The 72089-nt window shown below is 35.5% G+C and overlaps 1 protein-coding gene across 4 annotated transcripts; it reads left to right on the top strand.

Annotated features, from left to right (window-relative positions):
• The first annotated feature begins 14943 nt into the window (after positions 1-14943).
• LOC120631451 (ammonium transporter Rh type B) lies at positions 14944-53418 on the top strand. 4 transcript variants are annotated; one of them, XM_039901044.1, is made up of 11 exons: positions 14944-15179; positions 15573-15749; positions 28838-28964; positions 37516-37707; positions 42698-42840; positions 43340-43514; positions 45448-45560; positions 46717-46911; positions 47552-47713; positions 48396-48489; positions 53268-53418. In XM_039901044.1, the coding sequence occupies exons 2-11, from the start codon at positions 15666-15668 to the stop codon at positions 53348-53350; spliced, it is 1368 nt and encodes a 455-aa protein (XP_039756978.1). In that variant the 5' UTR covers positions 14944-15179; positions 15573-15665; the 3' UTR covers positions 53351-53418. The 4 variants fall into 4 exon arrangements, with proteins under 4 accessions (XP_039756978.1, XP_039756980.1, XP_039756981.1 ...); XM_039901046.1 differs by lacking the exon at positions 15573-15749; XM_039901047.1 differs by lacking the exons at positions 14944-15179; positions 15573-15749 and adding an exon at positions 19070-19120.
• The last annotated feature ends 18671 nt before the right edge of the window (positions 53419-72089 follow it).

Here is a 72089-nt window from a genome sequence, read left to right as displayed (position 1 = left end):
ATAATGGAAAAGTTGCTTGATCGGAATAGGTGTATACAACTTTTACCACTCAATCATAAAACAAAAAAAATACTAAGTTGGAATAAAACTTACGCACTGAGGGTGCTGTACATTTGGCATGATAATTATTTTATTTAAGCAGAAGCCGTGATACCCTAGTGGTTACGACGTCGGCTTCACTTTCGGGGGGCTGAGTTAGAATCCCAGCAAGCACCTCTAACTTTTGTAAGTTATGTGCATTTTAAATAAAAATTAAAATATCACTTGCTTAAACAGTGAAGGTAAACATCGTAATTAAACCTGCATGTCTAAGAGTTCTCCATAATGTACTCGCACTGCTAACTGCTAACTATTATCGCTGATCTCTAAATTCGAGTTTTAAATTTAGACTAATAAATTAATATTAGTCTTAACATATTTTTATTCTGTGATCCTAATTATAAGTCCTCGATACATAATAATGTCATAACACATTAGTTTATATTTGCATGCATAATATTATGAGAGTGTATTTATGAAGCAATGGTTAGTAATTATTCAACAACCATAAACTAGTAAATATAAAAAATAATAATGGGACTTCGAATAAACCAATTCCTCAATCGTGATACACGCTCACAACTTTTGTCGTTCAATCAAAAATAAACAGAGATAAACTCGTTGGAATTGACGTAGCAAATGAATACAGAGAAGCGGTGAAAACAAAAATGAAACATGAAACATACGGACGCAAAATCGTACGGTACGTGATAATGGGCCTCGCGGGTGTAATGCACCAAAATACAGCTTCATATATTAATTCTTACTAACATTTTCAATGCGAGTGTGCATTTCTGGTTTGTCTGTTGAACACGGGTCAGCAGAGCAATCGATGAGGCCAGTTTTTTCATAGGGATAATCTATGACCTAGACTTTAGATAAAGTTGAGAGTGAAATGTCATTATACGCAGCAAATTCACGCCCCCTGATAGTCTTAGGCCTCCGTTCTAGAGATACGATCCAGCCAGGAGGCAGGAGATACGGTCTTAAAACATAGACCCTTCACGCTGCTCCAGTGCGTGTTGGTGGGTCGTTTAGTGAAAAATGCTACTTTGGAATGCAGTTTCGATGAGTGATATTCAAAGTCCCGTAATCATAATAAAAACATAAAATAAAGAACACGTGAACAAAACCGCGGGTAATCATGTCTTGTTATATCAATGTGTGTATTGTAATACTTTTTATTGATATTACATTTTCGTATGATCGCTTTATTTTTATTGGATGGCAAGATAATGCTTAGCTGCGATTATTATATGTGATTGGAAGACGTTGTGTAGCGGTCTCCATTAAAACTAGATGGCGCCACAAAGATCCTGCATCGCGCTAACGAAGTGTTCACCAAAAATTGACCATATATATAACTTCCAACGATGAATGTTAATGTTGTTGTAATCTTCCTATTGTTACGGTTGGTCGAACTAAGATGAGGACCTCCGACTTTTTTGTTTTTTTTTTATTACACTACAAACCCTTGACTGCAATCTCACCTGGTTCCAATTCATGGTGCAGTCTAAGATGGTAGCAGGCCAAACTGTTAGGGAGTATGGCAGTTTTATTTTACCCATACTCCTAATCGGTTTCCACGCGACATCACACCGGAACGGTAAATCTCTTAGCAGCACGTCTTTGTCGGTAGGGCGGAAAATAGCCACGGCTGAAGCCCACCAGACCAGACCAGAGAAAATTAAAAAAATAAATAAATTCCCAAATCTGTCGGAAATCAAACCCGAGACCTCCAACTTAAAATGACACTTGCTTCGTCTTTGTTTGATTTTTTTTATCCTGCGGCAAATCTTTTTTTTATTGGGGCTAAAAAGTACCCACTATTTTGTTTATTTTTTGTTTCGCCTAATTATTTCAGAATCAGTGCTGTGACTGAGCGGAAATAGTACACACTCATAATACTCCAATATAAGTGACGATAATTCAGATTCAGATAATTCCAATACATTCATTTTATTTATCATAATAATATGACTGTGATAATAACTGGGAGACAGCAAGTTCCTGACTCAAGACTAAGAATTTTTCTGCCAGAAAAGTCCAATAACTATCGTAACTTCTCAACCATAGCCTCTTAGTGGGTCGGTGATGGTTTTGTATTGATGATCAGCGATATCGATGAATTCAACGATTGTCAAAAAAAGGAATGTAATGTTTTTCGGGTCCAAGTATGTTTTAGAGTTTTTTTCACCATTACAACGAAATGTCTAAAAAAATAGTGTGTGTACTAATGTACACGCGTTAGAAGTTATACTTCTTTGGCGTGACAAGATAAAATCTTATTTAAATTTTTATCTTTCGCCTTATTCTACGTTTGTAGAAAAAAACGACACTAACAATAGAAAAAAGGTATTTGTTTGAATTATTGAAAGTCAACTGTCAAACCTTTTATAGAAAAAATAAAATGTTGACTATAGATAACTTCATGGTTTTTTGTGACGGTGTGCGCGCATCGTAAAAATTTACTCTCATCATTTTTCCCTAAAGTATAACTTCAAAAATAATGTACCAGGAATCGTTAGAATTCTTACATCCTCCCGAGGGACACTCGCTATATATATATAAATAGATTTTTTAATTAATACGTTGAATGGGTGCGCCCCATTATTAAAATGTTAAAAAAACGAGCAGTGATCGGTACTGTTGTTTTTTGCAAACGCAAAATAAATACACAAATATCATTTTCATATAAAGTCTCGTTTTTCCTTAGAAAACAAATGCATTATAAGCGGCTCTCTGAGGAGTTCACGCAAATTGTTTAAGGGGACGTGCTGTTTGTATAACTCTCTAGACGTTCCTCAGACGTGCCCTAAGTGTCTTCACTTGAAAAATAAAAATTTCATATTCTAACTCTCTCATTTTTAATTCCCTGAGCTCACTCTGGTTGTGAGAAAAATACTAGAAAAAACTGTTTCATATTTATAGGGTTCCGTTAACGAAATGTTTAAAAATTATGATGCATGTTTGATTTCCACAGCTGCATATTATTTTAGTGACATCTAATGCAATCAAACAGCATAGGTTTTCTATTATTTTTAAATTATTTTGACTTATTATTATACACCTTTCCATTCTCAAAAGTAGTTTGTAGAAGACTAAGGGAATAGTATCTACACAAAAAAAAACTGTATACACAAATCACTTATCGGAAAAAACAGCAATAAGCCTTTTCAACATAGATATAACAGATCTATGGAGTTCAATGTTTTCAAGGCCATTCAATAAAACGATAATAAAATTTCATCTTCAAGTTTACAAGGTACGGATCCTTCAGTACGCGAGTCTGACACGTGGCTGGCAGTTTATTTAAATTCCCTGTGTTCACTCTGTTTGTGAGAAAAATACAAGAAAAACTGTTACACATTTTTTTAATTAAATTAACATTTGTTTGCTAGTACACCCATGTGAATATAGCCGTTTACTTGAAGACAGCGCAATCTAATGCAGCAATGGTATGAGCCATTTAACAGCTTAGCTAGATTCCGGGTTGTATGCCTGATATGGTATTAGCATAACGCTTTGCAAAGCAGTGATAGTCTAGTGGATAGGACATCTCACTTTCGGTGGGCCGAGTTCGAATCCCAACACACACCTCTAACTTTTCTAAATTATTTGTGTTCAAAGAAATTAGAAAACCACGTTATCAAAGGCGAAGGAAAACATCGTGAGGAAACCTGCATGCCTGACAGTTCTCAAAGGTGTGTGGAGTCCAACGATTCGCACTGGGCCAGCGTGGTGGACTACGGTCTTAACCCCTTCTCATTATGGGAGGAGACCTGTGCCCTGAAGTGGGTGGGTATTGGGTTGATGATGAATCGTATGGCCCATTTAACAATTCAGCTAGATTCTGGGTTGTATTATTAATAAGGTAATAGCGTACACTTTATCTGCTACCTCGTTGGTGCGTGTTAGCATAGAAATTGGCATTGTTCTTATCATATAAAGGATGATTTATACTAGACCGAGGCGAAAACGAGTTGTGCTTCGTACGAGATCCCAAACTTTACGAAAAAACAGTTTCTCTAACCGATTTCGGGAGATTGATGGTGTTGAATTGTACTTAAGGTGCTCTCTGAGGCTCGGGGGTGAATCAGCGCCAATATTCATTCATTCTTTATAGAAACCCCAAAACTTTTCTTTAGTCCGGCCTGAGGATCGAACCTAAGACCTCGTCATCTACAGTTGAATATGATAACCACTAGACTAACGAGGTAGTTATCGAAGAAACTTCAAGAACATTTTACATGAAACGCCAATTTTCAAATGAAATAAATTTCAAAATACACTTCACTGGACACGAAATACAAAGAATTAGAACAAAAAAACACCAAATAGTAAAGAAAAGGAATAATAGGAGGCCTTATCGCTCAAAAGCGATTTCCACCAGGCAACCTACCAAAGTACCTACATAAAGTTAAGAAAAAGGGTTTACAGAATACTATACTTAGATAATAAACATTAATTACAAAAATGAATAAATAATAATACATAAAATAAAATATACTTACTTCATAAACGTACATATATAATATAAAAAATATTATATATAATATTTATAAAATATAGTTTTTTTTCTAGTAGCTGTTTGAAAATGGTTAGAGACTGTACACGCCTGATATGAACAGGAAGAACATTCCATAATCGAACAGCTCCAATTGAGAAACAATTCAGCTTCAATTTTGATTGTAGGTGCCAGGTATAGCCAGCTTCATATTAGATGTTATGATCTAAGTGTCTTCCGTGTCTCGTACGGAGCACATTTTATTTCCGCCTAGGTCTAGCATAAATCATCCTTTAACCGATATACGTCCACTGCTAGACTTCCACACTTTACAGTTCTGTGTAATTATATACGGTATCATGTGTTATGACTTCCTACGATTACTTCGATGACGTCCATTTAGTGTTGCGAGGTCGCGACTTGGGGACTCTAACGTCCCTCGGTCTTCTGTTATCTGCAATTTTTTGTAGTCAAAATTAAAATTATATACATGAATTCATCAAAGAAGCAATCGCATCCTATAATGACTATCCTTTAATCAAGACTAACAAACAAACTCATGAACTTGTGTTAAAACATTATTCATTCCAAGGATTTAAGAGCTAAAACCGTTGTCGTTTTTTAATCACAGCCGAATAATAACAAGTATAATAATATCCCATTAATCCCATTTCAGGTTATTAACTCCTAAATTGCCTTAGACGGCGACGTAAGCAGAGACAATGAGAATTTAAGCGACCACTCATCTTTGTAATAACTTAGCCGTCTCGGGCAGGAGAAAATACAGCGATTAAAAGTGTAAGCACTTTTAATTAAATTGCTGTGGTGAAGACTTGAGTTGAAAGAACTTATAATATTCTATTGAGGTTCTATTTATTTTTTAAATACCTCGATGCAAGCATTAGCATTTTCGAAATTAAAAGACGAAAAAAACGTTTATTAACAACTTGCTGTCCCGGCGTACCGCGGATCATTTTTTTTTTATGAATGTTATATTTTAGTAATATCCTATTCCGGCCTAAGAGGAATCCAAAAAATTAAAATATCATAATAATTGGTCCAGCTTTCTTGAGTTATAAATGGTGTAACTGACACAACTTTCTTTTATATATATATATTATTAAATTATGTACGTATTTAGGGTGCAAATTATAGTGTATGTAATTTTATTTTATTTATTTTTATTTATTTATTTATTTATATATATGTATCAAAACAAGGTTTACTATGACCCACAAATATTTGAATATATTTAGGTAAAAGCCATAATTTGGCCCTGGTGTGGGTGAGTATCTGACTCCTAACTAGTTATAACCGTATTTAGGATATCACATATTCTACCGCGGACTAGTGGCATGTACAGGATTCATATTTTTAATACTGTAATGTAACGTACTTATAAAGTGCACTGTTAAAACACATCACTTATTTCTTAGATCTTAATATCAAAACATGATTAAATAGTAGGTCTATAAACTTAATAAACACAAAACTTAACAAACTAGTATTAAAACAAGAAACTTTACTGCATATTATTACTACTTGACATATTTTAATTAAAACTCACTCATACAATACGTGAATACCGAACAACATTGCCTGCTGAAATTTGTGTGCCTACCCACCGCTTGCGCCGCAAACGGTCGCTGCGTCGTGCGACATACTCCGCGCAATGAATGCAGGCGTACAATAATTACACCGAACTAGGCAATTAATGCAGGAAGCGCCATTAACCTGGACGTACTTTCGTTATTATATATTTAGATTAATGTTCTTTATTCAATAATGGTTTATAGATTTTCAGTTTCTTCATAATTTAATGTCATTAGATATTTAGTGACAGTGGTTTTAGCTACTGCTTTCGTTTTGTCAAAGATACATAATAATCTGTTTAACTTATTGTATAATACAGGTGCTATAAAGACTTGTTGGTGTCTAGAAGATTTCAGTTTCAATTTAGGTACAGGGCAAACACGCCACGGTCTTCTATTACCTAGCATTTCACGTTTTATTTTGTTATAATTAAGTTGGCCGTGTTGTCTCAGAACTAACATGAGGTTACCGACTTGTCAAGAATAGTTGACGGACTGTTAATAATTTTGTTTCATGGTATAACTTCTCAGTTGGGTAGCAGAATGGTTTAAATTGTGCGAACTTCAATATTGCACGTTGAGCACGCTCTAGTCTCAGTATTTTGGTTTTGCGAGCCCCACCCCTTATGGAAGTTTATTGTACGTTTTAAAAATACTAAATCGGTTTTCTTACAATCTTAATTGGATTGTAAGAAAACCAATCGTGTCTATGAATATAACACACACACTATGAATATAACTCATATTCATGAGAATACAATTGTCAACAAACCCTCTTCTTCCCGCGGGTTTCGTACGAGGCGACTAAGGGAATAAACGGAGAGCGACCAGCAGCGTCCTCTGTGCTACTACTACTATCTACTGAGATCACCAACCCGGGAGAGGCCTTTAGTCCAACAGTGGACTGTAATAGGCTATTAATGATGATGAACACACTATGACCCAATGCATTCCAGGAGGTCTACACAACCTTATAAAAATCCAGTCTTACATTAAAATTTTGCTTTCGCTTCAGCCAGTTATCTATTTACGGACAAAAACGCCTCGTTAAGATCGTTCTAAGCCAATACAATAATAACTTAAAATGCATTTATTTTATTAAGTTCTCCCAAGATACGCAAGATTCTCTTTTGTTATATTTTTCTCTACTTTTAATTTTTATTATTTATGTACTGGACGTTGTTTCCCAATGAAGATAGTGTTTGCTATCCTTTACTCATTATTCTTAGAGAGCTTGTTTAAATTGTTTTAGATCGCAAGTTCTATAAACTTACTGTGTTTGTAATAAATTTGAAATATTAACTCAATGTTTTCTGCTTTAGTATCATCATCATCATATCAACCCATTGCCGGCCCACCACAGGGCATGGGTCCCACAATGAGAAGGGCTCCACACACCTTTGAGAACATTATGTAGTACTCTCAGGCATGCAGGTTTCTTAATGATGTTTTCCTTCGCCGCTTATATTTAGCAAGAATATTTTAATTGCCTAAAACGCAGATAACTTAAGAAACGTAGGAGGCTGCTAGCTGGAATTCGAACTTGGCCCTCCGAAAGTGAAGTCAAAATCCTACCTACTGGGCTATCAACGCTGCCTATATGTTTATTCATAAACTTAAAGGGGTACAGAAAAAATATGGTAATCTAATAAATACGTGATACAAATAATTGAGATTTGAATGATTTTATAGATTTTTAATTTCCTAAGGACGTTGAATGACCCCTAGGGGAAAAGTTAGTGGCTAGTCCACATCTGATTATGATTAGTAATGGAGCGAAATGCGATAAAAACCAATGCGCAGATATGCAATATTCCTTTTTAAAGAACATTAACCTACAAACAATTGAGTATGTTTACTACGTTAGTAAATGAGCATATTAAGGGTGTATTCAAATTTGCCACTATGTGTCTTACCTAGTAAACTGGTGTTCTTTGTAACCGATTTAAAAAGAAGGAAGTACTATGTTCGATAAAAGGTATATGCTTTCAATATTTGTATAGCTTGCTCAATATAAAACATCTGTGATTAAAAAGCTCACAGGAGAATACAACCTCACCTCATCGAAGGTTTTAACAAGTAATGAAATAAAAAGTGAGATAAGGGCAAAAAGAGGTTGTGAAAAAAAATGTGTGTACACGCGTTAAAAGTTATACTTCTTTGGCGTAACAAGATATAAACTTTTTAAAAATGTTATCTTACCCCTTATTCTACGTTTGAAGAAAAAACTACACTAACAATAGAAAAAAGGTATTAAATATAATATTGAAAGTTTTATTTAGTTCAATAAACTTTATTCAAATATAACAAATAACATATCGTGAATACAGTTGTCAGTTGTCACGCAAACATACGATACTTTTACTTTGTTGGTAACTTTTTTGGAAATGTTGACTATACCCAACTTCAGGGTGTCGGTTTTTTGTGACGGTATGCGCGCTCATCGTAAAAATTTACTCTCATCTGTAACGAATAAGACGTCAGCCAGTGCACCGACCACAGATTATAGATAGACAATTTGTCAAAGCCAAGCCGCCATGTTGTCGTACCTCACCGCCATGCCAAAAATGCCGCCATTATGGTTTGATACGTCAAGCTAGCCAAAGCGCGCCATTTTTTTGAAAACTATTAAAATATTTTGTTGTACTAATATTGTTTCTATTTGCGTATCCATTACACATCATTTTTCTTTAACGCGCCAAAAGGAGTATAACTCACGATATAAGACCTCACATGGAGTATTGCTCACATTTTAGGGCTATCTTTACTAACTCCTTCCATTTGATCGGATACAAAAGCCGGCTGTTCGATTTGTTGACAATCCCAAATTGAGTCCCTGGGGCACCGAAGAGATGTTAGCTCCCTTTATGTGTTCCATCGACTCTATAATGGACAGTGTTCTGAAGAGTTGGTTGCATTTATACCGCCTTCCCTGTTCTCTGACCGCACCACACGCCGTAGAAATAAATTCCATTATCATCCTGTATGCCTGGTATTCTTCTACTATTCATACCAGATCATTTCCACCGCAAACTTGCAAATTATGGAACAATCTCCCATCTGATGTGTTTCCGCCAAAATAGGAGGATACACTCATACTCCATAAAAGCCGGCAACGCGTCGATCAGTTAACATGAGGTTACCGACTTGCTCGTTTGCCCGCTATTAATATAAAAAAAAAATCCAAAAGAAAAACAGATGTCAGTGACCGTTCTCTTAAAGCGTTGTTATTCTTAACGCTACCTCTTTCTGCTTGTTGAGTGTAAAATCACAATCGAGTAACAGGAACTAATTTTAAGCACATGCTGGCTCCCCATTCCCTGCAGTGCTTGCATAGCTCTGCGAAATGCTTTGTTCATTTTCATAAGCAAGTAATTGCATTTCTGTGTTTTGTTTACAATTAAGACTGCAAGAATATTATAAAGAGCTTAATTAGTATAGAACAACGTTTGTGTTTGTTGAAATTCATAAATCATTCAAAATATTCATAAATGAGTCGTTGTTATAATCAACCGACAAAAGAATTTACCTATGTTTAGGCTTAGGTTCTGTCATTTAAAGATTGCCTGTTAGAGATTGCGTGCAGCAAAGCCGCCTTTGCATGCCTACATTATTAAATTTATTTCTTATTCTTGTTATATTGTGTCATCTGTATTAGTCTACCGGAAACTCTTACCAGACCAGACCAGAGATCTGGGGGTTGAACCTGGGACCTTCCACTTATTAAACCCGCACTCACAACTGTAACATGAGATTGACATTTATTACTATCTATTAAACGTTCTTATTTAAGGAACGAACTTAAGAAACTTCACAAATATTTATTATATTATATTCTTTCAGTCTACAAACTCATACGATGCCAATCTGTCGAAAGAATCACATGTTATTGACAAATATTTTTATATGTACGCAGATTTTTTTCTTAAATATTTGCATATAATATCCAAACAATATCTAACGAATACAATTTAGAGAACATCAATAATATCTTAACAGTACCTACTTGTATTCTAATAGTGAAATAAAAAACAATTTTTTTTATGATGAACATTTCGTTTATCATTACGAAAATCTTAATTTATCATCTTATCGTAATGAAAAATAGTTGCACACCACTCTTAGTAGGATACACTTATAAAAATTAAATAGCACCTATGTCAAATCATGCGAAATATTTACATAGATTTAGCAAAATTAAACTTTATGAAACTATTCAAACCTATTAAGTCAGCAGGTAGTATGAAAAATAATAAGTACCTGCTTTAAATAAATCGAAAGGAAAGTATTAGTATACCTAACGTAGTAGGTAACAAAATATCTATAAAAATAAATATCGACGTTCAAAGTAAATAAATAACTTCTAAATATGTGCACTGCATTTTATTCAAACACTACATTAAAATTAGCCTAGCCGTTTTCTGGAGAATGGTAACACAAGTGTACACACACATTTACAAATAACCTCTAACGCATAATAATATTGTCTCGTGGGTGTTGATACAAACGTCAAGTAATGACGTGAAATTGTCACGAATCGTGATAGAGTAATTTTCACACAGCGTCCACTTTATAAACACCGCTGTATTTTCAAATATTTGTTTATATTAGATAATATTATCATTTATATAGTCAATTCAGGAAATACGAACATTTGAAATGTTTTGTTCGAGCCTGAGCATATTTAAGCGACTTTTGTTTACGCGTAACTTCAAAATGTAACTCGAAAAATCTATTCAAATTTTTTGTCTGTGGTTTCTAAATATATATCAGCCTGTTATCCTTTTGTTTTCGTTATCCTAAGGTTGCCTGGAAGAGATCGCTACTAAGCGATAGAGCCGCCTTTTGTATACTGCTTCTGTGTTTTGTTTTTTTTCTTCTTCTGTATTTTTTAGAACAGACTATATTAACAAATTATAAAATCTAATTTCTATCCTATGACAGAGAAGAGTGGCTCTACAGTGGGACAATTAAGGTAGAAGTTTATAATGTCCTATGATTGGACGCTGCATTAAAATACGTTCACTTATGTTTCGTTTTCATTTTTTGAAGTCTGAGTCTGATTATTTGTTTCCATGGAATAAAAAGTCTAGGGTACAAGTATCAAGATCGCATGTGATGAGTAGGTTTAGTATGAGCATTTGGGTACTTATGGGACAATGATATTAGCATCGTAGGCACTAAGCCTCATTTTAGATTTAGTTTAGTTTTATATCGGGACATACATTACTTTTGGTTATATTTGTTAATAAATAGGATGTGCACGTAGATGGTACTACGGTTTAGAAGTTTCATCAGTGTATGGACAAAAACACAGAATTAAGAACATACAGAGTCCGCGTATACGACAAATATTGAAGCATCAAAATCTTTAGTGGTGTTTCTCGAACAGACCGCGCGGTTAGTTACTTCATTTATTTAGCAGTTGACAGTGAGTTTTACCTCTAACGTTCTAAAAATCTATCATAAAATGAGAAAAATGGGAAAAAAATTGTGGGCTAGCAACATTCCGCGGGCGGAATTGTTTGCGATATTGCCTGAACGTTGTTTCTGTATATTCTTAATTCTATGGACAAATACCGATTTAATTAAACAATCATCGTATTTTAAAGTCGGTTTAAATTAACACAATACTCGTATATCGAGTTAAAAATAGATTCACTGACGTTTCTCAAACACAAAATATAATGATTGTGACAATTATTTCATCACGACCGACTTAGTTTTTGTGTCACTACCCGACATCGTTATGATTTTATGGATAGCTAAATTGGTGATTGTTGTCTCGCTTTGTTTTAAAATATCGCTGTGAAAACTAAAATATGTGATTTATGTCAGACTATTTTCAAGTACCAAAGCGGGTCACAAATTTGCCACGATTTGTTTTCATTGTTATTTTTTTTTGTACGTCACAAGATGGATCTTCGCAACGTAGAGCAACAAATAACTGGCAATTACTTACACGCAGTGACGTGAACTACATACAAGCACTAAAGCACTGCTTACCCTAAACTCATAAAAGGGATAGATTTTTCCATCTTATGCTATCTTCCTTTTTTATGCATACCCAGGTCAAAAATCCTGTGAACACCACTACTTACATGTTAAACGTATAAATAGGTAAATAACATTATCCCATGCCTCTGCAGGCCTAGCACAGGCATGAGTCAAAAATTAAATCCCCTGACAGGGGTTATAATTAACCTGTCCACCTGCGAAAACACGGGATCATGGAATAGTAGTAGTTTATCCCCTTTTATAATTCTTCTTCTTCTTTGTCGTTACACTCTTGACAGAGTGGTCGTGGTCATCATGAAGCGTCTTTCAGGCCAGATGTCACACGCCCCACGAGCATACGCCACTTCTCTCGGCTGGCCGAAAGCCTGGTGCACTCGTGCAAAGGTCCGTTTATAATTACACATATATTATTTGGATATTGGACCACTTGTGCGCCAATGCTCTGAGAGTTGATAAAGCTATGGGAGAAGATTAATTTTTATGCATTCCCGGAGAGATAATTGTCTCCTGCCCATGCTAGCTGTGCAGAGCCAGTTATGAAAATTTGAGTACCTTCACGCAAAGAAAATCAGTCCTGCAATATTGCAGCGACTCTGCTTTGCTGCTGCTGAGTCCAAGGCCGTGGGTTCGATTCCCACATGAACATGAATTTTTCAGTGCCTGGATGTTTATCTATATATTGTAAGTATTTATGTATATTATTCATAAAAATATTCATCTTATTACCCATAACACAAGCTACGCTTACTTTGGGGCTAGATGACGATGTGCGTATTGTCGTAGTATATCTATTTCTTTATTTTATTTCTCTAATCACGTTCTATTGGTATGCGAAACCACGGTTGATTGAATTAATTAAATACCTGTTTTTTTACTAACAAACACGCAATACATTTGCACACAGCAACAGCTTATTTCATACATATTTGCTATTATATTTTTATTTTGCTGTCTTCTGTTCTTCTAATAAAGTGACCTATCAAATAAGCTAATAGTAACAGAATGATCGCTTTTTGAGCAGAAAATCATACTCTGGGATGTTTGAAAACTCAAATGCAATGGCGTATAATACGCTAAACGGGCGTTAATTAGTGGTCCCCGCAAACCGTATTGCCCGCGAATATATCCATCTTGCTCGAGTGACATAGGGTGAGACAAGGACAATCATGTTACTGCTGATAAGCTAAATCGATTAACGGTGCAATAATCTAGGTTAAATCCACTTGGAACCTTAGGTCTTTTTGGACTCTTTATACAAAATGGATAATGGAAATGTGTAGCCTAAATATTTAACTTTATGGCACAGATTAAAATATGAAAGCAAATAGGTATGAACTGAGACCTGGCTTTTGATGTGCAAATGTATTGCGTGTTTTTTTTATGTATACCAAAAAAGTATATTTAATTAATTCAATCAACCATGCATTTGCGTGCCAAAAGAACAATCACGTTCTTTTGGCAAGAAATAAAATAAATAAATAAATAAATATACTACGCCATCTAGCCCCAAAGTAAGCGTAGCTTGTGATATGGGTATGGGTAATAAGATGACTGAAGAATATTTTTATGAATTATATACATAAATCCTTACAATATATAGATAAACACCCAGCCACTGAAAAATTCATGTTCATCACACAACCATTTTCCAGTTGTGGAATAGAACCCACGGTCTCAGAAAGCTGGGTCGCTGCCCTCTGCGCCAGTCGGACGTCAAAATGTATTTTTATATTATTATAACCTTTGTGTGCTATCTACTAATTTATGTTGTGTCTATAAGACGAAAGCTTTACCATGAATAAACATATCTATAATTTTATAATAATATACTAGTATACACATAATTATGTTTATACTTTATGTATACTTTATTACTTCCTTTATTGGGTAGTTGAAATAAGAAATTGCGTTTCTGTAAAAATACACGAGACTATTAAGGCCCTTACTTCAGGTCTTTAAAATCGAATAATTTTTTCTTAAATATCTTTTTTAAATGTCACATCACTGAAAAAAACCTTTGGTGACTTTAAGAAAAGGTTCGATATATGAACTCGAGAAAAGAGTTCTTTACATACAAATTCCTATTTCAATCCTTTTTGTTTCCGAGACACCACGTTACTCGTTCTTTAACTACAGGATATGATTGAAATTATTCACAAGTTATATCTTGTACTGTTTCAATTACATAATCATCATAATATTACCCAATTACTGGCCTACTACAAGGCACGGGTCTCCTTCTAGAATCAGAAGATTGATTGGTGAACTTCACAAACCTTTGAGAAAATATTAATATTGAGAAGATATTTTAATTGCTCTAACGCTCATAAATTGGGAAAGTCAGAGGTGCGTGCTGGGCTTCAAACTCGGCCTCCCGAAAGTGAAGTCGAAGTCCTTCCCACTGGTCTAACTATCTATCTATTTTTCGCTTATAGCTCACAACCATTTACGATCTAAAATAAAAGAACCGATTATTTGCTTTCTGAGCTCCCATCATAAATGATACCTAATAATGTTTGTGATTTTGTTAAACTGAACTCATTAATTTATTGTTACGCTCTAACAGGCGGACAGGCAGACTGAAGAACAAAGTGCGATTACCACCAAGTGAATTCGTAGACCACTGCCGGCTTCACTCGGTCAAATATAATAAAGATGTTTTTCTTGATAAATGCTATGGTTCTCTTGACGCATAATCCGTTAATCTTGATAGTGATATTACGTAATTTTTCTCGAAAGATTTATTTGCTGACAACCTTGCACTTACTGTGATAGGCTCACCGGCTAAGTACGTGAGTTTTGATTAAAGTGGAATAATTGGATTTCTCATAATCACTAAATTAATTTTAATTTATGTTATAATTACTGGTGGTACTAAATAATAGTGTGGTCACTAATTGAATAACTAATCAATAATCGCACTGATATTGAATTTTCTGTCGTTTTTTTTTTATCATATAATTTTTTATCGTCATTACCAAGTCAAGCTTGAATTTAGTGTCAACATTGCACATATGAAAATGGTAAGTGCACCTAGTGGAAAACTTTATCAAAACCATTGGTTAGAAGTCGGCGTTACTGTGAGGAATTCCATGATATATCGTGAAAATTAAGCTTAATTTCCTATACTCTATTCATAATTTTTTCAATCTTCATACTCCACACCAAACAGATCTTTGGCAATGTATACGACTAATTGCTAAGAGTCTTAACAATTAATTGTAAAGTCAATATCTCCTGAGGAAGCCCCCGTGAAGATGCTACAGATTCTCTTGCTTTTGGCGGAGTTTAGAAAATTGAGTTTAATTTTCATGATATTAAAACCAGTTTGCCATGAACAAAAAATAAATTATAACCACAAATATCATTGAGAAGTATTTGTACTAAAAAACTTATACGTGGCTCCCTGGCTTTAGGCTATTAAAGCCGGGCTTTAACGGACGTTAGGCTTTTCGACTGACCACCCGGTTTCGGCAGTAATAAATCAAGCTCACTGGATAAGATTGGAAATGTCTTGCAAGTTAACGGACGCAGTTGGATATTTAATAAATTTGGAGAGGGTACAATTCAGCAGATTTTCATTAAGACGATCTGTGAGTATAATTTAATATAAGTTAATATTTTAAATATTATTTTTAATTTGGTTGGCCGGCTTAGTTTAAGACACAAGAATTATAGTAGTTAAATGTTAATTTGAATTACCGGGACAGTATAGCGGAACTGTATACTAATACTGTAAAGTCTTAAATCGAACTATCTCAGTCCGTTTAACGCAAGAAAAAAAACGAATTCTACTTGATAATCTAAATAAACAGTAATGTTATAATTCGTTTTTATAGTATAAGTAATTTGTAAGATAGTTTTAAGGATTAGTGATAGGAACTAATATAGGTCTAAGTTAATATCATTATTATCATCATCATATAAACCCATTACCAGTCCACTATAGAGAACGGGTCTCCACCCACAATGTGAAGGGGTTAAGTAGGCCGTAGTCCATCACGCTGGCCTAGTACAAATTGGTTGACTCCACACACCTTGAGAACATTATGTAGAACTCTCAGGCATGCAGGTTTCCTCACGGTGTTTTCCTTCAACGTTAAAGCAAGTGATATTTTAATTATTTAAAATGCAAATAACTGAGAAAAAGCTCCTGCCCGTTGCTTCTGCCTGTTACTAACAAAATATGGAATTTTATCCTGCAATAAAAATTATTATTATTATTATATCAATAGTAAAAAGTAATGAATAAAAGTTCATACGCTGCTTCGGTCTTCTGGTGGTCAGAATGTAAAATGTACAATTTGAATATACAATTTTGTTTCTTTTTTAAACTTTGGATCACCAGGTCGTTTCGATTGCCGTCTCGTATCAAGAATCAAGTCAGATCTGGTTATTAACATTAATATATTGTGATAATAAAAATTAAAGCACTCCAACCCGTATTGAAGCAGCGTGGTGGGTCTATACTCTAATTCATATCTCCTAAAAGAGACAAGGCCAGAGGTGAAACATTTAAAGACTGGTATTGATGAATAAACAACCGTATCTTCATAATATACACATGGCAAACATTACGTAGGTTTAGTAGACTGGATCACGTTACGTCTTACTTTTGCGTTTACTTTCGAGTAGTTGTTCAAGCGATAGTAGCGCAGAAGCGATGATAGCGCATTTGGTAGGAGCTCGACTTCACTTTCGGGCCGAGTTCGAATCCCAGCACGCACCTCGAACTTGTGTAAGTTATCTGCGTTTTAAGTAATTAAAATATCAATTGCTTCAACGGTGAAGGAAAACATCGTGAGGAAACCTGCATGCCTGAGAGTCTACATAATGTTCTCAAAGGTGTGTTGAGTCCACCAATCCGCTCTGAGTCAGCGTGGTGGACTATGGTCTTCAACCCTTCTTTGTGGGACCCGTGCTCTGTAGTAAACTGATAATGGGTTGATGTGATGACGATTATGAGTTGTTTGTTCGAGTGGAAATTTTGATGTTGTTATCTCTGACCCTTTGACGAAAGATACGTGTTTTTTGTCACATAAAGGTATATGTGACAAAAAACACGTATCTTTCTCGTGCTCTATAAAATCTAGCCAATGGGAACCACACATTTGTCCAGGATGAAAAGTGGCTTACGTACTATTCCATGTACGTTCATGTAGTGTATCTGTGCTAAATTTCATCCAGATTTCTTTAGCCATTCTGGCGTGATTGATCCATCCACAATTTTGCATTTATAATATTTTTATTTTTATTCATTTATTCGTTTCGACAGCAGATTATACACTGAAACTAGATTAGGAACTATAACATTGAGAAACATAAAATTGTAGTGTAAACCCAATTACTGCTAACCGGCATGCGTATTTTAAAAATACAAGTGAGGGTTCGCTAGATAAAATTGATTATTATTATTTTTTTATTTTTTATCAATAAATATAAATATACTACGACAATACACACGTCGCCACCATCTAGCCCCAAAGTAAGCGTAGCTTGTGTTATGGGTACTAAGATAGTTGATGAATACTTTTATGAATATAATACCCATAAATACTTATATAGTACTTATGTAGTATACTTATATAGTATACAGATAACCACCCATACACCGAAAAACATTCATGTTCATCACACAAACATTTTTCAGTTGTGGGAATCGAACCCACGGCCTTGGACTCAGAAAGCAGGGTCGCTGCCCACTGCGCAAACCAGCTATTGCTATAACCAAGAGAAAAACTTTATAATGAAATTGAAAACAGGTATAATTAACAGAAATGTACGAGGCAATAATCAAATTGCTGTAGTATTACTTTAATGCAGATTTTTTTTGTATTACTGAAGAAAACAGGAGTGGTTTGGAATAGCTTACTGTCTTCCCGGCAGATCCTAGCTAGGATTCCTACTCGCGCCTAAATTCGTTCTATACATCTAACCAAAAAACAAAGACATCGCACCTGAACACTAAATCGCTTAGCGGCACGACTTCATCGGTAAGGTGGTAACTAGCCACGGCCAAAGCATCACACACTTGTGCACTATATTTGTTTTTATTCCGTTACAAGTCGACCCTTTATGTGCAGTCTAAGATGGCAGCGGGTTGATCTGAAAGGGAGTATAGCAGTTATTTTAAACCCTATTCAGTTTCTTCGCGACATCGCACCGGAGCCCTAAATTTCTTAAGGGCACGACTTCGTCAATATGGTGGTAACTAACCACGGCTGAACTAGACCACCAAAAAGAGAAAATATAGAAATTTTAAATTCCTGAATTTCCTTGCCGGGAGTCGAACCCGAGAGTTCCGACTTAAAACAGCGCTCACCATTGCGCTAGGAAGGCTGTATCTATGGAGATTGACCACTGTGGCTGAAATCGGTCGGGGAAACCGTTTAAATAACGACTACCATCTTCATCATCATCATATTAACAGTAATGGGTACTGTCCCAGTACAGGGCATGGGACTTCCACACATGAGAACGATTTAGGCCGTAGTCCACCACGCTGGCCCAGTGCGGAATGGTGGACTCCACACGCGTTTGAGAACATTATGGAGAACTCTCAGGCATGCAGGTACCCTCACGATGTCTTCCTTCACCGCTGTAACAAGTGATTCTAATTGCGCACATAACTTAGAGGAGCTAATGGTGCGTGCTGGGTTTCGTACTCGGCCTTCCCAAAGCGGAGCCGTAGTCCTTACCACTATGCTATCGCCGTTTCTATAATGACTATAAGTGAAATAAAAATGTTATTTAGTCAACTCACAATCCTGCACGAACTTCTTCATTAAGTAATGATGAAAAAAACAACCTAGATCTTTCATAAGAAGTCTGTTTTTTCATAATAACTACGGCAGATTATCGCTGATGGGCGCGTGCGAACTATGACGGCAGAATGTTCTCAGTTAACATTCGAGTGTGGCGAGCGTGGCTCTGGCTTCAATCAAATTTAACTGAGGATTCAAAGGTACCATTTTTTATATTTTCGTGATACAAAATCGTATTAAAAAGACGAAAACAGACTTTTGTAATGCTTGAATTTATAAAATACAACAATCTTATTTAATGTAAAAAATTACAGACAGTAAAATGTCGCATACGTTAGAATAATAAAAAAAAATTTTTAGACAGTAAAATGATTATTTTGGACTAGTTTTTCGTTTCGTTCTATGTTCTGTGCAGAATCTGCCTTCTAACGTGTGGTCGAATCACTTCAATACGATAATCAAAACAAATTGTTACCTATTCACGGCCAAGCCTATCTTGGTGAAATTAAGCATACTTAGAGCTTGCGTACAGGAGACGGACACAAGACTTGTCATTCCTGAAAAACAACCAGTCCTGACACTGGATTTTTAAAAACAGATGAATATACGCAAAGCATCATGGAATAAAAACTAAATAATAATAATAATCATCATCATATCAACTCATTACCGGCCCATTACAGGGCACGGGTCTCCTCCCACAACGAGAAGGGGTTAAGGCCGTAGTTCAACACGCTGGCCCAGTGTGTGGACTCCACACACCTTTGAGAACATTATATAGAATACTCAGGCAGTACAGGTTTCCTCACGATGTTTTCCTTCACTGTTGAAGCTCTAATTGTAATAACTATTCAAATAATAATACTCAATCATTATTCTCAACCTGTTAATACTAGGCATGGGTCACTGATATGAGGAAGATAAGCCTTTTTAATCCTCTAATTTAGTAAATTTAGTCCTAACTAATAATAGGAAACAGTTATTTGTCCCCTAAACATAACTGTCCTAGTTATAGTGTTGCTGTTATGTCAATGAATAATAAAAACATAAAGACATTACAATTTGGTGTCAGTTAATTTCAATTTTAACTACCGGGTCTCAGTTCGTATTAACAAGTATTCCGGAGAACCGTACTTGTAGAGAATTTACGCATTTAAAACAGAAAACATAAGCAATATTTACGTTTAAAATAAAAAAAATTGCAGTCACAGATCACTATGGCAACAGTTAAAGGTTGTGGCAATGGATAACAATGAAACAATAATTTCATTTACATACAACTTTTTACGCAAACACAGACACATTCAACCGCACACACATACACGTTTCAATGTAATCTTAAGTTATTACTAATAAGTGAAAATCGAAATAGGTATACCTATGTGATTTATAATTTAGTAATTTCCCTTAATCGAGTGTTAAAGAATCTTTCAATACTCCACAGATTTTCAATATTTAAATATTCTTTATATACTACATAGGTTGTGTATAAGCAACCAAAGTAATTGCAATTATGCCTTCAATTACGTTACATCTAGTGCCCGATGTTAAAAATTAATCAATCTTATCCATAATTAGATTCAGATTCGGATAGAAGATTGAATTTTATCTACAGGGAAGAGTACAAAATAATCAAAAATATCAATCTATCATCGGCCCACATGTCTCTCAGAATGGGCAGGATTTTAGCCAAGGTCCACTACGCCGGCCAATGCGGATTGGTGGACTTCGCACCTATTTGAGCACGAAATGTAGAATTATTAAACTTGCTCACGATGCTTTCCTTCACCGTTGAAGCAAGATATTTTAATTGCTTAATTTAAAAACGCACATAACTCCGAAAAGTTCATAAACATAATACATATTTTAGAACTTTTTGGAGAACTCTCAGGCTTACAAGTTTCCTCACGATGTCTTACTTCATCGTCGAAGCGAGTGATATTTTAATTGATAAATTTAAAAATTACACTTAATTTAATCTGTTGCTTGAAGATTTTGGATCTGATTAATTTTAATATTACCGGGCGTTCAGAAGTTTCTGGGAATCTATAGATAAGTAGAATATTAGGTTCCCAAATACGTAATCTTCATTAAACGTTGTTCAACTGCGAATCCGGCAAAACCCTAACAACTGTCATACTATCGAATCTCCTATAAGCCTTACATAACAAGACCCTAAAAACGATGAAAAAAGCTTGCCCCGACCTAATTCCGAGGCAAAACCGGATAAATTGGCACAACTATGATTGATGAATTACATATCGAGTGAAAGTGGCCTGTCAGTATCCAGACATCTGCTACTTTATTTTCCGTCCAATATATCTATTTTTGGGATGACATTTTCTATACTCACTTTTACTTACATATGTAATTTTGATATATTACTATGTTTAGGTTGTATAAGATTTTGGAGCCAGCCAAGCATCGGAGCAAAGATGATTAAAAGTTCTCAAAATCGCCATCTTTTATGAAACGGAGCCCTTTTCCTTTGGAATAGTATTTTTTTTATTACACGGCAAGTCAGCCACAAGAGAGATTGACGATTGTAAATTTTCCTTCTTAAGCCGGATAGCCCACATTGGGGCAGCTATGATGGCCTGAGCTATACAAGACAAAAAGATAAAATGGGAACTAAACTGATGGGAATTAAAAGTTTGCATTCTACAACTTTGTTCTGATAGCAGTAGATACTTTTAGACAGATAACTGTACAAAGTTTTAAATTAAATCGCAATAATAAAAATATTTATGTAATTAAAATATCAATTGCTTCTACGGTGAAGGAGAACATCGTGAGGAAACCTGCATGCCTGAGAGTTCTCCATAATGTTCTCAAAGGTGTGTTGAGTGCACCAATCCGCACTTGGCCAGCGTGGTGGACTACGGCCTTTACCCCTTTTCATTGTGGAAGGAGACCCGTGCCCTGTATTGGGTCGGTAATGGATTAATATTTTGAGGATGATGATGATGATGATGATAAATAATATCAATAAATCCACTTATAGTTATAGGTGCTTATTATGGATTATGTCATACTTCTGTTAGTTTTTTTTCCACTTTGTTTATAAGCCTGTATTCAGTGACCTTTTTATGGGCTGTGTCATACTTCTGTAAGCTTTGTACCTATATCCACCTCGTTAATATGCGATGGGGTAAAATTTAGGTGGAAGAAGAGTTTCTGTCGTTTATTACTTTCGCTCCAACGAATCGCTTGATGTTCTGTGTGTAATTGTAACGTAGGCCACAATGCTAATGTTGTGTAAAACATTCAAACGTCGCTTCCGTTCGTAGCGATTCTTCGAACTTTCATAACAAAGAGTGAGTTTACCAAGAATTTAGTAAACATATTATAAAAAAATCCTCTTCTAGTAAGAGTTTTCATATATTATTAGTATATTCATACTAATATTAAAAAAAGCGTTATTCCAAACAAAGTACACGGCAATACCCGGTCACTTATTATAGCCTGATCTTAATGCCGTTTGTTATGAGGAAAGTAATGTGATGACTGGTACTTGAAAACTAACTTATTATTTTTAAACTTATTTATTTTCGTTACATTATCAGAATCGTTTATTGTGTCTTTGCAATAAAATTGTTAAACTTAATACCTAATATGAAATGGTTATTTATTCATACTCTTTCTTGTCTATTCGTTGCAATGTTATCCCTCAAAACATACTCCTTTGAAAGGCTTATTAGCCAACCTGTCGCCATGAAGGAGACCTGTGTGTGTGACCTGTGTATCAGGTACAAGATGCAAAATTTTTACTCGCTTGATTCATTTCGTGAGTCTCTTTATCTGTTTTCAAGCTATCTAGATTTCAGCTTTAATATTTTGACTGTCTAAACTATATGATCCGCCATTTTGTTTTGGACGCCATCTTGTGTGTGGAATTTTTTCATGGTGTACTATAGGGGCTGTATAAAAATATGTAATCCGCCTTGTATGGGGTTACATTTGTTTATATTCATGTTGGATCTACAATGGTCATCAAAACCAAATTTCTGATCAATCGGTACACAGGGAGGGGATAAAATTTCAATTACTAGGTTTGAGCCAAACAATAATATTACTAGGCAACCTAAATAAAACCGTTTTAAAATGGGAATCACGTAACAAAATAAGACTCATCGGCCATAAAAAAGCGAATCGAAACTTGTTTTTTTTAAGTTACAAAATGTTAAAAGCCCCTACAAATGTTTACGTGCAAATGTTCAAAGGGTTGGGGCAAACTGAATTTTTCATGCTCGCGTGCATTCGATTGCATAATAGCTGTCCGATTTCTACGTTGAATTAATTGTACAAAAGCGAAAACCTCTGCCTGCTTTTAGCGAATTACTGTGAATTTCAAGTATTATGTCCGCTTAAGAAGTATGGGAAACTTTTCCGTCGTTTAAACATATTTTAAATAGAATCTGAGGTAAACTCTACTTATTTTATACTCTTTATTTATACTCTAACATGATAAGAAAATTAAAAAAAAATCACTCTTCAAGTAGTAGGATACAAAAGACGGGCTTATCGCTAAGTAGCAATCTCTGCCAGGCAACCTAAGAATTAGAAAAACTAAAAAGAGAACAAAGAAAGTGGGCCGTACAACACTGATTTCTTAGAATATACTAACTTAATATCAAAACATGATTATAGTAGTAAACTCAATTAGTCTTAAAACGAAGAGAAATTATCCTAAATTCAAAGAAGAATTAGTCTTAAAGAGCCTATATGTAAAGGGGAATAGCAAAAATTGCAAGAGAAAGAGCCTAAAATATACCTTCTAATAGAAGTGCGCATAAATGCCACAAAGTTTCGGAACCTCTTTACTGACTCTAAACGCAAGCTGTGTGACTTGAATCTAAGTCTGTGTTATTTTTATGACATCTATCGTTTTCGCCATTTATCACGTTTTTCGTGTACCTATTTATAATAAATCAATTAATTCAGGTTGCATAGTTTTGGACTGGAGCCTTTCATGTTTATAATGGTTTGTACATACAGCACTGTTAAGAGGATATCAAATAGTTGATCATTTTTATATTAACGGATTGGATATGGGATCAGCAGCCAGTAATTTTCTTTCAAGTTCTGCTGCTAAAAACGAGGTAATTTCAAACAATTTTATAATTGGTGCTAAATCCAAATCAGTCTTGGTAGCAAAATCGTTTGGAAGCGTGACTTCAGCGCTGCGATGCTGAGAAGTATCTAGAGAGTACATTAAACAATGCCTTGGATTACAATGGTACCAAAGCTCATTCATGTCAACTAAAGGTTGTGAATTTCAAAGCGAAATTAAAACAGCTTAGACGTTAGTTACAAAAAATTAGCCTGAGCATATGGTAATCTGGAATTTTTAAACATATACTAAGCGTTAGCTAAAACAAACAAGGATTAAAATGTGTCCTCAAAGCTTTTCCACTTAAATTGTAAAATATGTTTAAATGCCGAGGTGTTATATCTGACTTATTTCTATTGTGTATAGGTGATCTAATTATCTATTTTAGTTGTATTATAATCTGATAATTTAACTATAAAACCCGAAATTTCAAAGACAATCTGTAGATAATACTTGATAAGTTCTCGAGTTAAAAAAACGTTCGAAGCTTTATAACGTAGGAAGTTGAAATCCCGTAGTGCTGGAAGTTACTGGAATGAAGCATAGGTATTCTTATAGTTGGACACCTAGTGATAACCAGCTTGCAGTATGCAAACAAGGAACACGCTTCATGTGTGCAGATATCCCTGCAGCAGCTCCAGCAGTCAATCCTTTAAAAATATTATTAATTTAACAGCGTGTCTTTTTGTTTGCTTGTTTTTTAATAAACTATAGTTTTAGCTACACTGAAATCTATATATATATAAAAGAAAGTTGTGTTAGTTACACCATTTATTACTCAAGAACGGCTGTACCATTTTTATGATAGGACAAAAAGTATTAAAATATATAGTATTCAAAATAAAATTGTTTGGAGGTACGAAGTTCGCCGGGACAGCTAGTTTTGTATAAAGATCATCGTGGTTTTATTTTTATTCCGGAAAAACAAACACTTCTGTGGGATTTTAAAAGAAAGCCAAAATATCTTTATTCGAGTAGGCCCATAGATGGCACTTATGATGCGTACAATTCATGCAAAATGTGTACATGGTAGTGAGATGATGGCGATACCTATATTCCTATATTCAAAGCTAAGTTTAAGAAGATCCTACATCTTAGCCGGTTTTTTTTTGTTATCACCATCTAACATAGCCATTTAAAACTATTCAAGAAGCATCCTGGTTAGAACAATAATTCGCACCCAGCTTTTTATCGTGTCTGTTATCCTTTAAACTATAATAGGATTTTACTGCTATCATTTGAGGAGTGTAGGCACTAAAAGACCCGTTAGAAGACGGCGTTAATCTTCAGTGGTGCCAAGCATGAATCTGGATGGAGTTGGACACTTCCCTCAGAAGCTACCAAGCCACCTACGTTGCATTGTATGCCACGCGAAAGCACATTGGTGCTGTAAAAATGCATCAACACATTTTGCATCGAAAAACATTGTTTTAAGAAAACATTATGCATAAGCCCATTGGCCCCATTTGAGGACGGTGGTTTTTTAAATATATAGATGATTTTGTTTTGTAGGTTTTTTTGCTGTAAAATGTCTAACTAGCCTCCAATAGTTCGTTTAACAAAGTTTTTTTCAAAAAATTGCTGCTGGTTTGTATTTGGGTCCAAATGGGTTAATACAAACTTTGAACTTTTTAAGTGACATCTATAAATACGAAAAGAATCTTGCATCAAATTACTGCACTCATTTCTTTTAATGCACAACCCCCTATTCCATATCCTGTTCAGTAGAAGCGCATCTTCAGAGTCCATAGTGAGTCTTTGATCGTCGTACACGGGTAGATTCGTATCTTGATTTATTGTAAATTTTCTTACAGCACATTTGTTATTCAGTCTCTTCGGCAGAATTGTTTACTATTTGATATATCCTTTGCATAATTAAATCTTCGAATGTTTTTATGAAATATAGGCACGTTTTACCGATGGGATCCCGCCAGAGTAAGAATTTCGCAGAGATGAAATCCGTGGGGGACTGAAGATCAAAGGGTTTCCAAATTGAATTTTTGTGTTTGTTTGGAACTTTTTTTCGCTTTCAGGTCACAGAGTGTGTGTATTGTGCTCGTAATCCCCTTGAAAATAGATTTTTTAATAAAATATCTTATATGAAAATCCACATACATTCTTAAGCGGTCTCTAAATTCCACGCTTGAGGGCACAAAAGGCTACATCATCTGAGGGATAGAAACATTTTCTTTAACAATTCGAGGGATCTAAAGATTATTATTCCAAAAATAAGAAAAATTTTTTTGTAAAAGAAATTTCTTTTATTTTGCAAAGTGGTTATAATACTGTCTACTTGCATTTACAGCTGTATAAAGAACCTCAGAACATCCTTATGAAGGCTTCATCTTGCTTGTCAAAGTAATGCCAAAGTCAGTTAAGCCATTCTGGAAACAAGCTCGGCCTGGAAAACTTTTAAAAACCTGCTGTCGTTTAAATTTATTATCATCTGAGCTTTATAAGAGGAAGTTTGTAACAGTTAACACATAAAAAAACAATGTTATATCTTATTATCATCGTCGGAATTCCACCGCTGGACATGGGTTATTTGTAGGAATGTCCACTATCCAGTGTGCAATGAATTCAATTAGCAAATTCGTTGCACACTGGTCCACCCAGATCCAAACCTAAATCAATCCCTTCGCCAAGCTATGATCGCTCAGAGTTATTTATAATGAATGACATGTTGCCTGCGATTACGTCCGAGAACCCTTTATTTTCCCGGGATAAAATGTATGGATATTTCTTACACAAGAAACAGAAATCGAATTAAATATTGGAAGTGAGTTTCTCTAACAAAAATGGTGCTAACATAAAATAATAACTTCGAACCCGGGTACATTTGGTATAATAAAAAGATATTATGTAAGATTTATGAAAGCATAAATTTGTAAAAATAGGATTAACCTAGTGAAATTAATTTACATCAACGTAATTTTTACGTAATTTGTGTAAAACGGTCAGGTACTTTCTTGTTCAAGATATAAAAACATCGTTTAATGCCCTATCGGTATACCTTATATCTTTTAGGCATATTTTGTCCCACTACCTATTTATAACTATAGAATAGATATCGAATGTGACCCAATTTCTGCGGCATTTTGGCTGAACTAAACTGCTCGCAAAGGATTTCTTCGCTAATTACCGTTCTCGAGTGTCAGCCTAGAGTATTGAGTACTAGCGAATATTCGAATATTGCGATTATCTGTAATGTATTTTGCTTAATATTTTTTTTATCCCTCGGTTCGGTTCGTAGTTAGGTTTCTACGCGTAAATCCCACCGGAACACTAAATCGCTTAGCGGCAGGTCTCTATCGCTATGGTGATAACTAGCCTCGACCAAAGCATCCCATCGGATCAGGCCAGAGAAAATTCATAAATAATCATAAATTTCCCTGAACTCGCTCCTACTTAAATTTACAGCGCTCATCGCCGTTTTGCCAGGGAGCTCGTCGAAACTTATTACAGAAATTTAATAAAAAAATTCCCTACTTAAATACATTACTAGCACTTGGCTGCCATCACACGTTATAATAAGTGATGATACGCCTAAGGACGTACTTGCCTGAAATACGTAAATATATAAGGTGGTCGGGAAATCGAAAGCCGGAATGGCATATCAGATATTTGAGTCTTGTACGCGTAAAATTTGTACGCGTCCATGGGATATCATTTATATTTATTTATACTTTGTTCGACATATTCCTATAACAACTGTTAAGTAGCTCTAGCGAATATCGCTAGCTAGCATCTTGGCTAGCACCACCGGACATGTCGTTGAGTCCTGTGATTAATCGACAAAAGTTGGGAGCTAATTTTTTGTGCTCGTCTCCAGCATACATTTATATGACAATTGAGCAATGTTTTTTGTAGCATCGTTTCGCGAGTAAAATAAGTTAAGCTGTATTTATAAATACATATTGATAATATTTCGCCCGTGTGAGTTCAGCACATACTTTCTATAACAATCTTCAACACATTATCCATTCCATAATATGCATTTCCTCTTTCACACAAGGTTATATTATACAAACTTTATAAGTAACTATATTATTGTTAAAACCCACCAACCCAAGTTTTAAACTCTAAACCTTTCTCTAAAGAAGAAGGGGACCTCTGCCCAGAATTGGAACATTAATAGGCCGAAGATTGACCGGGCTCGGGAATTAAAACTAGGGCCAGTGAGCCCGCCAGATTGAGTACAATTACAGTCACTCTTAACATTATTTTAGAGAATTCATAACTAAACTTTGCATTTTTTCAAATGTTGAAAACATTACCTTAATGCACATGCGGGACTGTCGTTTAAATCGTCCTGAGTCTTGTCTAGTCCTCAGCTCGGGACATGTGTGTAATAGCAAACTTTCCGCACTTGCATCATAATGTACTATTAAAAAAATTTAGTTGACATGATATTGCTTACAATTCCTTGAGTCTCATGCACGGACACACGGGGTCTAGTTACCTTAGGAGTAAAGCACAAACGCGCGCCGGACTGTCCCACAACGTTTCTAAGTGCAAAATAAAATACGAGCAGTCAATGAACCCAGTCAGTGCTCTCACTAGGAAATTGCGCAATAACTGGTTAATGTATTTCGTATCCGTTTCAAAATAATGCGAATAAAGCAAACAGTTTTACCAATATATACCGCTATCCTTTATATAATCCCTCATATAATTTAGAAGTTCCAAGTGCATATATGCAAAACAGAACAACATTATAGAGCCCATAACGTTTGCCTTTGAGTACTTAAAGCATAACCGCCCCGTAGTTATGTGATGACATTTTCATTTTTTTTTTTTTCAGCCTCAAATCAAGATGCACAAGTTCAGTCACTTAAAGTACCTGCCGCTAATGCTGTTTCAGCTGCTGCTCATGGTGCTATTTTTTATCTTCGTGAGGTACGACGGTGATAAACATCATGATCTTAGAGGTAAGAACCGATAATAATATAATGCCTTATCGCTTAAAGTCATTTGACCTTACCCAAAAAGCGACATTAAAACTGTCTAAGAGTCTTCACTTTCAATAAAATAACAAAAAATAAGTTTATTAAGGAATTCTCGTTAATATTATTTTTTAATATACAGAGTTCTGAAAAGTTTGCAATAATACCACATTTCACAATAATACCTTGAATCTAACGGTAAAAAGTACCGTACCTAAATCATACCACCTAAATTTTTTTAACCTGTAAGATACCACCACATATCAAAGATAGTTTGAAATAAAAACGCATATTGCGAAACCAGAACCTATCTACAGAGCAACCTACGAAGCAAGAAATTCATTTGATCACGGTTTGCCTTTCTTTTCTGTAGGCACAAACAACTACAGTCGAATTCAAAACAGTTAATATTTTTCATTAGTAAAAAAAAAAAACTACGATGAAATGTTTCGTTAGATTTGTTTGCAATCAAGTTATTCTATATATAAAAAAAAACTTTGAATATTACCTTCAGACGTCTTATTTTCTACCAGTGTAAGCATTGTGATGACACAGATACACCACACAAACCAACATACAAACTTATAGAACCATGAGCTATGTTACTTGAAAAACAAACTGAAGATGTCCTCATGGTGACAACTTTTGTCGACGATTGTAACTATGTCAATTACTTTGTGCCAATTTTTAATTAACGCTTGCCTACAATAATTAATCTTGATATTATCCAATCCACACATTTACGGTTTGTTAACCATCGTTACTTGTAATATGAGTACGATATTTACAACTGTGGGATGATATGGCATTAATTAAGACAAGAAATTCTTTATTAATCACATAATAAATGGAATTCAAGGCGCTCATGGAAATGGTTAAATTGATGTCTTGCATTCCTTTTAGATAGGGACCTACATAATCGTTTTCTTCCTTTATTATTCTATAAGAATATGATTCTGGTTAGCCTCAGCAGTTGCTCTTATCCAACATCACCATTATTATCTATATATATAAAAGAAAGTCGTGTTAGTTACACTACTTATAATTCAAGAACGGCTATACCGATATGGCTGAAAATTGGTAGGTGGGTAGCTTAGAGCCAGGAGGCGGACATAGGATACTGTTTATCCCGTTCGACAGCGTTCCCGTCTGAGTTGACATAAAAAGTCAGTTACACCATTTATAACTCAAGAACGGCTGGACCAATTTTTATGATATTTGATTTTTTGGATTCCTCTTAGACCGGAATAGGATAATAAGTATTAAAATAATAACATTCATCAAAAAAAATATGATGCGCGGTACAAAGTTCGCCGGGACAGCTAGTATCGTATAAAAGTTCAAAAGCAAAGTGGCCTGCCTACAAGAACTCAAATTCAAATTTAAAATGCAATTCATCAAATATATAGTAATATTTTTCTATACAATTTTTATTGTTTAATTTCTGCATTGGTAGGTCCAAAATTACCTTACGTAGTGAATAGATACATGTTCGATTGGTAAAATCCACTTTTTGTTTATAAAGCCTAATGCTGTGTAAACGTACGGTATCCTTATGTAGTTGACATCCAATCTATTCGCACGAAACATGTTTCATCCCCTTTCCCGATACGAAACGTTTGGATGTGAAACGCCCTTCTGTCGTCCATGATACCTGCCAGATTCATTTTAAGGCAAGAGTAAATAGGCATTTTGGAGACAAACCTTCCTCATTGAACCTTATCAATGCTATCCGTTATCTACTATAAATGCAAGAATGTGATTGTTGTTTTCTCTCTATTACACTTAGTAATGGCGGCATAGCGTATTGACGTTATATATAAATATACTTTACGAATTAGAGAGTGAGATCATAGTCATCTCAAATTTTCACACAATTTAGAGTTAATAAATGTACAATTAATGTATTTTAGATGGTTTTTATAAGCTTTATCTGTAGAAATAAAAAAGATTGAAGTTTCTGTTTCTAATGTAAAAATAAGCTCTTTAAATAATAAATTTCAAGGTAAATACTGTTCAGTATGTATGTGTTACTGACGCAGGTAATCGTTACAATATGATAGTTTAGTGGTGATAGACTAGGAATTCGGCATCCTTGCGGTGCGATCGAGTTCGAACCCCAGCACGCACCTCTTAACTTTTCGGAGTTATGTGCTTTTTGTGCAATTTAATATCCCACCAGCATGCCTATGTATTTCATATTGTTCTTAATGTCGTGTAAAGTCTACGCAAATGGCCAACGTGGTAGAGGGGAGACACGTACCTTGTACTAGGCCGGGTAATGAGTTGGTAATGATGAAGAATATGATGTTTCGTAAGTCTAAAAATAAAGGTATAACAGTATACCTACTGTAATGATTTCAACATAATTAAAACATTATACAATATACTAGATACAGCGCCATGAATATTGGGAGACACGAAATTATTCCAAAGAGACCCGATACCACTTTGTCACCGATACCCTTCAAAGGCAGGCTTTGTGGCACAATCGTCCCTTCCTATACTTAGGATTTTAGTCCACTGGATCCGTACATAAAATGGCGGATGCTAAGTTAAACTAAACTCGTCTCATTAGTGTGGTCTTCATTTCGATGACGCTAATTCTGTTATGCATAAACTCTCTCAATTAAACTTAAGGGTCCCAAAGTGTTTGGATGTTGGCCCAATACCGATAACGCAGCATTAGTTGGACGGCCGATTGGCGCAGTTTGCAGCGACCCTGCTTTCTGAGCCCGAGGCCGCGGGTTCGATTTTCCAGTAGTGGGAACTACTGGAAAATGTTTGTGTGATGAGCATGAATGTTTTTCAGTGTCTGGGTGTTTATATGTATGTGATAAGTATTTATGTATATTATTCATAATAATATTAAATCAGTCATCTTAGTATCCATAACACAAGCTACGATGTGTGTATTGTCGTAGTATATTTATTTATTTATTATTTACTGAAAACGTAGTGGACTGCTGAGATTAAATGAGACTCTAAGCGCCACTGGAAAATAGAGCTTGTAGGACTTAGGAATTCCCTGCAGAAGACCTATGTAGTGGATGTCAATCGTTTGTTACGAAACCTTTAATTTTATTTCGACATGCATCGTGAAAAGGATAGGAGATTCGTCTGCATTAAAATTGATTCGGATGATTGAAATGCGGAGTCTTCATCAATAGCCTATAACAGTTCACTGCTGGTCCAAAGGTCTCCATCAACGGAAGGATATGCCCATAGTAAAAACCAGTGAGTCGGGTTGGTGATTGCAGTATATGGTAAAAATATCACATCTGCTGCCCGTTCTCCTCGGGTAGAAGAAGGGTATAGAGAGCTGTATTCTGATCTGCCGTCACTACATGGCATATAGCAAGGGGCAATAATATTATAAAAAGCATCCTCGCGCATTTCTGGTGGGAGTACATCTTTATTCGTATCGTTCATGGACCACGCACGGTAATTTCATCTAGGTAACGGTATTAAAACCGGTTAAATAGAAATGATTGAAGGCGGTATTACACATAAAGATCTATCGATTTTACATTAGCTTTACGATTAAAATCACTGATAGGGTCTACCTGATATTGTAATTGCTAAAGTGCGTTTGTTCATTTGTCTTCCTTTCTATGCAATGAAACCTTTGATTGACGTAATTGTTGCCCAAACGTAATATTCAGTCTAATCCAAGACCTACAGAAGGCAGATTTAATTTTGTAATGCTATCCTTGTTTACCGGTAAAAGTGCGATAAGGATAGTATTATTCAATCTGCCATCAGCTAGATATTTTTTTCGGGCGGTAGAGAACGCATCGACAGGAAAGCGACGTTTAATTTTTTTATCCCAAAGAAATGCACGTTTTCTATGGAATCGATATCTTTAGACGTATATATTCCATAATCTTCCATCCTATCCTATGTTTTCAATACAAATTAGGTTTTTGGAATGGTCGAAAACTATGAAACAAATTGTAGTTTTGCTTTCACTAGAGTTACTAGAGATGCATACCAAATAAGAGTATTTAAACATGTAAAATGAAGGCTTACTCGATTGAATGTGCATCCTGCGTGCAACCAATCACTGGACTGTTCTAACGGGCGCATCGAATAATTGGTCGCACGCAAACCTAATTTGTCATTTTGTATGGATGACCAATCTTAACGATTTTAAAACTCCGTACGAAATTGACAGATTAACGTAATTCCAATATTATTTTGTTTACATGAAACCTTATATGTTGAAAGTGAAAATACAACAATGTACTACGTATTGTCATAACGTTATATCAAAGGCTCAGGTTATAAAAGAAATCGGTACTATTGCGATGGTAGGATTTTCTATGCGAAGCCATTTTTGGCTCCATTACACCCCCGAGGCCTATTAACGGATATTGTGCGATTTCGTGAGCAATTTTTCATTTAGAATTTTTTGTTTTCGCAACTGTACGACCGTGCGGATTATGGTCGTCATTTGTTACATCAATTTGGAATTCATCGAGTTTTGTTTTTTTAAATTGAGTGCCATGAGTTTTAGACCTCGATCTCATATTGAATGTTTTTTTCAGATATTTTATCGCTACGCATTATTCAATCACATTATTTTGTAATGATAAGTACTTGATAGATAGATAGCGTTATACTGGTAATATATTTGTGATTAAATGAGAAAATCTACAGAGAACCAGAGTCAGATATAGCTCTTCGAGTTATATCTAACTTAACTAGTTACTGTGGAGCTGAAGTAGTAACGTGTTGAGCCACTCGACCATTAATATGCCAAATTGATGACAATAGAGACGCAGGGAGAGACTGTCTCGCCGAATATAGAAATCTATAAGGAGACGTATGTTCAGCAGCCGAAGACCAACTGCAGGGCTAGCACGGTTGGGAGATAAAAATTATGTCCTCCGACTAATGCCTAGACGAGGGATATAATTAACGTGCCCACCTGCTAAATCACTGGAGTATGGAATAGGAGAAGTTTACCCCCATTTATTAATACATTTTATATTATTTCGATATTATTTCTACTTATGTGCCAGTGCTCTGAGAGTTGATAAAGCTGTGGGAGAAGATAAATTTATATCCTTTCCCCGGGTATATAATTGTCTCCTGTCCATTAGCGTAGCTAGCCGTGCTGGTGGACCAATATTGTAATTGTTTACACTAATATAATAAAAGCAAAAGTCTGGTTTGCATCCTAGAGATGGATATAAGATAATTTTCATACTTAAAAAGCACCAGGATAACGTTCTCGGAACATTCAAAATAGTTTTTGTCACCTATGTACGGCTTCTTATACACTTTTAAATTTTCTGTCCACTGAAGACTTTTGGTCGATAAAAAAAGGAGAATTAGCAACCGAAATTAAATAAGTAGGTAATGGTAAATAAGTAGGTGTGTAATGGTAGGTGCTTGCTTTCTGAGTCAAAGGCCGTGGGTTCGATTCCCACTACTGGAAAATGTTTGTGTGATGAGCATGAATGTTTTTCCGTGTCTGGGTGTTTATATGTATATTCTAAGTATTTATGTATATTATTCTAAAAAATATTCATCAGTCATCTTAGTACCCATAACACAAGCTAAGACTTACTTTGGGGCTAGATGGCGATGTGTGTATTGTCGTAGTATATTTATTTATTTAAATTAGTCTAATAAGGTTTCTTTCTCAATATTTAATCATGTTTTCTTCTCTTCTACAAAATTAAAAGCTTAAGCAAGCGCAACAAATATAGATTAGACACGTACTTCTTTCTCGGGTCCGGTTGATTATAGGTGTACTATTCATAGATATTTATACAAAGGGTATCCTTGTATTGATACTGGAGCAGTAGTTTGCAGAATACCTATCCCATTGTTTTAAAATATGTTTATACTAGCTGTTGCCCGCGACTTCGTCTACGTTTGATTTTGTTGTTTGATGTGGCATTAAATTTAGTTGTAGATCTAAAAAAACAGTAACTATCGCTAAGCCTCAAATGAGGGGTTTGCTGCTGTCCGCTGTGGAGTTCTGTCCTCTATCTCCAACGACAGTTTGGGCAAAATTAAACACATATTATAACCTCTATAGTACAAAAATAATTATTTAAATCGGTTATAATTTGTCGGAGTTACGGTGTAAAATCGTGTAACACTCATCTCCTCTCCCAAAGGAACCAAGCTTAATGTCGTGATAAAAAGAATCCTATAACACTTCTAACACTTCCAAGATTATGTGTACAAAATTTCATGAGGATCGGTTAAGTAGTTTTTGCGTGAAAGCGTAACAAACAAACTTACATTGACTTTTATATCACTTACGATTAACTATGATTATTATTCCGTTATTGATTTTGAGATGCCTTACTATAGGTACGACCCAGCGTCAGAAAATAACAGTGCATTGCTCGACTCGGATCGAACTATTATCACTGACAGGTATTATAGGTCTATTAGTATTACAGCTAATAGACCTAAATAATGATATAATATATATAAAGTCGATCGATCAGTGCGCCGTGCAATGATTGTAGACATTACTATTCCACATGACGATAATGTGGTGCAAGCTGAAAAGGAAAAAGTATCTAAATATTCGACCTTCTTTATGAGATTACCGCCATGTGGAATGTTGAGTCAACAGTTATTGTTCCAAATCGTCGTTTCAGTCAATGGTCTTCTCCCGAAAAGCTTCGACCGACATATTAAGAAGCTTTCGCTTGGTTGGTAGATCAAGGGTCGGATACAGATTGCAGTATTGCAGCATTCCTTGAAACGGCGCGTATTGTGAGGAGGTTCGTCACTCTGGATCCCTGAACGCCGGTTGCTTGGGCATTCAAAAGTCCCGCAAGCGGACGGTGGCTTTTTTTCTTATAAATTTTTAATAGTGTTTTTTTTTTTGTAAGCATTGTTAAGAATTAAAAAAAAAATTAAAATCAATAAATGATAGAAAATAATACGGATTAATAGGGATTTGAAGTGCTTTAATTTTTTTACTTCAATATTCTCGAGTCACATAGGTTACATATATATATGGTAATAGAGGTAGGGAGGGATCATTCGCTTTCAGATATAAGATATTATTATTATCAAGTTTTGATAATAATCATAGAGGTCGAACATAACTTGATTTAGGGTACCTGTTAATTATCCCCGTAAACCTATAACTCCACTCTGTCCCACGTTGCGTAGAACTGTTCTTGGTGCCAATTCCCCTGTTCCAAGATTATGTAAGACCCTAAACCACATTAGCACTGAAGTTGATATTTACTCGTAGTATAAGTTCAGAGATAAGATATTTTTATCATGGACCAATTGACCCTTATTTGCTGTACCTTGATTTATTTTTTAGTGTGTGAGATGTTATTATATTATATTATATTATATTCTCATTCACGATACCTTTTGTTTTCATGTTATGGTGTTATTGTATATTTTCATATGCTGTGTTTACTTTTAAGAAAACATTACACTTAAATAGAATAGTTAAATTTTAAAAACGGTTGTATTAGTGTAAGTGTTTGTAAGTAAACCTAATAAATAAAATAAAATAAAATAAAATAACTTGCTTAACGTATCCTACTCTTAAGATATAAAGGAAGAGCAAACACGTAATGCGTTTCTCCAGAAGATAGTGTTGTCAAGTAAGATACTGAGATAAATCAATTGATTTAGGTTACCGCAGCTAGGCCATCCTTAATAAAGTATTCATACATTCAGATTTACGGGGGATGCCCCGTCGCTAGCGCCCGCTGGGATTTCCTTTTACCTTCCTGTACTTTTAGAGTGAGATTTGCACACTCACCCATAGAGCTGCTTTAGAATTTTGATACGGTGATGGCATTCCGGAGCACAGCGGTGAATCCGTCGTAAAATTATAAATGCCCGAATTGACTCATTTGGGCCCTTGTCTGCAATCTCACCTGTTGGTAAGCTATGATACAGTCTAAGATTGTAGTGGGCTAATGTGTTGGGGAGTATGGAGTTATGTTTAACCCACACCCATAGTGGGTTTCTATGCGACATCGTACCGGAACGCGAAATAGCTTTGGCACGTTTTGTCGTTAGGGTAACCACCCACCAGACCAGACCAGACAAAATTCTGAAATAATATATTCCCAAATTGTCCTTTCCGGGAATCGAACCCGTGACCTCCAACCACAGCGCTCACCGCTGGTGCAGCGGTTGAGAAAGAATAAACAATTTTTATCATCCGGAATAAGAGCTTTGTCTCTCCCATCCCATGTGAATTGACAGCTATATAATTTATCGTCTCCTACCTATAATAGTGAACGTAGTTAAACGTCAGCGATCTAACACACTCAAAAATTGGGGTCTTACTAAGTAAATAACGTTGCAAAAGTTTTGTATTATCTTTTGACATTTTAACTGAATACATTTGAATGCTAGAACGTGAAAAAAAAGCACTGCATATTTACATAAGTGTCCCGAGATTAATGCAATGTAGAAAAAGATCTAACTCTCTCTCCAATTTATTGACAGAAAATCGAAGAATAACTTATTTTAATTGAAACGGTCTAAAAATTTACTAATCTTTAATCTTTTGTTTCAGGCTTCGAAGGCACTCATGTGATGATATTCGTCGGCTTTGGATTCCTGATGACATTTCTTAAGAAGTATTCCTACAGCGCCTTGGGTTTCAACTGGTTTCTTGCTGCTATTGTGATACAATGGGCTTTCTTGTGCCAGAATTTCTACCATTTGAAGGATAATAAAATTCTAGCTACTAAAGAGACTTTATTGGGTAAGTTTGCGTGTTTGATTTTTATGCTAGCCTTTTTCGGTTTGATTAATTTCCTGGCAAGTTACCGTTTGACGAGGAGTAGATTAGGAACGCTGCACTGGCTTTCGTTTTGTAATTGGTAAAGAGACATGGATTGAGCTATTTTAACATAGGTATATGAACACAGATAAAGCCCACAAATGTATTGTAGCAATTTAAAAAATATTAAGTTTTATACGGGTTCTATCGAAATGCGTTTGGCAACGATCACACCGGTGAGTAAGACTTTTCCTAGAACGGACCTGACAAAACCTGATGGAAGATTGTGCAGTCTAAAATGGAAGCTTGTTAGTCGGAAAGTGTACAATATCTGGCTTTACCTCGAGAATCGTGACACATCTTATATTTTGTGTAGAGCGAGCGTGCGATAATATGAACAGCCCTCCTTCATGTTAAAACAAACAGTATTTTTTTAAACAATAAATAAAGAACGATTGGATAGAAGCAAGTATTACTTTGTAGAAGTCCATGATGATAAACATTCTCCTTGGCAATATAGTAGTGTAATGTATAAAATCAAAGGATGTAGATGCGTATACTAAGACAGAGTAATGCAGAAGCTATGTGTGATGTAGCAAATAAAAAAAATAAAAATATAAATTACACTGTAAAGATTTGTGTGGTCGCGGTTTTGGGGCTTTATAGCACATTAAACTTACTCGTAATATCCATTGTTGAGCATAAGGAAAGTTAAAATGGAAATGCATTCTATTCAAAAACGAGCGCAAATACTGACAACAAATTTAAGGTTTCCGAAGCGCTAAGTTCTTTCTTCTTCCGTTGTCCGTATTTTTTGTTAAATTGAAAGGAACAAATGTTTACTTTTGTTTGATGTTTTATGTAATCTCCAAGCTTAAGATAGTTCTCAGTTCGGTCTAGCGTTTAAAGAAAGAATTGTTTCTAGTAAATCTAGTCCCAATTTATTTACTTTACGCTTTAACTGAGATTTCACATTGTTAAACATTGGCCAATCTCTAGATTCTCGCTCCATGTATAAGATTTAGTTTTTTCTTATTACTTTTATTGGACGTATTTTATTAAGTTTGATCGATTTGTCTATTCGGCTACATAGAGACATAAGTCTATGAATATGTTTAGTGGTTTCTAAGGTTTCCGTAATACAAGGCCAAAGCGGAGGTATATGCCACTCTGTTGTCCATCTGTCTATCCGTATTGTATTGACAAACTTCCAGACCGTCTATAGAATGGGCAATAAGCTTGAAATTTGTATATTTGGTGTAAATAGCGTTAGCATCCAAACCAAATAAAGAATCAGACATTATGTAAATTGTATTTTTTACTCTTCCGTTGTCTAGAACCAAGGGTATGTTCCTTGGTTCTAGACATTCTGTGTTTAATGTCTCAAACTTAATTCATAGAGTACCATTAATCCCGGATGAAGGACCTAATACAAGTACTTAAGAACATGTATACCTAACATATGTTTTAAGCCTTGACCAAAGCAAACACTAAATGTTTATTTAATTCCATTGAAACGTTTTGTGGTCTCTCCTTATTTTTTTTTTTATTTTTTGTCATATTGGTACTTGGCTTGAATTATTTTTATTGTTATTTAAAAATCGGCCTTCTTTCTTCCCATTATTGAATAGAAGCACATAGAACAAGAACAAGTTTGTCATTATAACACTATGTAATAATAGCAAGTATGTCATCGACTCGCTGGGTATAACAAGGATGGGCTGCGAGTTGAAGTTCGTCGAATAATGTAACGTTTAATATCATGAAAACTTTTCCATTAACAAACCTTTTCCATTTAGCCATCATTAAAATATCAGGTAAATTAATTTTAGAGTTTATGCTTTCAGCGACGTGCATTAAATTTAAAATTTATGTATCGTATATTGGTAAATATTTAATTGGATTATTTGTATAAGCAACTAGTGTCTCCTTCCGACTTCGTTCGCGTACAGCTTCTGAGAAGTAATTTTTTTCCCATACAAACATTCATCCTCTCTTCTTTCCGTATGACCTTGGGAATAAAATGTTATTTGTCTATTTATTTACTTTTTATTTATACTCGTTACTTGTACAGCACTACACTACAGTTAGGATCGTAAGAGAAGAAAATAAAAAAGGAAAACAATAAAAAGACCACCTTACCGCTTAGAAGCGATCTCTGCCAGGCAATGTTGCAAACACTCCCATAGACAAACGTTATTAGAATATTTCAAATAAATAAATTTACTAGTATATTATTCTTCTAGTCAATCCCTTTATTCTGATACCCACATTGAATGACTTATGAAGAAAAAAAGGTAATTCACCATTCTGTGGTGGAAGCCATCTTGGACCGATGGTCATCAAATAGCAAAGAACACTTGCGACTAATACACCTTTCAAACAAAATTAAATGTCTAAATCGGTTCATCCGCTTGGGAAATATGATGCCACAGACACACACAAACACATACATACACATGTGGGGCTACGTGCCAAGGTGCAATATGAAACACTATACAATCTTAACTTTTTAAAGATCTGAATCTGTTTTTAATGACTGCTTATCATTTTAATATTACATTAATCTCAGTGAGTAGTTCCATCGGAAATTTCTAAAGATTTTCTCTAGCTCTGTATTCAGTATAAATGGGACCAAGAATATTCATCTTTCTTCGAAGATGAAATGGAAAGATTTTGTATTTGTGAGTCAAATGTGCTTTCTGCAGTCACATTTGAAGTAATAATGTAATTTTTACTTCAAAAGCCTTATTAAAATGCACATGCAACCTAAATCGTTTAGATTTTTATGAGACAGTAACATCACCAAAAAGAATCACATCGAATTATTGATAGATAGTCCGTTCCTCAATGCCAATTTGAAAATGCTCCATTATGGCTAGCAAAAACGATGACAGGATCCTTGCAGAGTCTTCTATTACAAAAATGAACCGAATGACTACGTGTGAGAACTTATTTTGCTCTAACCGTTACAGGATTGGTCACTCTACGTCCGGTAGGGTTGTGATTCGATAATTGTAAATTTTGGCCGGCAGTGTAGAATTGCTTATGCAACTGAATGTTTATTGAACTTCCTTTGTTTATTTACATCGAGATAGGATAAGACAGGTAAATAACCGATGAAGGTCTTTGGTTTTCGATTACTGAATCGGAGAAGTTTTTCGAGGCATTCGCTTTAATCTCAAAGAATAGAGTACGAGACAGATCCTGTTGGTCACTAGAGTTTTCATTTTCAACTTGAGGAGTAATAGAGTGGCATGGTATGGATAACGATCATAGCGGAGGTGAGAAGATGATGTTACCGGAAGAATATTTGATATATTTGGCTTATAGTATTAAGTGGAAGAAGAAGATATTTGTGCCAAACTTACTTAGCGTGGGTAGAAGGCAAGAAGAAGTAGTTGTTATAGTTTTTACAATTTTTTTTAAATTGTATGATTTTGTGCACTAAAGACTATCTAACGTGAACGGGGTAAACTCTTAATCTCTATTTTTAAATGATCTTCCATATTCATAAGCCTCATCTTCGAGACCTGTACCATAGGGTAGGGATACTAGATACTGCAGAGATCCGAAGAAGTAAGTTAGACAAAACAATCGTGTGGTAAGTGCAGGTTGAAGGAAACCCTTACTAGCCTCACTAATAAAGAACCTCCACAGCCTCTGCACTCGGTCGAGACGCGGTCTTGACATCAGCATTCACCACGATTTTAAATAACTCATACTGTTGTATCTTTAATTCATAATGTGCCTGTATTTTTTGAATTTATTTTATTTATTTATTAATATATATATATTTCTTGTGTGCGTGTGTATGTCACTGAACTCCTCCTTAACGGCTGGACCGATTTGAATGATTTTTTTAGTATGCGTTGGGTGGCACCCTGGATGGTTTAGATTCACAAATTAGCCCGACAGATGGCGCTGGGGTCCGCTAGTTTATTAATATAAATTTAACATATTTTATAGGTTCTTTTCACCCTTAAGCCTTGTTGACTTGTCAGGGTACTGCACATTTCTCTTAAATGACATATTACGTACTTAAGTACTAAAATAAAACGAAACAACAGTAATCATGCTCGCAATGTAGGTATGTGAGAAAATATATTGTTGGTAGGGTATTCTGCAACTTAAACAGTATCAAAACACAGTGCGTAGTTCGAAGAAGTAAGCAAATTAAAGTTCCGTATATGTTCACGTTAAAATTTGTGATTTGAATATGATTTTTATTTTGTTCTTGGTGTATTGTATCTCAGTATATTAAAAATTATTAGAAGCTTCTCGGGACATAAGTACATAATTATTATATATGTAGTAGTATGACACTTATCTGATGTTCTTGAGGATAACGAGGATGAACGGTCATAGCCAACTCGCAAGATTATCACTCTAACATTTTCATTAAACCTAAGCATGTCAACTAACCAACCTTAATCGAGTGCCTAATGATTTAGACGTTTCTCAAAATAACTATAGGTGAACGGTTGCTAAACAAGAGATGGATGGATCGTGTGAAAGAGAATATGTGTGTGAAAGGAATGGATTGTGAAATGACAGCTTATAGTATTAAGTGGAAGAAGAAGATATTTGTGCCAAACTTACTTAGCGTGGGAGAAGGCAAGAAGAAGTAGTTGTAATACTTTTTACAGCCTTTTTAGACGTTTCTTTTTTTAGACGTTTCTCAAAATAACTATAGGTGAACGGTTGATGTATGCCTATGAATCTCTTTAGATTAGGCGTTTTGTTATTTAACATTGCCTTTCTTCATCGTTAGTGAAATCATAAATCTGATTTTCTGTTTCTGCAATGGGAAATGCATCTACAAGTGCATTTTCGACGTGCGCCAGAGTTGCCAAAGTGCGGTCAGCATAATTGCACTCAGCGGGATAGCGATGTTCGCGTTTTTACGGGCCGTGATAAACCACCCTAATAAATTCGTGTTAATTAATAAGCTTAACAAACCTGTCCACAGAGGCGGATATTATGGCGGCGACGGTGCTTATAACTTTTGGCGCGCTGTTGGGGTTGGCCAGCGGCTTACAGTTACTCTTCATTGCGATCGTCGAAGTTGCTATCGCGTGCGCCAACTTTTACCTCGTCGGTGATATACTGAAGGTAACTTTAAACCGGTAACCTTTATGCTAGCTAAAGTCCGTCCGCTGCAACTATGCTTTCCTGATGTCTGTCAATATGTTTTAAAGTGTGGTATTTTTGATCTAAGAGCGAGGATTAATATTATTTTTGGCGCTATGGAAATTTATGATGGAATATATGTTCTATACGTTCAATTTTTTTTATTTAATTTTGAAGTTTTGTATTTTTTATTTAATAAAAATGAAAATGTATGTTATAAACAGTCTTTATTTTATGGAACAAATTTGTAATGCTTTGTCTTTTCACTATGCCTTATCTGATTCTTGTCATAATCTGTTATATAACTTATACAAAAAAAATTCGATATTTAATTAAATTAATAACTTCTTATCCTTTCCCGGGGGATTTAATTGTCCTCGCCCATGCCAGCCGTGCTGCCAGGCGTAGGAAACGATTTTTTGTGTTCTCATTTAAGATTTTGTTGAACAATTATTACTTTTAATTTATTCCCTTTTTCTAGGCAGCAGACGTGGGTGGTTCTATAGCGATTCACACATTCGGGGCATACTTCGGCTTAGGAACCAGTTGGGCTATGAAACCACACCACAAGAAAACCAGTACAGCGCCAACCGCTACCTCCGCTGCAGTCGACTTAAATGGCCCGACTTATATCTCAGATGTTACCGCGATGATAGGTATTGCAATTTTGATCTGATCTTGCTCGGATCGCACCTCACGCCGTAGAAATAAATTCCACCCTCATCACCTGGATGGTATTCTTCTACTGTTCGAAATACCAGATCATTTCTACCGCGCACTTGCAAATTATGGAACGATCTCCCATCTGATGTGTTTCCTCAAAAATACAATGTAGGGTTCTTCAAAGGGCGGATAAACAAATTCCTTAAAAGCCGGCAACGCATCGGTGGCTCCTCTGGTGCTGCAGATGTTTATGGGCGGCGATGCTGACTTATCATCAGGTGACCCACTTGCTCGTTTTCCCACTATTAATATTTAAAAAAAAAAATCAAGCGTTAACCCTTATAGAGCGTAAGGCTTTGGTTTTCCGTGAGAGGGGCACCGAGTTCGATCCCCGGCACGCACCTCTAACTTTTCGGAGTTATGTGCGTTTTTAATTCGTGAGGAAAACATTGTGAGGTAACCTGCATGCTAAAGAATTGGATAGTGTTCTCAAGGGCGTAAAAGTTGTACTGATCCGAACTTGGGCAGTGTGGTGGTCTACGGTCTACACCCTTCAAAATTCAAAATTCAAAATTCATTTATTTCAAGTAGGCCTAATATAAGCACTTTTGAAACGTCAAGTCTGTCTGTTTGTAGTGATTCTACCACCGGTTCGGAAGGCAGATTCTACCGAGAAGAAGCCGGCAAGAAACTCAGCAGTTGCTCTTTTCCAACATCAACAATTTACATTTTGCATTTTAACATTCATTTTTCTATCTTGTGAGAGCTGAAAGCGGAGCCGGATGCTTCCAAGCAACCTTGTCATTAAAAAATTCACCAATTGTATAGTAACCTCGCTGTAATAAATGTGTTTTAACAAATTCTTTAAACTTGTGCATTGGCAGGTCCAAAATCACCTTAGGAATCATATTATAAAAGCGTATACTCAATCCCACAAATGATCCCTGTACTTTACGCAGACGATATGCAGATGACACTAATTTATGACCATTTCTTGTAAGTCGACTGTTTATGTCCACTTTTTGTTTATAAAGACTAATATGTTGTCTTACAAATACTATATTGTTATAAATATATTGTGAAGCTACAGTAAGTATGCCTATTTCTTTAAACTTCTCACGGAGGGATTCGCGTGATTTAAGTTTATATATTGACCGTACAGCTCTTTTCTGCAATATAAATATAGTTTCGATATCAGCTGCTTTACTCCATAACAAGATTCCATAGGACATAACACTATGAAAGTACGCAAAATAAACTAGCCTAGCTATTTCAACGTCAGTAATCTGTCTAATTTTTCTGACTGCGTAGGCAGCCGAGCTTAGTTTACCCGCTAGTGAATCTATATGGGCACCCCACTGTAGCTTATTATCCAAGGTCACGCCCAGAAAAACTGTGGAAGTCTCTATTTTTAGTGTTTCACCATTTATCATTATATTTTTATCAATTTTCTTTACATTTGGTAAGATAAATTCGACACACTTTGTTTTTTTTGCATTTAAAAGTAAGTTGTTAACTGTAAACCAGTGCGACACATGCGACCTAACACGGTTTACTTCTCATTCTGAGATGAGACCCGTGCACTATCGCGGGCCGCTAATCGGTTTATGTTGATGCTAATGAATCTCTTAAACGTAAGGCAATAAGGACACCCGTTTGTTCTTTAGCCCGCTATTTAAATATTTTTATTATTTACTGAAAAAAAAAATATCAAAATTCATTTATTTCAAGTAGGCCTAATATAACACTTTTGAAACGTCAAGTCTTTCTGTGTGTAGTGACTCTACCACCGGTTCGGAAGGCAGATTCTACCGAGAAGAAGCCGGCAAGAAACTCAGCAGTTGCTCTTTTCCAACATTAACAATTTACATTTTACATTTCAAAATTCATTTTTCTATCATATTTAAATGGCACGTATCTTTACAGGTTCACTTTTCTTATGGATATACTGGCCGTCCTTTAACTCCGCCCTCACAACCACCAACAGTGAATACCAAAGAGCAGTTATCAATACTTACTTAGCATTAGCTTCCGCCACTGTGAGTATTATTTCAACTAATCACAAATAATAAAGATTAGATTTTTTGTATGTTTGTACGTAAAGGACTTTAGAAACCACCATTAAAAACCATTTATACATTTTTTTTAATTTTTTTTTTTTACATAACACATTTTAACATCGTATTATTGAAAAAAATAACGGTCATATTTGTCATTATATCCATAGGCATGCAATATTCCTTACGAATACAGTCATCAAATTCATTATCAAGATCACCTAAATTAGATAAATTACATCTTCTGAAATAATTAATCAATTTTACGTAGATAACAATATGTAGCATATTATTTGGAGCGATAGTTTACAGCTAATGAAACATTTGAATAAGTTCGTATCAAATCTTTAGCGCTCAATCGAGCGTGTGTGTAATGTGTACCGTACACCTACAATATTATTAACTCTATACACCTAACTAAGACTCCGTTAATTGAGCACGTTACTCAATCCACAAAATATAACAGAAGCGCCAGGTGCACCAGATTCCGAACCTGAAATAATATAATTTCATTTTTGACTTTAATTAATTATTGTTTTTTTTAAAGCAGAGTGTCTTTTATATTCAATTCATTTTAACCTCTCTCCGACTTGAATAATTTAATTATTCTATTAATTTCTATAACTTTTTTCATGTGCGACACCACTCGGTTAGTATGGCAACGCTGATTTTTGGCTGGAACCCCAAATCAGATGACGCCACGGAAATAATTATTATATTTAGATATATGTTTTTGACGCAACGCAACGCTGGCGCAACGGTGAGCGCTGTGAATTTCATTAGGAGGTCCCGGGTTCGATTCCCCTGCAGGAGCAATTTGGGAATTTTTTATTTTTTGATTTTTCTCTGGTCTGGTCTGGTGGCTTTGGCCGTGGCTAGTTACCGCCCTATCGACAAAGTCGTGCCGTTAAGCGATTCAGTTTTCCGGTGCGATGTCGCGGAGAAAACGATTAGGGGTATGACTACCATAGTCCCAACAGGTTAGCCCGCTCATCTTAGACTGCATCATCACTTAACACCAGGTGAGATCGCAGTCAAGGGCTGACTTGTAGTGGAATAAAAAAAAATGATATACTAGGTTAGGTAGCAGGTTTTGTAAATAAGTGTATCAAACCTTAACAAATTCCTTATTCTCTAGGTAACAACATTCGTGATGTCCTCAGTCGTCAGCAAACATCACGGCAAGTTGGATATGGTACACATACAGAATTCGACCTTAGCGGGCGGTGTAGCGGTGGGTTCGGTGTGCAACATGCACATAATGCCAGGCGGGGCAGTGGCCATTGGCATCGGAGCTGGACTTCTGAGTGTGCTTGGATACAGATTTTTAACTGTAAGTGATGGGTGCATAATGTTTAGTTTGGCTTAGCAAGCGGGTCAGACCTATGTCCAGCAGCGGGCGTCAATCAGTTAAAGTGATGAAGTTAAAGCTTAGTTTGCCATGAACCGCCAATCAAAACAGATATTTACTGCCTTCGCACGTTAAAGTCAAGCGTGCGTAAACAGTACATCCCTATCCCTACTTCCCTACTAATATTATAAATGTCAATGTAAGTTTGTTTGTTAGGCTTTCGCGCAAACACTACCTAACAGGTCCTCATGAAACTTTGTACACGTATTTTTGGAAGTGTTAGAAATAATATAGGATACTTTTTATCCCGACATTAAGCTCGGTTCCTTTGGGAGAGGGGATGAAAGTGTTTCACGATTTTACACCATAACTCCGACAAATTATAACTGATTTAAGTAATTATTTTTGTAGGTACTAAAGAGGTTATAATATTTGTTTAATTTTGCCCAAACTTTGTGTATATCTGATGAATGTGTTTGGAGATAGAGGACAGAACTCCTCAGCGGACAGCAGCAAACCCTTCAATTAAGACTTAGCGTTAATGCCACATCAAAAAACAAAATCAAACGCAGACGAAGTCGCGGGCAATAGCTAGTGGTTTATAAATGACTTATATTTACAGCCATTGCTGACTAAGTGGGGCATCCGAGATACCTGTGGAGTAAACAATCTCCATGGCATGCCAGGCATCTACTCGGGACTGCTCAGCGTCCTGTTTGCAGCTCTGGCCACCAGCGATGAGTATGGATCTGACCTCGGTGCCGTCTTCGGAGCTATGGGAGGTGTAAGTACTTTTTTTTTAATTGTTCTATGTTTCAGTCTCCAGTGTTGCTTGTTTTCTGGATATGGAACTATAAATATATTGTAAAAATGGGCAACAATAACGCATTTTATTTCAAAAATAGTTTTAGAATTATTACAAGTTTTATAAAAATAATTAATCGCAATTTCCATTCCCATAACACACACTAGGCATGATGGTCTTAAACGCAAGACACATTTAAAAAAAAATGGCAAAATAATATACATACTAGGTTAAAGAAAATTGTAATTTTACAATAAACTACCCATTGACATGTTCGAGATGTCTATTAAAAGTTTACAGTTTGTATTAAACGTAAGCTTATAGAAAAAGTCTTGTTTTAGTTTATGGGACTACGTAATCGATAAAAAAGCTTCGGTGTTAATTATTGCCTTAGCCAGGGTTCTCTTCTAATAATTTTAAATGACAATGTGAAATGGTGATAACAAAAAAAGAACCCCCGGCTAAGTTTGTTGTGGGCTTCTTCTTAGACCAGGACGCGCTTGGAACCCTCGTAGCTTAAGTTTTAAGTTAACGAATACGGTTATCGCCATCATCTCATTACCGGGTAACCAGTTCTCATTTAATGTACCTAAACATCAAAAGTGCCATCTATGGGCCTACTTGAGTAAAGATATTTTTGACTTTGACTTTATTGTTGCAGGATGGAAGCAGGACAGCCACGTCGCAAGCTCTTTACCAACTCTACGCAACGCTTGCCACAATAGTGATAGCTACGATTGGCGGAGCTTTTACTGGTAGGCATATTAGGATAAAGCGTATCAGCATATAGGCCACTCCATCTGAATCCAAGGCAACAGCCTTGGATTCAGTGGATCTCCGTGCTAGAAAGCTCATCGGTAACCTAGCCATTAAAAAACTTCAGCGTTTGGAACATCGTCGCAAGGTTGCCTGCCTTTCAGTATTCTATAGGATATATTTCTGAGAGTGTACTCAAGAACTGTTTGATATAGTTCCCCCTCGCCTTTTTACCATCGAACCGCGAGGCACCGCAAGGATCTGCATCCCTGCGTGGTCGATATACGGTGGGCAGCGACCCTGCTTTCTGAGTCCAAGGCCGTGGGTTCGATTCCCACAACTGGAAAATGTTTGTGTGATGAACATAAATGTTTTTCAGTGTCTGAGTGTTTATATGTACATTATAAGTTTATGTATACTATTCATAAAAATATTCATCAGTTATCTTAGTACCCATAACACAAGCTACGCTTACTTTGGGACTAGATGGCGGTGTGTGTATTGTCTTAGTATATTTATTTATTTATTTATTTATTTTGCTTATATACCGCCGAGGCGTACGAAGCACTTCGCATCTTTGTTTCTGATCCGCACCGCTAGGATTTGGAATGCCCTTCCAGCTTCCATTTTCCCCCAATGCCTACAATATGAGTACCTTCAAATGAAGAGTGAATAGGCATCTTCTAGGCAAGCTCGCTCCACCTTAGGCTGCATCATCGCTTACCATCAGGTGGATTGCAGTCAAGCGCTCGGCTATAAACTTAAAAAAGTGATATAGTAAAGCATTGTGCCGTGTAGTAAAGATAGATCAGAACACAACTGACACAGTGGTAGTAATACTACTTTGATACCACTTTGTTTCTTACCGAAATATATTTTTTTTTTTTTTTATCTACTGCAATCACCAACCCGTTTGTGGTTAACCCATAGTTCTGTATTTAAAGGCACTGAGTCATCATTGGAAGGCATCATATAATATGTACTGCTTGAAAACAACCTTTATCATCATCATTTACATCATATTAATGTTCCACGTTGAAAGCGGTGATAGCCCAGTGGGTAGAAGCTCGACTTCACTTTCGAGGGACCGAGTTCGAATCCCAGCACGCCCCTTTTCTAAGTTTTGTGCGTTTTAAGTAATTAAAATATCACTTGCTTTAATAGTGAAGGAAAACATCGTGAGGAAACCTGCATGCCTAAGATATCTCCAAAATGTTCTCTAAGGTGTGTGGAGTCCACCAATCCGCACTGGACCAGCGTGGCGGCCTTAACCCCTTCTCATTGTGTGAGGAGACCAGTGCCTTCTAGTGAGCTGGTAATGGGTTGATATGGTGATGATGAACGTTTCACTGCTGGACACAGACCTACTCTATCATGGGAGAGATGGTCTTAGAGCATATACCCACAACGCTGCTCCAATGCGGGTTGGTGGGCTTTAAGAACTATTGCCACAAGTTAGAGAAAATAACCGGGAACGACGGCTCTACGTGTACTCTAAGGTGTGGAAGTTGACACCGCCAATTTCTTTACTACCTAACAGTTGTTGGCCCAACCCAGGTCTCAAACTCAGGACTTTGTGTACGTAGTTAAACATGCTAACCACTATAACAACGAGGCATTCCACGTCAACCTTCATACACGGTGTCAAATACAAATATTTGACAGTCTGCGAATGTTTTAAACCGCTCCACGTTGAATTTATTACGTGAGACCTATTGAGAGAACACGAATGATGTTTATTCAATTTGCTCACAAACATGATTAGGAAATTAAACACGATGAGTTTTATTAAATATACTTTAGAAAATCTTGAGCATACGTATTACAGGTGAACGGAAATTGGATTTAGTGAATATTATCAACGACCTTCGCAAAAAAGCAAATTATATTTTTTTTCTCTCTTTTTTATTCCACTACAAGTTAACCCTTGACTGTAATCTCATCTGGAAGTGATGATGCAGTCTAAGATGGTAGCGGGCTAACCTGTTTGGGAGCATGGTCGTTATACCCCTAATCGGTTTCGATGCGACATCGCACCGGAATACTAAATCGCTTAGCGGCACGTCTTTGTCTGTAGGGTGGTAAATAACCACGGCCAAAGCCTCCACATACCAGAGCCACCATAGAAAATTCAGAAATTATTAATTCCCAAATTGCCACAGGCGGGAATCGAAACCGGGACCTCCTACTTAAAATCACACGCTCAACGTTGCGCCAGTGAGGTCGTTGAAAGTAGTAATAGTTATATTTTTGTGAAAAATTAAAGGATAATACACGAATTTGAAATGCAAAATTCTTATGCGCATTTTAAATCTATAAAATTAATAATTCCTCCGAGTGTAGGTAAAAACACTTATACAAATTATAAAAGGATAATATATGTATTATCATGTCTTAAACTATTAACCTATCGGCAAATTTTAATAGCACCAATGTCAAACCATACAAGAAACGCCACCCGTGTAACAATAGGTACTTTAAAAAGATAAACAATGTCCTTTATCTAACTCCGTTTTGTTATTGACCTTTGTATCAATTTACTCTTTACGGCGGTAGGTTTGTTTGGGGGAAATCGAAACAAAAGCCTTTCGGGTGGCAAATCCATTTATCTTACTCACTTTTATTATTTAGCAGTTAAGTCAAGTCACTCCTTAAAGAATGTAATAAAAATAATAAGTGGGACGATTAATCACTTGTTGTTTGTGACCGGCAATCTTTCTTTCTTATTTTTCTCAAAAAATTAAATTTACTTTTGAGATATTTTTTAAAAAATACATTTTATTGTGACTGTAAAATGGATCTTATTTCCCTCGTTGTAAGGTTAAAATTCGGGCACAATTATGCGTACAGAGCTCTTGGTTGAACAATTTTAAAATAAGATGTAATAAGTTTGTGGCTCTAATGCAATCAGCATTTGGTTTATTTTGCCTTGACGCTGTTTTGTTTCGATACTTGGACGCGACTTCCCGATTGCAAGAAAGTAAGCTTTGTAATAGTACGTATGTAGCTTTACTTTATCATGAATTGAACTTGTTTTTGAATATTATTCTGGTCGAAAAAAAATATCGAATAGTTCCCAAAAAGATTCGCAGTAGAGAAACAATATTTCAAATAATAGAAGCTCTTATTCTAGTTGAAGTTCTTTCTCTTATTCTTATCTTATTGAAATGTTCTATGAAAAGGTTTATAATAATACCTAATTCAAAACATATATCGAACATTATTAAAGCTATGGATAAACACAAACATAAGCATACAGCAAAAAAATTGCATTGCATGCATCTAGCACTTGCCAATATAATGGCCTACATAAAAATCAACGAAAACACTGTAAAAAAAGGTTTCTTTTCTTTTGTTTGGCAATTTGGCTTAAATAAAAATTAACGAGAGCGTTTTGGGTTTCACGCGTATACATAAACACGTAGTAGGGGATAAAAATGTATTGAACAAATCCCTCAGTATTTTCTGTTTGTCAGTAAATCGTTTAGGAGTCGATCGAGTGAGTTATCTCAAAACAATAGACGCGATAGACTCGAGAGCAGCAAACGACCGTTCCGCTATTGAATCCGAGATTTCAGTTGGAATTGTTCTATTCAGCTATACAATGTATATGTACTGTTTTATTTATCTGGGATACTATGGGGAAACGTTCAATCAAAGGGAATACAGGAAAACTCATTTTTGATGGAAAGCCATTTCTACTACAACTTTTCGTGGCGACGCTAAGCTGAAGGCGCGTCTGGCGGCTTCTAACAGCGCTTCTCAAGGTCACAACCTTGAAAAGCGCTGTTAGAAGACAAATCCGATGTGCGAAAAATATGCGCCAGAAAGTTTAGCTTTGTAGGTATATCCCGAGCACATTCAATCGTTGAGCACACCATCCTGTGGTTTCAAGTGGAAGACTCGGGTTCAATCAGGGCAGGGTCAAATCATGGGAAGTTCCAGCCATGGCTAGTTACCACCCTATCGATAAAGACATACCGCTAAACGATTCAGCGTTCCGGTACGAAGTTGCGTAAAAACCGATTAAGGGTATGGGTTTATTTTAAATACTGTACACCTAAAAGGTTAGCCCATTACCATGTCAGACTGCCAGCAGGTGAGATTCCAGTCAAGGACTGGCTTGTATGAAAAAAAAAAGAAGTTCAAGGCTAAGCGAGAGTGAGCATATAAAAATTCTTTGATAGAAAGCCGCATTTAATCTTCTCCAGACCTGTAGCACTCTTGATTTAAATGACACAAACTCTAATTCCGGTTTTCACTAAATCTAAGCAAAGCCTAGGCGATGTCTATAGAAAAAAAAACTCTTAGGTGAAAACTATTGGTAGATATATGCCTAGGTATCTCCTTAGATTAGATTACTTATTAAAGTATTGTCTTGTTCGTCCTTAGTGAAAACGGGCATACATTCCATGAGAGAATAAAGAGATTAATAAAGGCTCAAGTTGATGATGATGATAGATATTATGAAAATTAAGCTTAATTTGCTATAGTCCATGAAAAGCAGGAGAATATGTATGGTGTAATTTATAATTTCTTCAATCCTTATACTCCACACACAAATAGATCTTCGGCAATGTACCCTCTACGCACGTTTCGCTCCGAAACCGGAGCATCCGCAGGAGATGTTGACTTTACAATGAATAATTGTGAAGTGAAAAATTGGTTAATAAGGGCTTGCACTAAAACCACTACAGGCGACAGGATGGGTAGACGTCTCCTCTCGCATAGTAGGGAATATATATAATATAATAAAGTAATATCCTTATTGTTGCAGGTCTATTCGCAAAGCTGTCATTTTTGTCGCCGCTTAAGGACAACGAGCACTATGACGACGATGTCAACTGGGAGCTTCCTTAGTGACGTCACTGTGACTTAGTATACAACATAAACATACATGAACAATGAATAAATGTTATTTTTTTTAATTCTTCGTTTTATTCTTCAATCCTCGAAAACTTTAAATATCTTTAGTTCAGAAATTGAACTTTTCAGATATAGCTTGGTCTCTTGACTGCTTTCTCTAAAGCTTTATGTCAGAGAGCTCGTCTGTACATCCACGATGCCTATTTTTGCCACCAAGCAGCATGGCGAAGTTTCGGTCTGAAGTTCGTCGTAAGCCTGAATTATACAGGCACATGAGTCATAATACCAACACCTCAGGTTAATGGACACAGGACGGCATTTTGTGTTGTTTTTGTCACTTGCATGTCCTGTAAAGTGTTGCTCTGTTTATAGGCGATGGATTTCATTGTCGGCACCATCTGCATCTGCCAAATGTCACACACTAATGTCATATGAGTGCACTCACTCGTTGGAAGTATTAATTCCCAAAGAGTGAGCGCACTCATACACTCAAACGCACGCTAAGCGGTCGTCACGTCATTCTCTCTCACTGTCAGAGAGTAGATTTGAGACCAGTAGTAAACAGTTGACGAATAAGACAGAGTTGAATTATGCCTTCGCTCGTAATATCAGAACCCTATCTGCCCACATGAACTGAAAAATAAGAATAAATATTGAAGCAGCAGCAGAGGGTTTATATTTAATGCATCTAGCAGTATGACGTTCAAATGCTAAGGGTGATGGCGATGACCATAAAATTATACTTTCATACACGTACGTCTGATCGCCCCCAGAAATCTGAGAAGCTGTTTAACATTTTTACAAACAACTCTAAACAAGCATTACATTTTAAATATAAATATATATATATATAAATATAAAATAACATATATATATATATATATATATATATATATATATAAATATATATATATATATATATATATATATATATATATTTATATCACAAATAAGAGCCGTCCGATCAAATTACAAACTTAGATTACGCGAATCTCTCCGTGAAAAATTTAAAGATTGGTATGATTACAGTAGATTCGTGATATATTTATAACAATTTAATCTTTGTAAAACAAATCATCAATCTTTATAAAAAAAGGTGGATATAAACAATCGACTTAGAAACGGTGATAAATTAGTGTTATTATCTTATCGTCTTAGGAAAGTCCAGAAAACTTTTGTGGGGCTGAGTGTATTCTTTTATAACATGATACCGAAGGTAATATTAGATTTACTATTGCACAAGTTTAAAGAATGTATAAAAACACATTTAATAAATCGAGTTTATTATATTATTGATAAATTTCTTAATGACAAGGTTGCCTGGAAGCAAGCCGTTCCGCTTTTGTCTCACACAAGATAGAACAATGATTGTAAAATTATGTTGGAAAAGAGTAACTGCTGAGTTTCTTGCCGGCTTCTTCTCGGTAGAATCTGCCTTCCGAACTGTGGTAGAGTCACTACAAACAGACATACTTGAGGTTTCAAAAGTGCTTATATTAAGCCTACTTGAAACAAATGAATTTTGAATTTGAATTTGTATTTTGCATTTTTGACGTCCGATTCGCGCGGTTTGCAGCGACCCTGCTTTCTGAGCCCAAGGCCGTGGGTTCGATTCCTTCTACTGGAAAATGTTTGTGTGATGAGCATTAATGTTTTTCAGTGTCTGGGTGTTTATATGTATATTCTAAGTATTTATGTATATAATTCATTTAAATATTCTTCAGGCATCTTGGTACCCATAACACAAGCTACGCTTACTTTGGGGCTAGATGGCGATGTTTTTATTGTCGTAGTATATTTATTTTATTTATTTTTTATTTTAATAGTAATGTATTTGCTTACTATGCACCAAAACGTATCAGTAAAATATCTATGCAAAAAATATCCAAACCAAATATGAATCCGCTAGTAGGAACATAACACTTGAATTTTTTTTTGCGGAACACCTGAGTCCTGTTAACGAACCTAATTCAATTAAAGAACTTTATGCCCTTAATATTATAGTTCAAAGTTGTTTGTCGTCGATATTTTCGAAGCATTTCTCACTAGCTGTCATGCTCAGTAAAAATAATGGTATTCAGAGGGAAATATATCGACAACATTGTTTGTGCATGGAAATAAGATTGTAAGAAACATTACATTGGTCTACATCTGCAAGTGGCTTCGCTCGCGTTTACTTGAGTGTCTAATATCTCTACTTTACTTTCATTTTTGTATTTGCGAAAGTTATTCATTTATTTATTACATTCTGTATTGCCCACACACACAAAAAATAAATAAAAAATAATGGAGAAACTTAAAAACTAGTTTCGGTGTGCAAAGACGGTCTTATCGCTAAAACGATCTCTCCCAGATAAGTTTGGCAATAAAAATTTTAGTCCTAAATAAAAATATTGCAAAATATACTGTATGGTTATAAATTCTAATACTACACATATCATTATTATATATAATAGGTACATATTATTTTTACAAATAAACCAATAATAACCTATCCCTACTAATATTATAAATGTGAATGTAAGTTTGTTTGTTACGCTTTCACGCGAAATCTACTTAACCGAACTTCATGAAATTTTTTATACATATTCTTAGAGGTATTAGAAACACTTAAGTATACTTTTCATTAAAAAAAAAATACGTAAGAGAAAAAAATGTTTGTGAAAAAATCTCTCAAATCACCGGAGAATCTCTCAGCGAAGCCGCAGGGCACATCTAGTATATTATAATGCGATGTATATAAAAAAAATCCAAAGTTAATGCGTGAAAGAAGGAAAAAGAAATAAACTCAATGGTTGGTTTACAAATTGTGTTCTGTTTTATATCAAGGTCAAATTTATCATAAAATTTTATCTTATACTATTCCAGCATGAAGAGCTTATAAACTCGATTTGTTTGCAGGTAAAGGCATGATATATACGATGGAATCACTATTAAAAAAAGGATGATACTGCCAATAGTAGTGCTATTTTTGTGATAGCCTCTTTAAAGTTGGTAAAGACTCTGATTTTCGACGACCTGCGTTCTTCCACACTAAAATGGTTTGGTTCTTATTATTAAAATTACATTTCAAATGTGAATTATAAAATAATATATCCATGGAATTAGTTATGTCATCATCATAGTAAACTCACTATTAATAGTGCACGGGTCTCCTCTCAGAATGGGAAAGGTTTAGGCCTTTTTTTGTTTCTGGACAGATTCTGGACGCGACATGTAAATTACCCTGGCAAATCCTCACCTCACACGCCTTAAAGAATATTGCGGAAAACTTTTAGGTGTGCAGGTTTTGCTAACGATTTTTCCGATAAAAAAAGTGCACATAAAATGCATATAACTTCGAAAAGTAAGAGGTTCTTGCCGATGAATGCACTCGGTCCCCCCGAAATTGAGGTTAAAATTTAAGTTCTATCACTGCTCTTATATGTAAGTTTATATAAATAAGTCATTATTTTTATGAATATAACATCAAATATCAGCGATAAGGCCGTCTTTCGTACGTCTACGTCGTCGTTCTACGTTTTAAGTTTATTTTTGTGGTGCATAAATAAATAAAATCAAAAATAACATACAATGTACTGATGTCAAGAAAACAGAGTAAAAACCTCGACGCTGTTATGGGCTCTAGCACATTATTATCAACAAAGTTGCTTCGAGAAAGCTTTTTGCATTTTGATGTTACATCTTATACTTAAGTTGCATATATTATTATTATACCTAGCTTATAAGTGGTGACTTTTTGAGATGGGCATATTTTTACTATCCGTAAGAGATTATTATATTAGATTATTCCAGATTAATTTTTAGTATCAATTTATATTGAAAGTTAGAACCAAGAGATCTTGATGATCTTGTTATGGATTGATAATATTTAAGTTAAACAAAAAATCTATTTAATAATCGCAAATGAAAATATAAGTACGAAAAGAAGAAAATTGAATGCATACTGTAGATGCATCAACTTACGTACTTTAGATATTATAAGTTAAAGTGTAACGATAGTTAAAATCAAAGTATTTAATGTTTTACTATTACAATATATATTTTGGAATTGTTATAAAGTGAGCTTGTTTATTGCAGTCTATCGTATCGAAGGGTACACCGGCGTCACATTTTGTTTCTTGCTTTAAAACTTTGTCAGCGGCACGCAATCAGCAAGTCAACGTCTCTATTAATATATGTTTATTTTATTATATATTTATTTTATTAATTCTTATATGTGTATGTTATATAGTATGTAGTATATATATATATATATATATATTTTTCTTGCCTGTGTATGTTTCATTGTTTGCACTGTCCCTCTTGTTTTCTATTATTACTTTCACCAAGGGTTGTCTGTAAGAGATTGCTTTTGCAATAAGGCCGCCTTTGCACACAACTGTATTTTTTAATTGTTTTTAATTTTACTTTTTTTTTGTTTTCTTGTGTGTTTAATACTAGTAGTAAGAGTAGAGCTGTTTGTGTTATTTTAGCCGCCAAGTAGCGTTGCTGTGTTCCGGTCTGAAGAGCGCGGTACCCGGTGTTATTATGGCAGATGAGGCTTAGCACCTCAAGTTGATGTTAACAGGGCAGTAGTTCCTATGACGTGTTCCTTGCACGGCCTGCAAAGTGTTTATCCGGTGTTAGTACAGGTTTATGAGGCTTAACACCTACGCCTCAAATTGATGGACACAGAGTGCCATGTTGTAGGACCTGCTCCTTGCATGCCTTGCGAAGTGTAGCTTTCTTTATGGGCGGTGGATTTACTTGCATCCGGTGGGCCATCTGCTTAGTCTGTCAATTACTTCTGCTGGTCTATATCCGTGTTGGCGAATCAGTGGCTTTGGTTTGTAGAGGTCAGGTCAAACCTGTGAAGTTAGAAAGTAGTGCTAAAACTAATTAATAAATGTCCTACAAGAGTTAGGATAAATTTTCGTATTAAAGATTTTGAACTAAGATTTTCGTGGTTAATCAAAATTTCTTGAATATAGTTCAACGGGTACATACCACGATAATATTTTTGGATTTGTCAATATTTCAACCCAGTTGCATGGATCGTGGTCACGACGGGATATATATAGTATATTTGAGAAAAATTCGTATTATTGGATGGATGGATTTATTTATTTATAAGAAATCAAATTCCTGTTGTTGGCGGTGAGTAAATGCTGTAAGATGCGCCTTCTCAAAAACTTACCCTGTACACGTTATTACCGTCATAGCTCTTTACGAGAAATAGCTGGTGTCCTTATTTTACAAGCACTTTAGCGTCAGAATTACAACTTTTACGAGCTCGCCTTGCAAGCAAGAAGTCCTAAATTCCGCTGTCTTGTATCGTAACGCTGCTTCGTACGCTCACATAGTTTGTGTGCTTGAAAAACAGCCCAACCATGCAGACAGGTGTCGTGCATCGTCTACTTCAAAGTTCCGCGGTGTACAGAGGTGCGTGCGATACAGTGTTTTCGGATAATTTATACTTAGTTTTTTTGATTTTCGTTGTTTATGAGCATTGATGCTTTTTGAGGGTGCCCTGTTTCTGTATCTAGGACGCAAGAACATATAACTAAGATTAGTTTAGTTGCTATAACAAAGGAGTTTTGAAATTTGGGATTAACGTGTCTCGTATAATATACTGGGATGGACTGAGTCTTTCAACAATACTGAAGTGTATCGCTTACCCGTGTTAAAATCATAACATCCACTGACTGAAAATTTGATGGAAACCAAATATCGTTTTAATTATTCCGTGAAAACTATTCAATAAAATAAATGAGAATTAGATTAAGTGCATTTAAGTAAAAAAGTCCTTATCAATTTAATAAAATATCGGGAAAATATTATAAAGTTTATTATATATATAGTTAGCGTAGTTTAATCATTTAAGCAAATTTTTAAATTACTCTAACAAAGGGCATAGGGTAGGCGTCACACAATTCAGCTAATAAAGGGCCGTTTCCGCTCGCTCGCTTTTTTCACTTTTTTAAATTAGTTCTTAAAATAATCTGCATTTAAAAATTGTGAATGTTAAATAAAGCCCATGGAAACCTCGCTCTATCACTATAAGAGCATTAAGCGGCAGACCACGTTAACTGGTAGTCAATACAATATCATGAAATATTCATAGCGGAATGTTTCCGAGCGGTTGCGATCGCTTTCATTGGTATTTAGGACAACTTTTTTAATGTCCAGCTTCTTTTTAAATTGTTCTACTGTTACTTTGTTAGTTGTACTAGAAATGCTTAGTTTAGTTTTTTTATAGTAATAATTATTGATGCGCCAAGCAGATTGCCCAGTTACCATAAGTGTGAAAACATGGCCTATAAACAGAGCTAAACTTCGCAGGGCATGCAAGGAGTACGCCCTGCATTAAAAAAACCCTGACATTGACATCTTTCATGACACTATCTTATGTCTTTAAACGAGCAATTCATGTACTCGTATATATAATTGGAATCTCGGAATCGGCTCGAACGATTTTCATGAAATTTAGTATGAAGGTGGTTTCGGGGGCGATAAATCGATCTAGCTAGGATTCATTTTTAGAAAATGTCATTTTATTCGTGTTTTATCGATAAATATATATATATATATATAATTGGAATCTCGGAATCGGCTCCAACGATTTTCATGAAATTTAGTATACAGGGGCCGATAAATCGATCTAGCTGGGATTCTGAATTTACATTGGAATCTCAGAATCATTTATATTGGACGTACGACTATTTTTTTAAGTCGACTCAGTCGCGGACGAAGTCGCGCGGGTCCGCTAGTTAAGGCGAAATTAAACTTATGACTAATTTTATAGCCTGTTTATTATTAATTTCTTTTATTCCTACTATTTGTGCTTTCAATTTAATTTAATAATTTTTTAACCGGACTAACTACAATGATGTGTATACCGGTACTCGGACTATAAACTATAATTTAAAACTATTATCTATTATAGTATTTATACATTTATATCGGTATTATTGTAGTTAATATGTAAATGTAGTATGTATGTTCATGTAAGTTTTTTTTTCGTAACATCCTTTATGCACCACCCACTTTCCACTTTTTTATCGGTTTCGTACGCTCAGGTTGCCTTTAAAAGATCACTTTCAGTGATAAGGCCGCCTTTGCGCCCTAGCACTAAGTACTATTACTGTTTTCCTTGTGTTTTTCCTATTGTGTTGTGTTGCAATAAAGTTTTTCTATTCTATTCTATTAATGATACTACAGTGTATCGTTCTAATGAAATAAATAAACATGCAGTTTCGCCACGTCCGTCTATCCGTCTATATTATTATAGTATTAGACACCATTTCGCAAGGGTAAATTGCTCAGAGTATCCTTTGACTTAAGTATATGGGGATAAATGTACGTAAAAATGCAACACATTGCAAAACCATCTTCTTGCACCATCCGTTGTAGTAAGGACTCCCCGCTGGTCACTCTAGCCAGCCGAACTCACACCAGAAGCATAGAAGGCTACCAGCCAAGATATGCAACGCGTTTGTCGGACACTCCGTTGCATCGGATTACGTGTGGCTGTGGTTCCTCTATATCCATGCATGTGTAAAAGGGCCCTTAGGGTAGAGATAAAGAGAGATACAGGGCTTGATTCTCACATCTAAGTTGTCAAAAAAATAAGACTCAATAAAAAAGGCGTGGTTTTCCTACATAGGAAATAAATAAAAGATGGTGATTCCATAAAACCAAACTGTTTTATTTCTCTTTAAACGTGATTGTATTTAATAATTTTTAACCGGACTAACTTCATTTATGTGTATAAAAAGCATAGCAGGCCACAAGGTCGCCAAGTGCTTCAGGGAGTGTTGCTTTGGAGCCAAGATATGCAACGCGTTTGTCGGATACTCCGTTGCATCGGATTACGTGTGGCTGTGGTTCCTCTATATCCATGCATGTGTAAAAGGGCTCTTAGGGTAGAGGGAAAGAGATATACAGAGCTAGATTCTCACATCTAAGTTGTCAAAAAAATAAGACTTAATAAAAAAGGCGTGGTTTTCCTACACAGGAAATAAATAAAAAATGGTGATTCCATGAAACCAATTTTTTTTATTTCTCTTTAAACGTTATTGTGGAAAGCAGTTACTGATTTGTCAATTACTTTACTTTAATTACGTAAATTAGTATAATTTCTTATAGTCTCCGACTATATTCTAACACATGCTCTGCACAGAGGAATATCAGTTCATCAGCCTAGAATAAAGAGGTGTTTTTTGAGTGCGCAGTGGCTTGTTATCATACCTTGTACTGCCCTGAGTTTGTCGAGGATTAGTCGCAGGAGTTTTGTTGGTAGCCGTGGATTGAAATCAGGCAGACTATTAAAACCGGAAAAGTTTTTTTTTAAAGGCTAGGCTTGACTGCAATGACACCAGATGGCAACGAATGATGTGGAATGCGCTCCCACTAAATATACGTGAGGCAAAATCGCTTGTAACATTTGAAAACGCGGTGAAAGCATATTATCTTACTCATTAATGAATTTAGTACCTTGTTTATGTTTATTTTTACTATCTATATGTTTGTAAGTATTTATGTATGATTTGGTATATATTAGTTTATTATTTTATATTTATTTATTATATTTTTCTTATTTGTGCAATTTTGTTTATGTATTTGTATTAAGCTATTTGAATGTCGGTTTATAATAATTTTACACCACCTGTCCGCTCTCGCTCATCTTGTCCTAATCCCAACGTTGCCTGCCAGAGATCGCTACTAAACGATAAGGCCGCCTTTTATATTCTACTTCTGTCTTTTTTTTTTTATTGTTCTTTTATATTCCTAACTTCATAGTAGTTGGCATCCTGGAAAAGGCTGTAGGATTCATTTCATCACGGCAATATTAAGGGTTCCTGCGGGATTTTTTTTAAATTCCAAAATAATTATGAATGATGTCGCGGGCAGCTAGTTTATTCACACTACAATGTTGACTACAATAGATACGCACATACACAAAGCAGTGAGTAATAGAAAGCCAATTACTTGTCAATGTCTCAATGGTTCATTGTAGTCGATACCTTTCAAAGGCAGGCTCAGTACGTTCATCCCTTATACGCCACATCCTCCCCGATCCGCGTACGATAATTTAATCACACTAACCTGTCCTAGAGAGATACGCACACTTCCTACATGCTATTATTAACGGAATAAATATGGTAAAAGAAAATATATTCAGATTTTTAAAGCAAAAATAGTAGTGCTTTTATAAATTTTATTAAAGGGAAGTACAATTCAATCATCCTCTTTCCAACATTTACAACATGTGACGATAGATGGCGCTATTTTTTATTTATGATAATTATTACCCGCAGTTTGTTTCCCAAATATTTTCCTAATCCTCATAGTTTGCCAAGCTGAGGCTAAGGCCGCCTTTTGTAACCTTCTTCTTATTCCTTTTTGGTGGTGTTCACAGCCCCCTACCTTATTGTGATGAAAAAACAAAGAGTGAAATGAAATAAAACTCAATACCTTACTTTTGGGTGAAATAAATAAGTAAGTATATCTTAAATATACAAAAGTACAACATCTAATGTGTAGTTAGCTTTACGGTGAGTATAATAGCAAATGAAATGAATGATCGAAAGCCAGGTAGCCTCGAGTCAGGTAGGATCACATTAATCCGGGATTTTGTGTTAGCGACAGAAATAATACTTGAATGGCCGAAGGATATTTCCGTGAGGCTTCAAATTAATTTCTTTGTCATAGGGACTCACAGTCATCGATATATTACTTTGATTTCTTTCGGCCTAGTGTTTACCAGGCCATAATATCCGTATGTCATTTGACGGGCTATTTGTATTGCGTCTTACAGAAAATGTTTCACTGTATGGTATATATAAATAAATATACTACGTCAATACACACACCGCCATCTAGCCCCAAAGTAAGCGTAGCTTGTGTTATGGGTACTAAAACGACTCATGAATATTTTTATGAATAATAAAAAAAAAATACTATGACAATGCACACATCGCCATCTAGCCCCAAAGTAAGCGTAGCTTGTGTTATGAGTACTAAGATGACTGATGAATATTTTTATGAATAATATACATAAATACTTATAAAATACATATAAACATCCAGACACTGAAGAACATTCATGCTCATCACACAAACATTTTCCAGCTGTGGGAATCGAACCCACGGCCTTTGACTCAGAAAGCAGAGTCGCTGCCCATTGCGCCACTCGGCCGTCAATAATACATAAATACTTATAATATACAGATAAACACCCAGACACTGAAAAAAATTCATGCTCATTACATAAACATTTTCCAGTTGTGGGAATCGAACCCACGGCCTTGGACTCAGAAAGCAGGGTCGCTGCCGGCTGCTCCAGTCGGCTGTCAAATATTCCCTTAGTCTCACCGACGCGGGAAGAAGAGGGGTGGTGACAACTGTATTCTGATCTGCCATCATCAAACGGCATGTCCCACAACTTGAAAATTAAGTTTAGTTCAGTTTCATCCATGTCTTATATACACTATCGAACAATTAATAATAAAAAAAAAACTCCATTCCATTTTTGTACAAAGATCAGTGTTTGAGTTAAAAAACGTTAACGGGTTAATGAAGGCGGAGCCCCTACTTTTTTTCATAAAAAGTGGGCAAACAATGCATTTTAATCAATGTTGCAGCTTTTTCGGATACATTGCGAATATGTACTCGATATTATTTTAAGGGCCTGTTTACCACCTTCTGATAAGTGTTAGGTAGCCTTCCGAACCACCAAAAATATATCTCGTTTAACTGGTGGCAGACGAATACCAGGCAACCAAATTTTCCAGTATGATATACGGTCTAGAAGCAGAACGGAAGTCGGCATTCCGCATACCTTTGCCTACCTATTTGAAACGAGAAACCAAAGCGCTTTGTACGTTTCCAAACTGCTATTCAGTATTGTATACTATGTATTTTATATTTTGTTTGTGTCCAGTTTCTTAAAGCGTCATATTGCGCAGATTCTGCGGTTTATATCCGCTGAAATTGTACTTAGCAAAATGTTTTACATAAATCATTATCGTCAATGATGACGAGTCAAGACGACCAATTGGCGCAGTGAGCTCCCACAACTGGAAAATGTTTTTGTGATGAACATAAATGTTTTTTTCATTGTTTGGGTGTTGATTTGTATGTTGATTTGAATATTATTCCAAAAAATATTCACTAGATAGTCATCTTAGTACCCATAAAACAAACTTTGCTTACTTTGGGACTAGATGGCGATGTGTGTGTGTATTGTCGTAGTATATTTATTTATTTATATATTAATTGTTGCAGATGGCAGGCTAAAGGCCAATGGGAGGGTTTGGGTAAAACTCAGGGTAAACGGTTTGGTGATAACAGTAGATAGTAGTAGCACAGAGGGCTCTGCTGCTCGCTCTCCTTTATATTCCCTGAGAGGCCTCGTACAAAATCCGCGGGAAGAGGAGGCGTGGTGATAACTGTATTCTCATCCGCGGTCACCAAAGGGCTAAATCACTTTTAAAAGTTTCAGATAAAAATATCGATGAATAAGGCTCATAATAAATGTTTACCGGTGTTTACTGAGTACATCGAAAATAGATTATGCTTTATTATACTCGCAATTTTTTTTAAATGGCAGATACAAACAGCCCTAAAGAAAAAGTATATCTACAGTTACTAATTGATGGATGAGATTTAATGTTTTTATTTTCAATATTTTTATTTAACGCGATATTCTTGAAAACAAATTATCTGCTCCAAAGATTTTGTCGGATTAAATTTTATCTTCTCTTGGATCTTTTTTTTATACAAATTGCCTTCCTACAGATTAGGATTTTTATTATTGTATTCATTAATAATAAGATAAATCTTAATCTTGTCTTATTTTTATCTACGCAACTTCTTATAACATTTTGACGATCTCACTGGTGCAGAGGTGAGCGCTGTGATTTTAAGTTCGAGGTCTGGGGTTCGATTCCCGGTGGGTGCAATTATTAAATTCGTTATTTATGAATTTTCTCTCTGGTCTGGTCCCGTGGGAGGCTTTGTGGTTCAGATAGTTAGCAGCCACCCCAAAAGACATGCGGCTGTGCGAGTTAGCGTTCCGGTGCGATGTCGCGTGGAAACCGATATGGGTTTAATGTAACTGCAAACAGGTTAGCCCGCTTTGGACTGCATCATTACTTGGATAACCATGACCAAGAGATGAGATAGAAGTTGAGGGCTAGCTTGTAGTGGAATATGAAAAAAAACAGAGTTAGGTTAAAGCTAAGATGAGGATTTGGTGTCAAAATTCAGGAACTTTTTTTTAGAACTTTAGCTTTGTGCTGGTTATTTAAATAGTAGTAGGATATGGTGGTTTGGAAGGTTCGACGTTTAAAGGCCCTTGGGAGTCGAGCAACCTCAGAATTGACGCCAAGCAAAAACAATAATATGAACGAGCTATGCGACGTTGTCAGTCAGTGGGTGTATTATGAATATGTTATGAGCATTTTAGAACTTGGAGGTAGTAGTTTCGTTATTATTTTGATAAAAAAAAAAAAACTCCAATTAAATTGTAATTATTAAATTTTTTAAGCACGCTGAGGTGACCTCTATGTGGGTACATATTTTGTTAGTTTAGTTTGTAGGTATGCAATTGTTTCGATTTTTTTTTGTGCCCTTATGAAATAAATTATTAAATAGCGCATGAAAGTTCCATCCTCATCATCCTCACTTCAACCGATTTACGTCCACTGCTAGACATAAATGTTTTGTAGGATATCCACGATCCTGGCTGTTTGTTTCCAGCGGCTCTCAGGTACTCGTTTGATGTCTTCTGTCGATCTCGTTGGCAGTCTCGTTGGTCAACCAACGTTGCGTTTACCGGTGCAGGGGTAATAAGTTGGAATGGCATTAAATCATACATCGGTAGTTGTACGCCAACGAAGTCAAACAAATTTAATAATTATTTTTTTGTTTGGGTTTTCGTAGCAATATTGTTATAGTATTATAAATAAATACTATAAATATACTGCGACAATACACACAGCGCCTATGAGTACAAAGATAACTGATGAATATTTTTTTTATGAATAATATACATAAATACTCATAATATATAGATAAACACCTTGACACTGAAAATCATTCATGTTCATCACACAAATATTGTCCAGGTGTGGGAATCAAACCCACGCTCTTGGACTCAGAAAGCAGGGTCGCTGCGCACTGCGCCAATCGGCCGTCGATATTGTACTAAAAACCTGCATTTAATATACATCATAATCTGTAGATCTGTTCGTGAATGATCGTAAATGAATTATAACCATACACCATAATGAGGGTGATAATATAAATATAATACATTCATGTATTCACAATTTGGCAAAAGCAAAATTTCATTTCCATACATTATCGTTCTTTTACATTTTTACTGGCTATCGCAATAATGGCGGCTGCAAAATTAAAACGATAAATTATTAGGGTTACAGTTTCCAAACAAGTGAAGTGATAGTCGTAAAATTTAAAATGTATCTAAGCTGAACATTTATATATAAAACTTATAACTATCTTAACAAGAATTACTACCTATACCTACCGATTTACAGTATACTATAATTCAAATTTGGCTTACTTATAAGCACTTTCGTGTTTATGTGTGTGACTCTACCATGATCGGAAAGCAGATTCTGCTGTGAGAGAAAAACCGCCGGCAAGAAACTCAGCATTTGCTTTTTTCCAATATTTTGTAATTATAACCACATTTTTCTAAATCATGTGAGACTTAAGCAGAGTTATTTGCTTTATAACAGTGTTTTAGGAATTCAAAATCAAGCGATCCGCCTTGACAGGTGAAACGCTGAATTCAAAATTATGACGTCACGTCTATATAACCATAATTTACGAGTATACGCAAGCGTACTTTGAAAATCTTTGCGTATATCAATTATTTCGTGATTTTACACAATCAGTTGCTAAGTGCTTTGTTATCAATTACATAATCAGTAATCTCTAGCTGTAGAACAAGGACTAACGAAAGCTCTAATTCGCCTATGACGTCACGAGTGCGGCCATTACACCCGGTAAGCGTTTTTGAGGGAAATCATTTTTCTAAAAACAATTTGCAATTTATATCAACAAAACCTTAAATTTCTGGAAAAATAACATATTCTTATTGTTCCAGAAATTGATCACCATACGGCAGTTTTTCTAAGTTATCCATCAAGATTATTACAGAGGCATATGTATTTTGCATTGCTTACTGGTTTCAGCCATCCTTAGCTCCCGGTTTTAATATTACCAACTAATTAAATTCCATAAATAATAACTTGAGGTAAAGGTAGCTCATTTCATAATCCTTCTTAGCAAAAGTACTTTTAATCTTGATAAAATTTAGAGATTGTTCGCTATAAATGTGAAAAAGGATTCGGCGAATATCTCCTGTAAGCACGTAACCACGTAAAGCAATAATCGGATTAAACTTCCACGTACCATCGCGCTACTCCATCGCTTTCGGTCATTGACCAAGACATACCCAAGATAAATACATTTGACAACCTCCACTTCGCGCAGAGGTGAACCCTTAGATCTAAGTGGGAGGTCCCTGGATCAATCACAGAGGGGGGCACTTTAGAAATTTCCAAATTTTCTTTAGTCTAGTCTGGTAGAAACCATTTAGGGGTATGCCAACTTCCGTACCTCTAACTGGTTAGCCGGCTACCATTTTAGGCTGCATCTTCAAGTACCTGATGAGAGCAGTCAACTGACTTTTAGAAAAGTTTAGTATTCGACGCTTGTAGGCTGTTGATGATAATTAATATGATCAAACCGCCGCACCGCTTCGTCTATCAACTATGCCGGATTTTTAATTAATATGACCTAGAAAAGACCGGTTTGTAACCTATCTGAATACTTCATCAATCATTAACTAATTATTAATATAATTTAATAAATCTTATGACAGATTTTATGTCCTAACATAAAATAAGATACCTTTCAGTAGTTAAGCGCAAACACATTCGCATTTCCACTAGCAAAGGAGCAAAAGAACGCTCGGCAAAATTATTTTCTGGGAAGCTAAATTTTTCATTGTTGTTGTTTATTATATATCGATCGAAGCTAAACACAATTTTACTTGACGTTTCAAAAGTTTTTATAAAGTGGACTAACTTCAAATAAATTTATAATTTTAGCTAATGTTCATTGTTTTAAAGTCGTAAAATCTCCAAGCGGCCGTCAGGTTTTCTAACGAATTTAAAATCAAGATCCGCTTGCCTCCGGAAACTCTTATTTTGTATATTAGGCGGAATCACTCAGTTAAAATTATACAATGAACACAAACAATTGGATGTTTGCAGTTCATTGTGTAATCTTTGTAAGTGTTATTATCAACGTTTTCATTGCACTCTTCTCTAGTATGTAATCGACGTTCTGTGTTCTCATCGCATAAATATTGTATGAGCGTAGATAAGATATGGTCGGCCATGGAATATTGTGTTTTATTTTAAGACACGCTGTTTCGATGGCGTATAGTGCTTTCGGTATTATGGGAATAAAGGATCTGCTAAGTTTAAGAGGATAGCTAATGGATGTAGTCCTTTTAAGCCTTAACAAAAATTGTAATTTCAACTGTGAGTTTAGCAGCTTAAGGTATATTTCTGTCTGTGCGGTTTCGTCGCGTAAGGTACAAGTGGATAATCGCAGCCACTTAGGCGCTTAATTTATTATTTGTTTCGTCTTTCAACGGATGTTTTTGGGCGCTTCCCTACAAGGCTCCATTGAATTGTTCGTTCGGAGCACGCGAGGTTCTATGAATAAGAGAAGTGAGCCATTAAAGGATTTCTTTTTACATTTTTCGGTGTACATTTTGTCTCGTTTCGCGAAACTTATGAGAGGATTTTTGGAGAATATTATAAATCTTTTTGAATATTACAGATGGTTTCTCATTTATAATTTTATATGGACTTAATATTTAATTTATTTTTAAAATATATTGGCCTAAGACGGGGAAGAGTGACTGTAAAACCAAATTGTTTTTGCGGTTAAATTTTTTTCAACCCCCGACGCAAAAACTATGGGTATTATAATTTTAACGTGTCTGTTTGTTTGTTTTGTGTGTGTGTGCGCGTGTCTGACAGTAGTATCGTTATTTTCTTTTTTAAATGGTGATTTATTCGGTAGTGTTCTTCTCTATGATGAAAAGCGGTCCAAGGTGGCCGCCGCTACAAAATTGCGAATCACATTTTTTTTCACGACTGCCATCAAATGGAAGGACTTGACTAGTAGCATAATTTACACTATATCGAAAGTCGCGCGCTTATGTTTTTTTTATATTATATTGAGTTTGTTCCCAGAAAACGGTAACTAAACCTGTCAGCTCTCTATAAAAATATCGTCTCTATATGAAAATATACCGCGCATAATAATATAATAATAATGGTAGATATTATATGATAATTCCCCCCGTTTTTGTCGCCTCTATGGAAAACCTTTCTAATTGCAAGAAAAAACATTGTTAAATTAAAACTTTAAATATCTTTTGATGCAAGTTGGAAAAAAAAGACTTTGTTTATAGAGTTAAAGATGATAGTCAAAACTTTCATTCCACAACTTTTGCCTGGGTAAAAAATACGCTGTGGCCATCCATATAGGTACTGTGCTAATAGAAGAAAGATTAACATAACACATAAAACACACGCATTCACAATGTTATGTTAATCACGCTGTTTTTACCTTTAATTGTAGGTCACTCTTACGTATTTAATTTTTTTATTACCTCTTAACCAATAAGTCCAAATAACATCAAATAATTGCCAGGTTTATCTACATAAGATCGTCTTAATATGCTATAATGTTGGTAATTTTGGCTTATTAATAAGGCTCCGGGGATTTTAATTTTGATCAACTACATACCAATATTTTTGTATTACATGGTATTTAACTATGACGCTTGTTTAAGCTCATGAGCGAGTTTTCTTCCAGATAATAATAATAATAATAATAATTTATTAACCAAAATTCACAAGTAGACTTAAAACTATTATGGTGTAATCATAAGTTCTAACGAATTTTACCGTACACCACCGTGCCGTCGACAAAAGGTAACATCTAAAGAAATTAATTAACACCCACCTACTTACTACATCAATCAAGATATTCCATATAAATAAAATTCTCTCAATATAATTAGGTAGATACATCGGAAGTTTAAAATTGGTAGTAGGTAGGCAGCTCTACAAATGCTATTCGGCAGAAATATTACTGCAATATATTTCCAACGGTGAAAGAAATATCAAAATCAGGTTCAGTAGTTTTGAGAAAACCAACAAACAAATCTCTCCTCTTTATAATATTAATATTTTTTCTTATAGGTTTCAACCGGAAATCGCACCGGAACACTATATCGCTTAGCGGCACGTCTTTGTCGGTAGGGTGGTAACTAGCCACGGCCAAAGCCTCCCACCAGACCAACCAGAGAATATTCTTAAATTATAAATTCCCAATTTGCCCCTTCCGGGAATCGAACCTGGGACCTCATACAAATTCACAGCGTCCACCGTTGCGCCAGGGAGGGCATCACTATATTGATATAGAGTTTGTTTATAGTTCATCTTAAGTGCTTATATTTCCTATTTCAAAAGTTATGGAAACTCTGTCAGAGGCACGAACTGACGGATGAAGAAAGTGCATATAACTTAAATAAACTCGGAAACTACGCTTTGTTCGATCAATTAAGTTGTTGTTCCTAGGTTTATACGGGTAAGGTTTCAAACTATCCAGCTACAGTAAACTTAACGCGTCATAACACCTAACGTTCGTTCGTTCTCAAAGGCGAGCAAGCACCTCCTATAATAGCAACCCTTAAATAAGGGCCATTGTAATCCCTGTTGAGAGGCGATAAATTAGCATTACGGGTCCCCTCTTGGTTATCAATGGGTAGAGGTCTGAATTGAACTGTATTTTGAATACTATTCGAATGGCAATTAATATAGGCCCTGGCTCTCTGACATTGACACCGTTTGACATTGTTAACCGCACAAAAAAATAACTTGTGAGTTCATTTTTAACAAATTGCAGCAAAAACTTTATTTCGATTCTCTAATAAGGATATATAATTTTTTTTTACAACGAAAAACATGCATTAGTTAAAAATTATTACAAGTCGTTAGATTGTGACCAACGCACACAGTCCATTATAATTCGATTTCAAATCCGTAATAACGATATATTTTTTTTCTAAATAAAGATAAACAAGCATTATTTACTGGTTACTATTATTGGCGTTAAAACAAACTTTGACTGACGTACAAAGTCAGCCCATTAGTTTTGACAGCTTTAGTTTAAGAACCCCGAATGGATGTCGGACACTACAAAGCAGTAAATTATTAAAAATAAAAAACCATTGTGTTTGAGTTATGAATTAAAGTTTGAGAACTTTAAACCTTGTTTTGATTTTGAATCCTAACGAATGCGATCATGGATTGGCATCCATTTGTGTTGACATTTTCCTATGCATGTTCCATTTTCCTACACGTATTCGGGATATTTTCGATTTCAATCCAACTTTAGTTTCAGAGAGGGTTCGACAGCCAGTTTATAAAAACTGAAACCCGAATATGTAAAGCAACACACAAAACTTTTAGGTTTTTTTACTCACAACTACTGTCACTAAACATTACTTAACTGAAGCAATCAAAATCAGTGATTTGAAGATAGGAATTTCCTACTTTTTTTTTAAATAGAATGGATATGTCTTATTCATTTCTTTCAAGTAGGCATACCTTATAAGCAATTT

The sequence above is a fragment of the Pararge aegeria genome, chromosome 18, assembly GCF_905163445.1.
Source record: "Pararge aegeria chromosome 18, ilParAegt1.1, whole genome shotgun sequence".
In the NCBI taxonomy this organism is placed as follows: Eukaryota; Metazoa; Arthropoda; class Insecta; order Lepidoptera; family Nymphalidae; genus Pararge; species Pararge aegeria.
Note: the sequence above shows the minus strand (reverse complement) of the source record. Positions and strands in the feature narration are given on the sequence as shown.

Bases quoted from the DNA above. Each gene is read 5' to 3' on its own strand.
- LOC120631451 (XM_039901044.1), top strand. From the start codon at position 15,666: ATGTCTTGCAAGTTAACGGACGCAGTTGGATATTTAATAAATTTGGAG. The intron at 42,841-43,339 runs GTAACTTTAAAC...CCCTTTTTCTAG, and splicing joins TCGTCGGTGATATACTGAAG to GCAGCAGACGTGGGTGGTTC. The intron at 47,714-48,395 runs GTAAGTACTTTT...TTATTGTTGCAG, and splicing joins TCTTCGGAGCTATGGGAGGT to GATGGAAGCAGGACAGCCAC.